General features: G+C 36.0%; 3 protein-coding genes and 1 pseudogene across 7 annotated transcripts; 2 read left to right on the top strand and 2 right to left on the bottom strand.

Annotated features, from left to right (window-relative positions):
* The first annotated feature begins 12,206 nt into the window (after positions 1 to 12,206).
* On the top strand, positions 12,207 to 18,103 carry LOC107762223 (two-component response regulator-like APRR2). 4 transcript variants are annotated; one of them, XM_016580565.2, is made up of 12 exons: positions 12,207 to 12,463; positions 13,028 to 13,228; positions 13,828 to 13,907; positions 14,157 to 14,223; positions 14,734 to 14,780; positions 14,879 to 14,956; positions 15,033 to 15,587; positions 15,807 to 15,947; positions 16,322 to 16,597; positions 16,711 to 16,779; positions 16,915 to 16,992; positions 17,589 to 18,103. In XM_016580565.2, the coding sequence occupies exons 2-12, from the start codon at positions 13,099 to 13,101 to the stop codon at positions 17,754 to 17,756; spliced, it is 1,689 nt and encodes a 562-aa protein (XP_016436051.1). In that variant the 5' UTR covers positions 12,207 to 12,463; positions 13,028 to 13,098; the 3' UTR covers positions 17,757 to 18,103. The 4 variants fall into 4 exon arrangements, with proteins under 4 accessions (XP_016436051.1, XP_016436050.1, XP_016436052.1 ...); XM_016580564.2 differs by having other exon boundaries at positions 12,207 to 12,428; XM_016580566.2 differs by having other exon boundaries at positions 12,453 to 12,567.
* Positions 18,104 to 20,349: 2,246 nt separating this feature from the next.
* LOC107768671 (ribose-phosphate pyrophosphokinase 1-like) lies at positions 20,350 to 31,600 on the bottom strand. Its single transcript, XM_075243538.1, has 8 exons — positions 31,323 to 31,600; positions 30,356 to 30,520; positions 28,267 to 28,515; positions 27,935 to 28,078; positions 27,685 to 27,852; positions 21,763 to 21,832; positions 21,438 to 21,519; positions 20,350 to 20,671 (listed from the first exon to the last, which is right to left on the bottom strand). The coding sequence occupies exons 1-8, from the start codon at positions 31,464 to 31,466 to the stop codon at positions 20,491 to 20,493; spliced, it is 1,203 nt and encodes a 400-aa protein (XP_075099639.1). The 5' UTR covers positions 31,467 to 31,600; the 3' UTR covers positions 20,350 to 20,490.
* Positions 31,601 to 32,992: 1,392 nt separating this feature from the next.
* On the bottom strand, positions 32,993 to 36,843 carry LOC107768670 (tobamovirus multiplication protein 2B). 2 transcript variants are annotated; one of them, XR_001644204.2, is made up of 6 exons: positions 36,631 to 36,843; positions 36,063 to 36,128; positions 35,906 to 35,970; positions 34,346 to 34,436; positions 33,552 to 33,629; positions 32,993 to 33,430 (listed from the first exon to the last, which is right to left on the bottom strand). XR_001644204.2 is itself a non-coding variant. In XM_016587811.2 (5 exons), exons 1-5 carry the CDS (start codon positions 36,772 to 36,774, stop codon positions 33,392 to 33,394), a joined length of 405 nt encoding a protein of 134 aa, XP_016443297.1. In that variant the 5' UTR covers positions 36,775 to 36,842; the 3' UTR covers positions 32,993 to 33,391. The 2 variants fall into 2 exon arrangements, 1 of the variants encoding a protein (XP_016443297.1); XM_016587811.2 differs by lacking the exon at positions 33,552 to 33,629 and having other exon boundaries at positions 36,631 to 36,842.
* Positions 36,844 to 67,398: 30,555 nt separating this feature from the next.
* LOC142175744 (ent-kaurenoic acid oxidase 2-like) overlaps positions 67,399 to 72,089 on the top strand; it is a 12,979-nt pseudogene continuing 8,288 nt past the window's right edge.

Below are 72,089 nucleotides of genomic sequence, written 5' to 3' on the forward strand. Positions count from 1 at the left end.
GCCTGTCCCGACCTTTATGATGTTTATGTACTCTTAGAGATTTGTAGATAGATGTCATGTATATGGATATGTGTATGACCTTGTCAGCCTATGTTTTGAGTATACAAATGATCATGTCGGCCTTATAAGCCAGTATGTCACATGCATAAGCTTCTATACCATGTTGGGTCATCCCATATAGAGTATTCTCTTATGTTTAATTCTAGTTATCTCATGACGGCCTTTTCGGATCATTTACCCATAATAGTATGATAAGAATGATACGTTACGTTGGTACTCGGTTGAGTTAGGCACCGGGTGCCCGTCGCGGCCCTACAGTTTGGGTCGTGACACGCTCGGCGTATGTTGACGTCGAAACCAGGCTCCTGACCCAGTTCTCGAGGTGGGGAACCGCACCCGGCATCCAAGCAACGGTTGCGTTGAGAAAAACATTGATAAGAAAAAACGGTGAAGTAAAAATAACAAAAACTAAAAACGGGATCATACTTACATTTCATATTCCATTTCTCAGGAAATGGCATACTCTCTGCCAGGATTAGGTCTGAGGTCTTCACCCGAACAAACCAGCCCATCCACCCCCGATCTTTGTCTTCATCTATACTCGAGGTGAACACCTTGGTGGACCGGCGTTGAAGCTTTATCAGCCCACCTGTATAGAGTCGAGGGATATATAATCTTACGAGGTGGTTGAGGGTGAAGGGAAGCCCGTCGATTTTTATCACAAAGAAACAGAGCAGTATCAGGATCCTCCGGAAAGAAGGGTGAATTTGGCCGAGGGTCACCTGGTATTTCTTGCAAACATAGACGATGACCGGATCGAGGGGACCCAACGTAAAAGGATAAGTGTAAACACTCAAGTACCCTTCCACGTGGGTAATCAACCAGCAACCGATGAGGGTTTCTCGACCGATAACACACCCCCCAGGAATAAGTTCTTCAAGGCGTGGCTCCATCACTAGTTTCTCACCGGCCGGCCGAGATGAGGAAGCAGCCTCTTTCTGTGGAACAGTTTTAGATGTTTTTGCCATTTAGTTTTTGTGAACAAAGAAAAATGTAGATTGAAGTATTTGGTGTTTTAAGAAAAACAAGCAAAGAAATTTGAAAACCTGGAAATAGGGAGCTTTGGAGAAGGCAAAAAATACTATGAAGATAGGAATGAAAAAGATTTGAAAGTAAAAGTTTGGAATGATGAAGAAAGGAGCTATTTATTGGTTTCACAATGACGGTTCAAAACTAGTAGTGGCCGACCATCGACTGACGCATATTTAAGGCCTTGGTAACTGGACCGACGGGACGTTTGTCGCGTACGTCATAATCGAGCTCGTCGCTGACATCATTAACCACCAAGTCGAAGTTCGGAAATTCATATCGTTTCTCACCATCTTCTTTCCGAGAAACGGGGAGACTATCTGTATATGGTCAAAACCGATTCTGCCCTTCGTATGACTGATCGAGATTGGAACATGATGGTCCAAGGTTCATCATTGTAATATCGAGCCATGATACGAAGTTAGGTTGTCGAGCTCGAGCCCCAGAGACCGATCAATATCGAGATCGAGTCAAGATCGAGCTCGAGACCCAGGGACCGATCAATACCGAGACCGGCCGAGATCGAGACCGAGTCAAGGTCGAGCTCGAGACCCAGAGACCGGTCAGGGTTGAGATCGGCCAAGATCGAGATCGGGCCAAGAAACAAAAAAGGTGTTATAGCCGCATTTGGGGAGAAAATCTCGACGGAAATCATTGCTAGAATCAAGGAAAAGCTAATTAATTAATCTATCATGGGATCTCCACTATGTATTTTTAATTATATCCAAAATGGGATTCCCCCACTATATTAAGAGTGGTTATCATTTGTAATGGGGGATGGATTTCATTTTCACATATTCATTATGAGATATACAGAAAAAAGAACAAATATTATCTTCTTTGGCTTTTGATATCTAGTCATATTATTTTTTCTACCAATCGTTCTTCACTCAATTTGGAAGTGATAAAACTTGAATGCTTAAGCTAACTAGTTCACTCGGTTTGCATTCATTTCTTTTATAACTAATTTCGATATTCATTTACATATTTTTTCCGATTTGTATCAATTTATATCACGTATCCTTAGAACTACGTATAAATTCAACTCTATCCATTTTTTGGGTAAACAGGGTGAGAACCATAAGGTCTCATGTTCAAATCTCATCCGAGGCAAAAAAATACTAGGTGATTTTTTCCCATCTATCCAAGCCGTGGTGGATAGAGTTACCTGGTTCTTGTTGCTAGTGGGAAGTGACAGGTATCCCGTGAAATTAGTCGAGAACTCGAGATGCACGGTATTTGTTATTAGTGGGAGGTGATATATATCCCATGAAATTAGTCGATGTTATCAAAATATATAGTATATATCATATAGTTTTACCCGGCCGATGTCTGCTCATCTTGGGGATTTTATTTACCCTATGCTCGTTTCGCACGAGTACTAAAAGCAAAATGACATAGAACTTTGCTTTATTAAAAGAGCTTAATTAACTGACAATTAAAAGATTATTTACACACCGTGTGTTGCACAAAAACCAATTACAAGGAACTATTCATACAAGCATTGATTGATAACTTATAAATGATGGTAAATGATAAAGAACATATATATAAAACTACACCAATAATTTAAGTACATTTTTTTATACTAGAAGCATATATAATTAAATCCTTTTTAGTAAATTAGCTTAGGAAAAAGACAAAATAGAAAGTATTGCGCATTCTCATTAATCTCTTCCGTTGACCGGAGCCCTCTGTCCAAAGTCCCTTCAAAATACAAATGTTCTAAATAAGTTACTCTACATAGGTTGGCTAAAACTAAAAAATTGGGCCAACTTCCTAGTGCAACATCCCATGTTTAGACACTTCTTTCTTATTTTGTACTCCTTAATTATTTACCTCATTTTCTTGACAATTATATTTCTGTATGTGCATCAAGTGATTCATGCATATATAACAAGTCATTGATGCATGAAAAGAAATCGTAATGCCACAAAAAGAAAGTACAGTGCCTAAAATACACAATTATGACTAAAATATCTAATTTACTTCGGATAATTATGCTTTTGATGGTAAATCAAATACAGATTTTTCTTTTAGTCCTCCAGGATCAACTAATTAATCTTGGAATTAATTCACTGTACATATTTATTACTTGGTTGGTGATTGGTCAATTTTTTATTCCATCCACTTAATTAACACCAGGAAAATTTGTATATGTTTCGGTCGAAAATTTGCTAAAAATGAAATCATGTTAGGATTTTTTCAAATGAAAGTCATCCAAGGAATACTTTACTAACCTTAATTTCTTGTTTCACTATCATATCTTTGGTAACTCATCACCATCAATATTCAGAATAAAACAGCTCGGATAATATAGCTTAACCTTTATTTTTATTTCCTTTTTTTGGTACAAAAGACATAGAAATTGAAATCCTTCTCTTATTTTGACGCACTAAAACAGAATCATCAGACACTTTTTGCTCGAAAATCTGCGTATAAATAAGAAATTCAAGTTTTTCAAGAATTTTTAATGTTGAAAATCGCTAGTTTTTCAAAAAAGAAAAGCAGCCAAGGTGACAGATTACGCTAAATAGAAAAATAAAAAGATAAAAACAAAGGGCGAGTCAGATCATTTCTAATTTAACTAAGTTTAAAATGAAAAGTGTTATAAAATATAACTCAAAGTAACAATATAGAACAAAAAAAAATAAGTTAAGAGATATATAGAGAAAGAGAGAAGATATTCTTATTTCTTCTTCAATTGTGTGTATTTTCCTATCTATTACAAAGCCTTTATATAGGCATAAAAAGTGATGAAAATATGTCATTGAACATATCATTAAACATAGAAAATATGTCATTGAATATGTCATTAAGCATTTGAGATGAATATCATGAAGAAAGAGTAGACATCCACTATAATTTGATATTTCTTATAACACTCCCCCTTGGATGTCCATAGATAATATGCATCGTTAAAATCTTATTAGAGAAAAAACAAATCATAGTGAAGGAAAAAGAGTACACATATTTAGAAATATGCTTTTTGGTTGCCTCATTAAAAACCTTGCAAGGAAAACCCAGTGGGACAAAACCTTGTAAGGGAAAAAGAGTACACCGCGTATTAACTCCCCTTGATGAGAGCATCAATTCACATCCTTGAGCCTTCGCATCCCAATCTTGTACACTGGTTTCTTGAAGGTTGACGTCGGTAGAGATTTGGTAAACAAATCAGCCATATTATCACTTAAACGGATCTGTTGCACACTGATATCACCATTCTTTTGAAAATCATGTGTGAAAAATAACTTTGGTGAAATGTGCTTTGTTCTATCTCCTTTTATGAATCCTCCCTTCAATTGAGTTATGCATGTTGCATTGTCTTCATACAAAATTGTGGGTAGTTTGTCACACTTCAAACTACATTGTCTCAAATAAGGTATATTACAGCCTCAACAATACACATTCTCAACTTGGTTCATGAATAGCAATTATCTCAGTATGATTAGATGAAGTAACCACGATTGATTGCTTAGTCGATCGCCAAGATATTGCAGTGCCTCCAGATGTAAACACATAGCCTGTTTGAGATCGAGTCTTGTGTGGGTCAGATAAATACTCAGCATCGGCATAACCAACAAGATTGGGATTGCAATCATTGCCATAAAATAAGCCCATATCGGTAGTCTCTTTTAGATACCGCAATATGTATTTGATTCCATTACAATATCTCCTTATAGGAGCAGAGCTATATCTTGCTAAGACATTAACTGAAAAAGTTATGTCAGGTCTTGTAGTATTAGAAAGATACATTAGTGCACCAATTGCACTAAGATATGGTACTTCAGGACCAAGAAGCTATTCATTCTTTTCTTGAGGTCGGAACGGGTCCGTATTCACATCAAGTGATCGAATAACTATCGGAGTACTTAATGGATGTGCTCCATCTATGTAAAACCGTTTCAATACCTTTTCTATGTAGGCAGATTGATGAACAAAAATCATGTTTGCCAAATGTTCAATTTACAAATCGAGACATAATTTTGTCTTTCCGAGATCTTTCATCTCGAATTCCTTCTTTAACTAATCAATTGCCTTTTGAAGTTCTGTAGAAGTTCCAATAAGGTTTATGTCATCAACATATACGAGAAGTACAATAAACTCCCATGTTGTTTTCTTTATAAAAATACATGGACAAATAGAATCATTTATATAATCTTTCTTTAATAAATATTCACTAAGGCGGTTATACAATATTTTTTCCTGATTGTTTTAAACCATACAAAGATCTTTGGAATTTGATTGAAAATATTTCCCTGGACTTTGGTTTATGTACGTCAGGCATTTTAAATCTCTTAGGAATTTTCATGTATATCTCATTATCAAGTGAGCCGTAAAGGTAGGTTGTAACCACATCCATTAAATGCATGTCAAGATTTTCATGGACAACAAAACTAATGAGATAACGGAACGTTATAGCATCCATAACAGGAAAATACGTCTCTTTATAATCGACACAAGGTCTTTGTAAAAATCCTTGTGCAACAAGGCGCGCCTTATATATTTGTACCTCATTTTTCTCACTCCTTTTACGTACAAAGACCCATTTATAGCCAACAGGTTTAACACCATTAGGTGTTTGGACTACAGACCAAAAAAACTTCACGTTTCGCAAGTGAATCCAATTCAGATTGGATTGCTTCTTGCCATTTTGGCCAATCACGTCTTTGTCGACATTCTCCAACAGATTGAGGTTCAAAATTCTCATTATCTTGCATAATGCTAGATGCAACATTGTATGCAAAGACATAATCCACCACTATATTCAATCGATTCAAATTTATCTCAATATCGATTGGATTTATTGATAGTTCCTTATTTTCTTGAGTCTCAGGCTCATCGATATCCTCATGAATCTCAGGAATCATGGGTTTCTTTATGAGACTCTTTCATAGTGTCATCTTGAATATTTATTTTCCCTTTTATAGGATTTCGATCTTTAGAATCCAATGGTCTGCCACGCTTTAGGCGTGCTTTTGACTCATCAGCTATGACACTAGAAGATTTTCTAACAGGGACATCAATACGGATTGGAACATTCTCTGTAGGGATATGTGATTTCATTATCCTTTTTAGATCCGTAAATACATCTGATATTTGATTTGCTATTTTCTGTAAATGGATAATCTTTTGCACCTCTTTTTCACAAATAGAGGCATGTGGATCAAGATGAGACAATGATGAATTTTTTCACGAAATTTTCCGTTTGATTTTACCAATTTCTCCCAATTTCTCCCCTTAATTTTGGGGAAAATGCCTCATCGAATTGACAATCTGCAAATCGAGCAGTGAATAAATCTCCCGTTAATATTTTGAGGTAGCGAATAATGGAGGGTGATTCAAACCCAACATATATTCCTAACCTTCTTTGGAGACCCATCTTGGTGCGATATGGCGGTGCTACAGGCATATATACAACGCATCCAAAAAAATTTAGATGTGATATATTAGGTTCATGACCCAAAATTAATTACAACGGGGAATATTTATGATAATTTATCGGTCTGAGACGAATTAGCATTGTTGCATGCAAAATGGCATGACCCCAAACAGAAGTGGGTAATTTTATTTTCATTAGTAACGGTTTTGCTATCAATTGCAGACGTTTAATCAAAGACTCTGCAAGACCATTTTGAGTGTGAACATGAACTACAGGATGCTCCACTTTTATCCCAATTGATAAGCAATAATCATTAAATACTTGAAATGAAAATTCAGCAGCATTATCAGGTCGAATAGACTTAATTGGATTATCGGGAAACTGTGCCCGTTATCGAATTATTTGTGTTATTAATTTTGCAAACGCCAGGTTGCGAGATGATAATAGGCACACATGAGACCATCTAGAAGATGCATCTATTAAGACCATAAAATATCTAAACGACTCACTAGGTGGGTGAATAGGTCCATAAATATCCCCTTGTATACGTTCCAAAAACGCAGGGGACTCAGTCCCAACCTTTGTTGGAGATGATCTAATAATCAACTTGCCTTGATAACAAGAAGTGCAAGAAAACTCATTATTTAAAAGAATTTTTAAATGCTTTAATGGATGCCCATTTGAGTTCTCTATAACTCGTCTCATCATAATTGATCCATGATGTCTCAATCGATCATGCCAAAGTACAAAAGTATTAGAATTAGAAATCTTTTGGTTTAGAATGTACCTCAATTGCACTAATTATTGTTCAATACATGCCACAAGATAAAGATGGGAATGTCTCAATAACCCTTTTCTCGCCAGAGACATTCTTGGTAACGATGAGATATTCGAGATTATTCTCATCTATTATCTCAATATGAAATCAATTTCGACGGATAGCTTTAAAACTCAACAAGTTCCTCTTGGACTTGGAGGAGAACATTGCATTCTCTAGGATAAGTATTGTTCCGTTAGGCAAAGTTATATTAGCTCTTCCAGAGCCTTCAATTAGATTACTACTACCAGAAATTGTAGTAACATCTGCCTTACACATACTTAAATGAGAGAAATATTTCTTCTCTTTGAATATTGTATGTGTTGTACATGAATCAATTAAGCAAATATTTTTACAATTGAACTTTGATCCAAGTTTGCTTTGAAAGATATCCATATTTGCTTCCCATGGTTTGACATACAAAAGAAGTATATGAATAAATATTAGTATTTTTAAAGAAAAAAGAAAAAAAATAAAGTTAAACCAATAATTCAATAGTGACCTTTTAATGCATTTTCTGGCAAATTCTAATTATTATACAAATAATTAAGCATCAAATATAATACAATTATAAGTACATTACACATATGACTAATACAACTACAACAAATTTATTTACATGTATAAGTTATTTGCATTTTCCTATACATTGCGTGAAAAATAATTGATTCATGTAAGAAAAGAACATACTTAGGTGCTTCTCTTTTCTTTATTCATAATATTTCATCCATGTACATGAAAATAAATTAAGGGTGAAGTAACAAAAGTTGTTCCAGGGTGCTTGTAAACATCTTCTTAAAGAGAATTAAAGTAACATAAAGAAAAATCAAAAAGCGTTAAAAGATTAGTGAGACTAGGACACTAATTACTTAGATATTACTCCTTGTTTGTGAAATTTATGAAATTTCGGAAATACATATATTTTTAAAAACTACATAAGAAGTATTATTAAGTGCAATAAAAATTATAAGATGTTTATTCATTAGATACTACGAATAGAAAAACATAAAAATCAAGCTGCCCAATCATCTTTAACCATAGATTCATCACCGATCGAGTGATTTATTTTTCCATCAGGGTGCTCAAAAAAATCTGTCACATCTAAGTGGGTGATGTCAAATTCATTTTCATAGACAAAATTAGCTTCAGGGGCTTTATTCTTTAGAGATACTTGATAAAACTCAACCAAATATTTTGGTATACGACAAATATTTGCCCAATGCCTTTTTCCACCGCAACGATGACATTCAGTTTCTGAACCATTTGCCCTTGGCCCTTTTTACTTTTGGTGGTTATTTTTATTTGGGGGGTGATTAACACCAGAAAATTTTTTTCCTTGGCCACGGCCACGACCGCGAACAGGGCAACGACCTTTTCCACGCTTAGAATAATGGGAATACACCTCATTCACTTCAAGCAATGGTATAGATCTAGTGGATCGATTTCTGTGATTTCTCATGAGCAAGTCGTTGTTTCGTTCAGCCACAAGGAGAAGAGAAATCAACCCAGAGTACTTCTTGATACCTTTCTCTCGGTACTGCTGTTGCAAGACCATATTGGAGGCATAAAACGTTGTGAACGTTTTTTCAAGCATATCATAGTCAGTGATAGTATGTCCACAGAGTTTTAATTTAGAAGTAATTATGAACATCGCAGAATTATGTTCAGAAACAGACTTAAAGTCTTATCGTGCTTGTGGAAGAGTGACCAAATTTAAGTTGTCATATCTTTCCTTTAAGCCATTCCACAAAACAAGTGGATCTTTGACTGTGAGATATTCTATCTTCAACCCTTCATCAAGGTGATATCGCAAGAAAATCAAGGAATTGGCACAGTCTTGTGTAGATGCTTTATTTTTTGTCTTTAATGGCATCTCCAAGACCCGTTGCATCTAAATGGATTTCAGCATCCAACACCCATGTCATATAGTTCTTGCCCGTAATTTTAAGGACAACGAACTTTCTTTTCATAATATCAGTCATAATTAAAAGAGGAGAAAAGTTATACCTTAGTCTTCGCAAAGAGCTTCTTGAGACGGTTGAGTATCGTACTGATAACGTGTTATAAAATATAACTCAAAATAACAGTATAGAACAAGGAAAAATAAACTAAGAGATATATAGAGAAAGAGAGAAGATATTCTTATATCTTCTTCAATTGTGTGTATTTTTCTATTTATTATAAGGCCTTTATATAGGCATAAAAAATGAAGAAAATATGTCATTGAATTTGTCATTAAACATAGAAAATATGTCATTGAATATGTCAGTAAGCATTTAAGAAAAATATCACGGAGGAAGAGTAAATATTCACCATAATTTGATATTTCTTATAACAAAAAGAACAATAATCATTTTTTAGTTTTTCCATGTTTTGTAACTATTGGATCGTATATAAAGAGTTAAAGACCAACTTATCCTCCTCAAAATATTATGAACACAGTATAATTAATGAGCTTTATAAACAACAAAAGCAACGAGAAATGACTGAAAAAGCTTGATTTGATCATAAGTGGTAAGTTGAAAGTGTTGCATTATTGAGTTGAAAAGGTGGTAAAAGGTTTGGATTTTTTGAAGCCAATAAACAGCCAAAAGTGAACTCCTATCTTTTAAAGGCGATGGGGAAAAGGCTGTATAGTAAATAATGAGCACTTTTTTTTTCGTTTTCTAATGAAGAAAAGATAAAGGAACGCATTCAAAGTTTACGCTTTGCGTATAAATTGTCGAATTGAAGTGCAAAAACTATATCTCTTTGCTAGTGTAATATGCTGTATTTTAGGTGTCAAATGTGAGGTTTTATTTCGAAAAACGGTGCTAATACCGACTAGGGGTGTACAAACCGAACCGAAAAATCTCACCAAAGCGAAAAGTCAAATCAAACCAATTAAAAAATCTGACTAGATTTGGTTTGATTTGGTTTGATATTGAGTAAAAAATCCGAACCAAGCCGACATATAAATATATAATTTTTTATATATAATTTTAAGATTTTGTATAGAATTTTATTTAAAAGATATCTAGAAATATTTGAGATTGGGATATAATATTTAATAGAACTATAAAGTACATTTATTTTTATTTACTTTAAATAATAGATTGAAATGTGTCAATCATCTCTTTGTTCTTTTATATTCATATGTCAAGATTTATTACATGTTTTTCGAATTTGAAGTGATATTTCGATAATCTAAAATTACATACAACATATCATTATTTAGGTATCATATTGATTTTTATGTTTAATTATTAAATTTTGTTAACCCTGAAAGCGTACATCAACAAAAAATTATTGGTAGACGACTAAGAAAATAAACTACTATGTGTTACTAAAATAATTCTCCCATGAGATCACTTTAATAGATCATATATTTGTTTTTTTAATTTTTAGTAAACATATATTCACTTATCAAAATTTTATCTATAACTTTAATAATGCAAGATTGAAATAATAGTCACGTAACCAAAAAAACCCAAAAATCTGACAAAACTGAACCAATTCGAACCGATATAATTGATTTGGTTTGATTTTGATAAAATTTGAACCAACCCGATCCATATACACCCCTAATACCGACATACCAAATGCTTGCAACTTTTTTTCTAAAACTAAAGAGTTGGCCTTTCAACTTAAAAATACTTTTAGTTTAATCGATTTAACTTTTTTTTTTACTTCAAATATACTTTGTAGTCCTAAAAATACCCTTCGCGATATAAAAACTTTAACCCCCCACCCCACAGTGGCGGAGCCACATGCATTTAATAGGTGTCAATCGATACCCTTTTGTCGAAAAATTACACTGTGTAATTAGGTAATATTTTTATAAAATATGTATATATACTACACATTGACACTCCTTGACTTCTTAGTGAGTTTATTTTTTTATATTTTAACTCCCCTTGATGAAAATCTTGGCTCCGCCACTGCCCCAAAATTGTTGTTAGTACCTTTTCATGTAAATATAATTTTAAATTTATATTTCAAAAAATCCTTTAATGGTCAGTTATTTTAATGAAAAATTTGCTTATCAATCTTTTTTATGACATATACCAATTGTGTATTATTAGTTTCGGCATTTTTATCTAAACACGTAATTATTTATTTATAAAATTAATTTTAGTACTTAAAATATTTTTAGCACTTGATGCTTATCAATAAAAGTACATTTAATCTTTTAAGCCAAAGAGGTTTTGAAAGAAAATTGTAGTTGATGTTTTAAATACAAAAAATTCAAGAGATCTTTTCCTCGTAAACCCAATATATTTAAGAGTTTAAGTGCTACCACCAAGAAGTATGTTGAGATGATTGGATTTCTCCGCTCTTAAGGATGTTTGAATAGAAAAACTTTTTGTCGAGAGTGATTTATCATTTTAGTGTATTTATCCGACTTGAATTTGAATTAGTCACACCATCAAGTGCACATATAATCATTATAAGGGATGCTATATAGAGATTAGTCGGTATTTATTTTGTCCTAAAATTTTAAACTAAAAATTTTAATTTCAGAATAATTCAAAACATCTAAAAATTAAAAATTTCGGACGCATCGACTAATTCTTAAATTGACGCCGTTTATAGTAGCTATGTGGTGTCATTTCTACTTGCATTATAGATACTCCTACATATAACATACTCTCTCCGTTTTAATTTATGTTAACTTATTTCCTTTTTAGTGCGTACAAAAAAGAATGATCCCTTTTCTTATTTGGAAACAATTTACTTTTATGCAATGATTTATAGCCACACAAAATATATGTGCTTTATTTTACGTCACAAGTTCAAAAGTTTTCTCTATTTTCTTAAATTTTGTGCCCACTTAAATAAGTTTTCTTTCTTTCTTAAACTCTGTGAGTATATCTTATAAACTTTTTGACCAATGGTGAGGTAGCCAATTGCATATACTGTGGTCCGCAGCAGCAGTAACTGCACTTAAATCCCCGCAGCCCTTCTCTCTTTTCTCTCTTCTTGAATACATAATACTGTTTTCTCTCTTTTTCAGTCTCACTGTCTCCCATCTTTCTCTCTCCTTTATATCTCTGTTTATTTCCCTGTCCAGTTTCCAGCTACATAGTCGATGCAAATTAAATATACAATCAATAAAACATCCCAATCAAGAAACAAACAACAATACTAGAAACTGAGGTGGTCTCCTAAACTTTCCTTTTCACTTCCCAGAGGTACTGGGAATGTATATGTAGTATACAAGTTTTGTTTTTCTTTTTATATGCATTATTATTATCTCCAAAAAAAAATCATATAGTACATATCCATGCATCAAAGGGTATGAAAAACTAATTAAAAAGCTTTCTTTTAATTTTCTGTTTTAATCATATATGCACAGCTTTCTCTTTTTCCTTTTCTTGATCAAGTAATTTGAAACAAATGTTGGGATTGTGACGTTTGTGTATTCACATGGTTTAGTACTATGTTGTCTTTTGCTTTGTTAGTATATTTGAAGATCTCATACACGGGGTTTTGTGTTTTTGTTGTTTTATATATGTTGCAGCATGTCCTCTCCCTAATAGCATAGTACTCTACTCTCCAGGGGAGGAACTTTGATATATATCTTGTACTACTTAATTATATGCTCTCTCCTTTCTGGGAATTATTGAATGTATTAGCTTGAAAATTTAAACCAAATAGTATATGATATCATGTTTGGTTTGCACTACGAATTTTTTCAATGCTTCTACTGAAAATTCTACAGCTTTTGATTGATGAGGAGAATTTTGGGTCTGCAGATAGATGAGAAGTGACCATCTTAATTAGAGGCTCTTTAATTTGGCTGCCTGAAAAGGATGCCAGTTCAGAAATGGTTTGCACTGAGAATGAATTATTGGGTTGGAATGATTTCCCAAAAGGACTTAAAGTTCTTCTTCTTGATAAAGACTGCAATTCTGCCTCTGAGATGAGATCAAGGCTTGAGCAAATGAACTATATTGGTAAGATCTCCTTTCTTTCTTTCATTTTTGTTAATTTACTTTTCTTCCTGTTTTTTTTCCTTTGACTTTTGAAAGATAGCCAGCAGTTGCCTCTACAGTATACTGGTTTAGTAACCGGTGATTTACCAATCTATACAAAATGTCAGCTTAGTGTTGAAGCTATCAGTGTGATTGATTTGACAAGTAACAAAGGCTTTTGGTAGTCTTCCTTCATTTTCGAATTAGCTTACGACATCTCCTAGAAGTTTCTTCTTATTTATGGCCTTTGGATGAATCTGCTTTAATTTGTAGTCCTCAACTTGCTACTCATCCCCAGCAATGTTTGATAAGGCAAAGACTCTTCTCGAGTTGAGAGAGCCTCTAAAACGCCTTGAGGCGAACCATATGTGCAAAGTTTTAATGATTGGATAGATCATGTTTGGGATATTCCATCTGTTGCAATGCTTCATTTACAACATATGCTGCTATCCTTGCTTTTGTTGATCAATATAAGTCGCTTCTATTTTTCTATTTGAAAATGTTATCAATCTTTTTCTTTTGTTGAACCTTCCTGAAAATTCATCTTCATACATGTGACGAAATCATTCATGTCCTTGCAGTTTACGTGTTCTGCGATGAGACTGAAGCTTTGTCTGCAATCTCAAGCAAGTTGGAAGTATTCCATCTAGCCATTGTAGAGGTAAAGCTTTTTTTTTTTCTACACTAGGAACTTTTACCCTTCAACTTCATATTGTTTTCATGTAGACATTAAGCTTGGATTGTGATACATTTATGTTTTATGGAGAAACAGATTTTCTTAAGTTATTATATGCTGCAACTAAAACAGCTTTAGTGCTCCTTGTCCATTTTCACTTTATAGTGGTTTATTACCAGAACCAAGGCCAATGTTTTCTTACTGTTTATGTATGTGTCTGTAAATTGTCAACAGGTAACTGCTGGCAACAACGATGGAGGTCTCAAATTTCTCGAAAGTGCTAAAGATCTGCCGACTATAAGTAAGTGCTTCTGTATTGTAATTAGAGGCATAATCGGAAGTGCTAAACTCTTAAATTTACTAGTTATCCTTGTGGTTACCAACTGTTATAAGTGAAAGTTGTATCTTTGTCCTAAGTTCTTGGAATTGATACTTACTTCATTAAGATAAATCCAGTGTTAAGTCATTGCTTTTTCCTTTTTTTTTTATCTTTCATCATTTTTGTTTTTAAAGTGATTCTCGATTTATAAAACAATATTGTAAAAAAGGGCAACACAGTGTACAAAGTATCCTGCTTTTACGCAGGGTCCGGGAAAGGGCCGCACCCCAAGGGTGTGATATAGACAACTTAATCTAATGCAAGCATTAATAGCTGCTTCCACGGCGAACGCAGCCTATCATAAAACAATATTGTGAAAAGCACAAATTATCTCTGCTTAGAAATATCATGAAACAATAAAACTTAGAAACTTTACTTGCTCTTACAGTGTGAAATATTTCTGATAGAACAACTTTAATCCCTTTTTTTCAGTGGTGTCAAGTATTCACTCTATTAGCACCATGATGAAGTGCATAGCGGTGAGATCTCGTCTCTCAGATTTTCATTTGATGCAATTTTTTGGGTAATTAAGTGAAAAAATATTAAATTATATCAAAAGAAATTTTGATGTTTGCAGCTTGGTGCAGTTGAGTTCCTTCAGAAACCACTATCAGATGATAAACTAAGAAATATATGGCAGCATGTAGTTCACAAGGTTCTTCCTAAACTTAGTTCAGACTGTTGAGCTTATTAAATGTAGAGGAAAATCTGACTTTTATTAGCTGGAACAGGCATTTAATTCTGGAGGAAAGGATATCTCTGAGTCGCTTAAGCCGGTTAAAGAATCTCTTTTGTCCATGCTAGAGCTCCAACCAGTAAAGAGTGAAGCAGATAATGAAAATTCTAATGGAGCTGAGCCTTTCACTTCAATGGTGGAAAACCAAAAAGAACCACCATCCTGCTGTGACAAATATCCAGCTCCTTCAACTCCGCAACAGAAACAAGGAGTAAGGTCAGTGGACGATGGTGATTTCCAAGATCATACTATCTTGTCAACTGAACAAGATAGTGAGGTGAATGAAGGGGACACAAAATCTGTCGAAACTACTTGTTGCGATTCTGTTGCTGAGACTACTGCCCTGGTGGATTCTCCAGGGCGACTAGGAGAGGCTATCACAAAAGAGGAGCATGATTCTGCTGCTGATCAGAAGATGGAGGATCACATTGCTACTTGTTCACCAAGTAATGACTGCCCGGGCAATGGCAGTACTCGTTCTGCTGACCCTAGTAAAGCATCTGGTCTCCATAATTCAAGAGGGACAAAAGCTAATAAGAAAAAGATGAAGGTAAGATGGAACAAGTGCTGACTAATTCTATGACTGACAATCTTAGTAATAATGTATTGGGTGTCCATGACTGCTAGTGTTAAAACAATAAATAGAATTTGATATTTGGCTGGTAATCAGAATAGGTTTGGCTTGTGCTTTTTTTAGCATTATGTAGTTAACTGAGCATAGATCTTAGAATCCTGCTTTATTTTGGATCACTTGTTTTTGGATATCCAGGTAGACTGGACACCTGAACTACACAAGAAATTTGTTAAAGCAGTAGAGCAACTCGGTATAGATCAAGCCATTCCTTCTCGAATACTAGAGCTGATGAAAGTAGAAGGTTTGACGAGACATAATGTAGCTAGCCATCTCCAGGTTGGTTGAGTTTCTGCTCTATGGTGATTTAATAGACTTTTTTTTCTTTCTTAATTCAAGTTATTTCAATACGTGAAAATGAATGCAAAAGCAAGCCTTGCCTGTTGGATGGAAGGGAGCAAGATACATAACTTTATAAGGAACAAAAAGAAGTCCTAACTTGTCTAAACCATGCTCTGTTTGGTAGGATGAGAAACATTCTGGCTGAAATTTTTTCACGAAAAATGTTCTGATTTGAAAGATTAGTAAACATTGTCATCTCCAGTCTGTTTTGCCTGTCAAGCCAAGTAAAAGTTGGTGTCATCTTACAAAGTTTTTACGGATATTTTGTTCAGCTTAATTAAGAACAGTATCGCCTTTTAAATTCCATGCAGAAATTTAGGATGCAACGGAGGCAAATTTTGCCAAAGGAAGATGAGAAAAGATGGCCTCGTCCTCAACCTAGAGATTCAGTACAGAGGAGCTACTATCCACATAAACCTATCATGGCCTTCCCAACATATCAATCAAATCATGCACCCGCCACTGGTCAATTCTATCCCCCCTGGGTAGCACCAGGTAGCTACCCAAATGGTGCACATATGTGGGGTTCGCCTTACTATCCTGGATGGCAACCGTCCCAGACTTGGCACTGGAAGCCTCATCCAGGGGTAATATTTATGTCCTTAACTAAATTACTTCTGTTTAGCTGAAAGTAAGTGTTTCACTGAATTCCGAGTTCAAAGAACTATAAAAAAAAAAACTGTTATTTGATGATCTGCAGCTATATGCTGATGTATGGGGTTGCCCTGTTACGCCTCCATCTTTCGGATCATGTCCATTGTATTTTCAGGTAAATGCGTAGGTGCTACTATCTTCTTTAAATGTTTGTGTTCAATTCAGCAATATAAACTGGCTATTCTATGTGAATGACCACTTGGACTATGTTCATGAATCATGACTCTTCACCATTGGTTGGAAATTGCAGAATGCAACTGGATTACACAGGGTTGAGGGAATACAGAATAGATATAGCACACTAGGGAAATCAGTTGATCTTCACCCGGTAAGTTTGTCCCTTTTACTATTGTCAATTTGTCATGGTTTTATATAAACTCAGATTTAAATTTCAGATATCGGGAGTTCTCTATGGTTAGTATACTAGGAGAGACTTATACTGACAAAATATATTTTCCCCACTTTTGCAACTGGAGAACAAAAATCAATAAACAAATATTTCAGTTTAGCCTTGTGAATTCTTTTGCTAGTAGTGCTTGCTGAACGAAGGAATGCAATGAACAAGGAGGTTTTAGGTTATTAGCCAAAAAAAAAAAAAAAAAAAAAGAGGTTTTAGGTTCAAATGCATTTTTTGCTCTTTTTTTCCATTCCCAATAAAGCGAGGAGGAGAGAAGAAAAAGAACAAATACCCGTGTTGAACATGCGTAAGGGCAGGGAGGTGGTATATAGGTTAAAAATACATAATTTTAAACGTTGAACACTCTTAATGAAATTTCTGCATTCGCACAAATTCTAAAAAAAAAACACTACAAATTAACAAACGTACTAGTACCAAATATTTTCATACATTCATAATGAATTTACGTGCCATAGATGGTGTTAGTTATAAAAATTACTCTGAAATGCTATGTGGGATTTTTGCAGGCAGAGGAAGTGATTGATAAGGTAGTGAAGGAGGCAATAAACAAGCCATGGTTGCCTCTGCCCATAGGCCTAAAACCTCCTTCCACGGAGAGTGTTCTCGACGCGCTCTCCAAACAAGGCATCTCCACTGTCCCTCCACGCATCAACGGTTCTCTCCGCCCCCGCTGAAACGGCTATTGCCACGCTGGGTCAGATACGCAGAGGCACGAGCAAGGGTCGTAATTACACGCTCTAATCAGACAAAGCACGTGGCGCTGACTAGACCTGACAGAAAGATCCTTTCGCTGATCCGATAAAGGTCTTGATCGTGTGCTGTTTCCTTTTTGTTGTGCGGCATAGAATGGGCCACGTTTATGGCTTTGATTAAGCCGGAGAAATGTTAGAAATTCTTGTAAATAGTAGATCCCAAAAAGTAGCGTCACCTTTGTAGCCAAATTCGGGATATTTGGGCTGTTGAGTGGGCCATGTTGATTGCCTTTGGAATAATGAATTGGGTTAATGGCGTTGTGGGGCTATATTCGGGGAGTACAACTTTTCAATAATCTTTTTTAATAATGAAATTAAAAAAAAAAACATCAAATACGAATTTGGACAACATTTATCCATCATATAAATACTTTTGTGACGAGGGGAACAGCGTAAAGACTAACTTTAGGGACTCAGGTATTTTTCTTCATAAACATGATTAGTACTTGTAGCTCTCAATTTTCTTAGCACATAAACAAGGAACAATTCTTTTTGGCGGAATACCAATATTTTCATCTAGATACTTCAACTTAGGCTTGTTCCTGTTAGATACTCTAACTTTATTGAATATGTGTCTATTAAACACAAACATGTCAAAAAGTTTTGTTAAGTTTTATTAAAGTCAAAAACCATGTGGCTTTTTTTATTTGATAATTTTTGTCACGTCAATGCATGTGAAATACACGCACCATATTTTATTTATTGATTAACTTGTGTTTAATATACACATATTCAATAAGGTTAAAGTATCTAATAAGAACAAGCCTCGGTTGAGGTAGCTAGCTGAAAATATTGGACAAGTTTAAGTAGCCGCATATATATTCAGACATTCTTTTTTTCCTTTCTTTTTCTTTAACAAGGAACATATCAAAGTATACAGATGGCGTCCAAATACTTTACGTAACATTCAGTCACTCACAATAATCTGCTGGCGAGTGACAGCTCTCAATTTTATATCAAAATAAGTTTGACTGTCCAAATAGTGTTTCACTAAAGGGTAATTGTTTTTAGCATTCATATTAATTTGCCCCCCAAAAAAATTGTTGCTGAGTGATAGCCAAACATTTGTTTGAAAAGCTCACGAGTCGTGGACTCGTGGTCGGTCCACTATGTACTCCTACGAAATTATTAACAAATTCTGTTGTAGTTGGAGTACAAAAACATTTGGCCCAGGAGGACAAGAGTTTGACACTATGTGGTCGGAGTTATTCAACAATCGTATGTTTCTTCAGTTTTAAACTGTTACTATGTGACCATATTTGATCAGGCACGAAGTTTAAGTAAAAGATGAAGATTTTGAAATTTTTGATTTAAACAGTGTCATAATATTCTTGTGGCTATAAGAACTTGTTCTTAAGGGTACACAGGAAGTTTTAGTTTGAGTTGTTTTTCGAACATAGAAATGGTCACTTTCTGGAATTGATCAAAATGGAAACAAGGTCACTAAACTAAAATGGAGGGAGTAATAGATTTTTGCCCAATTTTTTGACCCTCCAAAAACCTGTATTGACAATACCTATAGAGCCCTGTTGCTTCATCTATATAGTAAAGTGTGTGTGTCTGCAAATACATACATACATACATTCATGCGCAGAGAGAGAGATCTGTTGCTCTTACACTTGAAGTTTGAATGGTGTAAAACTTTTTTATTATTCCTTTTTCCCAAAATTAAAAACTTATTCATTGTGCTGCGTTAAGAGGATATCTATTGTATGTGACTATTTCTAAGATTTTTCTTGTTTTTATTCTTCCAACAACAATATACCCGGTCTCATCCCACACTGTGGGGTCTGGCGAGGGTAGTGTGTATGCAGACTTTACCACTATCTTGTGAAGGTAGAGAGGTTGTTTCCAATAGACTCTCGGCTCAGGAAAGCATAAGCACCACATTAATGAAAAGATAGACAAGGATGGACGGCACCCAAAAGCCATGTAAAAGCAACATAAAAACAACACGATAATAAGATGATCAAAATGAAAGAAAACGACGGGTAGTCATAGAAATCTACTACCAACAGAATGCGAGAGTGTGTACTAATACTACCGGTATGAACAATCTAGACCACCTACCCTACTACCCTAATCCTCGACCTCCACACCTTCCTATCAAGGTTCATGTCCTCGGTCAGCTGAAGTTGCGCCATGTCTTGCCTAATCACCTCTCCCCACTTCTTCTTCGGCCTACCTCTACCTCTCCGTAGGCCCTCTAATGTCAACCTCTCACACCTCCTCACCGGGATGCCTATGCTCCTCCTCACATTTCCAAACCACCTAACCACTAACCAGTCTAAAGAATTTATTCTTCCAAGTCTCACATAAATATATATGTGGTGAGACTCCTGTTCATTCATTTCTATAGTGCTGGCCCCTTTTAGTTACCGTGATCCTACTAATTTAACTAGAGTAAAATATTTGAAAATGTAATGGTTTCTATAGGTTTGGCTACAAAAAAAAACAAGTGTGAAAATACTATAGAAGATATTGTCCACTCTGCTAGCAGCTACAAAGCCAAAGGTAGAGAAAGTAAAAGGAATTTCATGCCATTGGAGGATCCAGTGAAATAAGGGAGAAAAATTCTGAAGAAAAATGTTGCACGAAGAAGCTAAACAAGCGAGTTAGTGAATCAGAAGGCGTAAATGAGGGGTTGTACTCCTACCTACTGGAAAATGCTACTCACAGAAGAATCATCATGCACGCGCCAAATTGTTTCACCAAGAAGGTTTGCAACTGAAAGAACAGTCAGCTGTGGGAAATAGTTTTTATCCATCACTGGAATTGTGTTTGTAGTGATAACCTCTTGAAATAGGCCACTTGACAACCTTTCAAGAGCTGGGGGGCTGCCATCACAAAATAAGCAACAGTTGATTAATAAAGGCAACAGCAAGCGATATGCATTATGACTAAATTACTAACCAGTCTAAAGAACTTATCAGAAATGTTGAAAGCCAGAGAAAGAGAGCAATAGCATTTGTATGCAGTAGACACAAAAGAGCCATCATAAGTCTAGTCTTGACATCAATGTTGTACAAGTCTAACACAAGGTAGACCTCCCATAAGGCCATAATGTCCAATTCAACACCTAAATTTGCTTTGAACGATATGGATGATGTTCGAGAGAAGATATTTACATGATGATTTGAACTTACTCCCATATGGGATTCTCTACATCTAGAAATCATTTTATCTAATCTTTGAAACTACAAAAGACTACTACACCAGTTTTTCTCTTGTATTAGGTAATGCTGGATAATCTCGCACCAATTATCAGTTCTAATTCCACAACACATGGACAGAAGACTAATATGTCAGTTTGAATAAGTATGGTGATTCCATATTTGCACAGGGATCAACCATGCTCCCATTCCATAATAGCTACTGTTGCAATAAAAGTGGAATTTAACCCTGAAAAGCCATTATTCATGGACAACCAAAAGGATAGAACAATTTTCACACAGCAACAGTCCTGCTGCATGTTAAAACACCATATACAATCACGTGCGTAAAAATGGATCCATATTTACCAAAATGACAACGCTGCTGAAAGCTTACTCCAAAATATATCTAAGATTTTCACATATTTGTACAAAAGCAAAGTAATGTTACCTAAAAACAGCATGTGAACAACATGCATAAACTTCCCTTGCTCCCACATCGTGCAGAAGTGCTGCACCTTTGGCAATAGTCCCTAAGAGCAAGAGCAACAGAAACTTAAGGAAATTTATGTAAAAACTGTGATGGAAGTTCTTGTTGAGACACTTCACAAACTTAAGAGTGACGATAATAGAAGGTAACATATTTCCACGCAACGAATAAAGAAGGACACTCAAATCACTACAGTTGACATTAACATCTCTTCGAAACGGTAGAAGAGAAAATCAGGACCAGTTAGTGGCTAGCCAGAGTGTCCAATATATGTAATCTAGCCCACCTGCTGTGTCAATCATGTCATCCAACATGACTGCAACTTTTCCTTTAACATCACCAATCAGGTTCATAACCTGTAAGCAACAACAAGACATGGAGTCAAGGACACAATAGGATGCATGAAAAGCAACCAAAAAAATGAAACTGATCCTAGAACTTAAACATGTTCATCACATTTTATTGCTTTGTGTAGTACAATGAAAACTCTTTGACTCGTGTTCTTTGTATTCATAGACTATGAAGCATGTGTGCTACTGGCTTCTGCCTATTTAGGTGGATAGTTATTATTTATTCTAGAAGGTGAAAGTGGTAAAACATAAATAAAAAATTTGGTTGATGATTCACACACAAGAGAGCAAACGATACATGAAAATATAGAAACAAATAGAGGTGGAAAGTATAGAACCATTGTAGACAAATGCAGACAACAACTAAAAGACCACTGGACGAAAATTATTTGATGTCTTAATCTCATTAAACATTGGCCTAGATCAGGCATACTGCGAGAGATCACTGCAGCAGCAGTCCTTACATCACTTAAATTATTTTGTGAAGATTTAGTTTAGTTTCTTTGCATGCATGATGTGAAAAAGCACGGGAGAAAATATGTTATTGATATTGGATGATAAATACAATACAAGATGTCCCTATTTATAGCTATACACTACTAGGAGATATTACTCCTCTTCCAATGTGGGACAAGACTACACTATACATATCTGTAAACTAACACTCCCTCTCAAGCCGGTGCATACACATCATATGTACCGAGCTTGTTACACATGTTAACTAATACGAGAACCAGTAAGAGACTTAGTGAAATATCTGCTAGTTGATCATTCGACTTTACAAACTTTGTAACAATATCTCCTGAAAGTATTTTTTCTCTGACAAAGTGACAGTCGATCTCAATGTGTTTAGTCCTCTCATGAAACACCGGATTTGACGCAATATGAAGAGCAGCTTGGTTATCACACACTAGTTCCATCTTGCTGATTTCTCCGAACTTTAATTCCTTGAGCAACTGCTTGACCCAAACTAACTCACACGTCGCCATAGCCATGGCCCGATATTCGGCTTCGGCGCTAGATGGAGCAACTACATTCTGTTTCTTGCTCTTCCACGAGACCAAATTACCTCCTACTAGAACACAATATCCAGACGTAGAACGTCTATCAAAAGGTGATCTTGCCCAATCAGCATCTGTGTACCCAACAATCTGCCCGTGGCCTCGATTCTCGAATAGTAATCCTTTGCCTGGAGCTGACTTTATATACCGAAAAATGCAAACAACTGCATCCCAGTGACTATCACAGGGAGAATCCATAAACTGACTTACAACACTCACCGGAAAAGAAATGTCAGGTCTAGTTACTGTGAGGTAATTCAATTTGCCAACCAACCTCCTATATCTCGTAGGGTCTCTAAGAGGCTCCCTCTGTCCAGGCAGAAGCTTAGCATTCGGATCCATAGGAGAGTCAATAGGTCTGCAACCAATCATTTCAGTCTCCTCAAGAATGTCTAAGGCATACTTCCGCTGTGAAATAACAATACCTGAGCTAGACTGAGCGACTTCAATACCTAGAAAATACTTCAATCTACCCAGATCCTTAGTCTGGAAGTGTTGAAAGAGATGTTGCTTCAGATTAGTAATACCATCCTGATCATTACCAGTAATAACAATATAATCAACATAAACCATTAGATAAATACACAGATTAGGAGCAGAATGCCGATAAAACACAGAGTGATCAGCCTCACTACGAGTCATGCCGAACTCCTGAATAATTGTGCTGAACTTACCAAACCAAGCTTGGGGGGACTGTTTCAAACCATATAGTGACCTGCGCAATCTGCACACACAACCATTAAACTCCCCCTGAGCAACAAAACCAGGTGGTTGCTCCATATAAACTTCTTCCTCAAGATCACCGTAGAGAAAAGCATTCTTAATGTCTAACTGATAAAGAGGCCAATAGCGTACAACAGTCATAGACAAAAAGAGACGAACAGATGCTACTTTAGCCACGGGAGAGAAACTATCACTATAATCAAGCCCAAAAATCTGAGTATATCCTTTTGCAACAAGACGAGCCTTAAGTCGATCAACCTGGCCATCCGAGCCGACTTTGACTGCATAAATCCAACGACAACTAACAGTAGACTTACCGGCAAGAAGAGGAACAAGCTCCCAAGTGCCACTCGCATGTAAAGCAGACATCTCGTCAATCATAGCATGTCGCCATCCTGGATGAGATAGTGCCTCACCTGTAGACTTAGGGATAGAAACAGTGGACAAAGAAGATATAAAAGCATAATGAGGTGACGACAGACGATGATAACTTAAACCGACATAGTGGGGATTAGGATTAAGTGTGGATCGTACACCTTTGCGGAGTGCAATTGGTTGACTAAGAGGAGACAAGTCCGCAGTAGGTGCAGAATCTGATGCGGGGCGTGAATCACCTGGGCCTGATGCTGGATGTGGACGACGATGATAAGTCAAGAGTGGTGGAGCTGCAGAAGGTTGAACTGGATTATGTGGAGGAACTGGAGCTATAGGTGGTGGAGCTACAACCGGAGCTGTAGGTGGTGGAACTGGAGCTATAGGTGGTGGAGCTACAACTAGAGCTATAAGTGGTGGAGCTACAACTGGAGCTGTAGGTAGTGGAGCTGGAGTGACTGAATCTCCAAAAGATGAAACTGGTAGTACCTCAGAAATATCTAAGTGGTGACCTGAACCTGTGAAGTATGATTGGGTTTCAAAGAAGGTAACATCAGCGAACATAAGGTACCACTGGAGGTCAGGAGAGTAGCATCGATACCCGTTTTGTGTTCTCGAGAAACCCAGAAATACGCACTTAAGAGCACGAGGAGCTAACTTATATGTTCCTGGAGTAAGGTTATGGACAAAACAAGTGCTTCCAAAGATACGGGGTGGAAGAGAGAACAAAGGTAAGTGGGGAAACATGACAGAGAATGGAACTTGCTTCTGGATAGCTGAAGATGGCATACGATTAATAAGATAGCAAGATGTAAGAACTGCATCCCCCCAAAAACGCAACGGAGCATGAGATTGTATGAGTAGTGTACGAGCAGTTTCAATAAGATGTCTATTCTTTCTTTCAGCTACCTCATTTTGTTGAGATGTGTACGGACAAGATGGGACAAGATGTTTGATGAATAATCCCATGAGATTTCATAAACTGCTGAAATGGGGAAGACAAATACTCTCGGGCATTATCACTACGAAATGTGCGAATAGAAACTCCAAATTGATTTTGAATTTCAGCGTGGAAGGTCTGGAAAATAGAAAACAACTCAGATTGATTTTTTATCAAAAATATCCAAGTGCACCTGGAATAATCATCAATAAAACTGACAAAGTAGCGTAATCCCAAGGTAGAACTAACCCGATTAGGACCCCAAACATCCGAATGGACTAAAGTAAAAGGTGACTCTGCTCGATTATCAAGACGCCGAGGGAAATGGGAGCGGGTATGCTTACCGAGCTGACATGACTCACACTCTAGAGCTAACAAGTGAGATAAATCAGATACCATTTTCTGAAGTTTTGACAAACTAAGATGTCACAACCGTTTATGTAATAAATCTGGTGAATCAGTAACTGGACAAGTTGTAGAAGGAAGACAAGATGTGAGTCCATATGATTTAGCAAGGATAAGGTAATAAAGTTTGTTTGATTCACGCCTGGTACCAATGATCCGCCCCGTACTGCATTGCTGTATAAAAACATGGTCATCAAGAAATAAAACAGCGCATTTAAGTGATTTGGCTAAGCGACTAACAGCTATAAGATTAAAAGGACTATTGGGAACATAAAGGACTGAATCTAAAGGTAAGGAAGGAAGTGGGCTTGCTTGACCTATTGCAGTTGCCATGGTTTGAGACCCATTGGCCATTGTGACTTTTGGAAGAGATTGAGAATACGAAATAGTAGTGAAAAGAGATTTGTTACCAGAAATATGATCTGATGCACCTGAATCAATGACCCAACACTCAGAGGATGAAGATTGGGAGAAACAAGTCACGATATTACCTGTTTGAACAACAGAAGCTATCTCAGAAGATGTCTGCTTACATGCTTTATACTGAAGGAACTCAATATACTCTGCTAAAGAAACCATCCGACTATTCAAAGCATCGGTTCCCATATCGCTACAATTTGTAGTAGTAGGGTTAACTTGAAATAGTGGAAATAAGTAACTCCTGTGAGAAAACTGAAGAAATAGCTTGAAAAACACTGTTTACAGCAGGAAAACAGATCATTGATCTGTGCCGGAAACACTGTAGCTCGCCGGAAAATTCCAAAGTTATCGGAATTTGTCGTAACCAGGATGGATAGACTCGGAATTCCTTTGCGAGCAAGCTATCCTGAAGAAATATTTTCAAAAAAATGGCCGGAAAGGTCATTGTTCCCGCCGGAAAAATATAAAAGTGGTCGGAATTTGATTTGAATTAGATAGGTAGGCTCGGAATTTTGAGGAGAGCACACTGTCATGAAGAAGCTTCGCGAAAAAATGCCGAAACCCTCGCCGAAAAAGTTGTTGCCGGCGCGTGGAGGAGCGTGGCGGCTTTTCTGCCGGATAAAATCTCAGGGGTTGGTCGTCGGAGGATGATCTACCTCGTGGTGGTATTGGTTTTAGCACAACACCGACAGAAAGTGACTTTCACTTAGACAAGCCTTAGGTCACCGGAAAAATTGCACGATGACTAAGTTCTTTCTTCCCATTTAACGCTGGAATGACGCACAACGATCTTTTCTCACTAATGCTCTGATACCATGTGAGAAAGCACGGGAGAAAATATGTTATTGATATTGGATGATAAATACAATACAAGATGTCCCTATTTATAGCTATACACTACAAGGAGATATTATTCCTCTTTCAATGTGGGACAAGACTACACTATACATATCTGTAAACTAACACATGAGATGACTCGGACTCGGCCAATATAATGAGTTAATAGTAGAACCCAAGTTAGATCCACACAAGGATAAACATAATTAAGACGAAAAATTTCCTTCAATATATGGGAAAGAATAACTTCATGTTTAAAGATTATATTGCTCAACTACATGGAATACCTTACGGAAGAAACTTCATTGCACCCACTATCGAATTACCAGTCATAAAGATCTTTTACAGAGCATTTATCATGGGGCCTAAACTCAGTGGCAAGAGAGGGCCCCCAAAAAATCAGGGGGGGCTCTTCTACCTTCCTTTAATCCCTTAAAAAGTGGAAAAAGAACAGAATTAGGAGTGAAAGGGCTTCAAGAAGTTAGGATTCCACGAAAAAGAAACTTGCTTGGCTCGTCCATAACTTGGCTAGGTCGACACCGGGGACTAAAGTATGATATAGTGGTGGAACTACATCCCCACATGTGTTTTTTTAAAGGGTAAGTATTTTAATTGATAGCATCAGAGGATGCAACGAAAAATGCAATTAAGATTAGCTCCATTGCATATTAGTTGAATTTGTGCACATTGCACCAGCAAAAGAGGTTAGTCAAACACCTAGCTTTCAGAGAGTGGTTGCGAGTTAGAAATCCAACAAAACACCTGTGATTTCTTTATATCCATATGCACCACAAAAATACCGGCAGGAAACATTAGCCAGATTTTCTTCACTGGCTTTCTAACTCTCCAAAGACCCCAGCTTGTACAGGCATCTCTAATAAGTGTAAGACCAACACTTTGGTCTCAAGCCAAATCAGACTATGAAAAGGTTTTGTCTCACCTATTTTGTTTTCCCATACTTACCTGGAAAAGGAATACCAAGCACACTGATGTAACTGGGATACATCTACCTCATATATTTATCAAATTAAGAAACCGAATGCCACAGGAGATGAAAACTGTATTAAGTGTGAAATCGCAAACTCCAGCTCTGAAAATACCTCAGCAAGATTGTGGCCCTGGCGTCTTTTGTCGATAATGGCTAAAGGTGCATCAGATAACTTTTTTGCAAAAGCACGTGCTCTAGCAACTCCTCCAACATCAGGAGAGACCACCACCAGATCATTGGAACAAATCTTCTTGCTAGCAAGGTAATCAAGGATAACAGGCTAGCATGTACAGAAAAGGCAAACTGCCTATCAGCTAAATAAATTTTCAGTTCTTAATGATACTAACATACTGAAAGATTACCTGACAGTACACATGGTCCACTGGAATGTCAAAATAGCCCATGGATTGCCCAGAGTGAATATCACAAGCAAGAACACGATCTGCACCTGCTTTCGTTATCATATTTGCAACCAATTTGGCAGCAATGGATTGACGACCTTGTGTCTGAAGCCATAAAAAATATGATAAATAAAAACCTACTTAAAATGTTCCTTTTTGTTAATTATTTATTTATGTCAAAGACCAGAAGCTGCAAACATCGTTTCCTTTTCTTTTCAACAAGTGATAACTCCTTGGAGTCAAAAAATATGAAAACTAAACAAACATAAAATCTGCACACAAAAGAAACTTGCCTTCCTATCGGCTCTGGCATATCCAAAATATGGAATCACCGCGGTGATTCTTTTGGCTGAAGCCCTTCGGCATGCATCTACCATCACCAAAAGCTCCATGAGGTTTTCATTGGCTGGAGGGCAAGTGGGCTGAATCAAGAAAACATCACAGCCTCGAACACTCTCCTGCAACTGGACATAAATTTCACCATCAGCAAAGCGCTTGATGTTGATCTTTCCCAGTTCAAGCCCCATGTTGCAAGCAGTTTCCTAAGCGATAAAGAAAAAGACTGCATCAGCTGAGAAAATAAGTATGAAATAAAAGTTGACAGTATTTCAATGGATTTCACAGCTCGAATAACAATTCATGCAGCAACTAAACATTTTAGACATAGATAAGGACGGTGGCAACTTTTGAAAAAAGTAAAATGAAGAAATACTACTCAATTATCCTTCTTTTTTGTTATCCATCATCCTTCTTCACTGGTCTTCCTGCTTAATTTTTTTAATTTCAATTTTCATCACCTTGATATATAGGACCGGAAAATTAAGACCACAAAGAAGAGAGGGGAGGGGGCTGTTTGCTGTAATCCTTAACATTATTAAACTGAATAAAATGCATTTCTACTTCACTTCCCATACAATCTTTAAAAGACTGGCAATCAATTGGAGTATGAAATATATCAGTTAATTCAGTTTTTACTTCACGAGGAAAGAGAAATTGAAGCAACAGTGTCCACCTTGAAACATAAACCATCTTCTGTAATAACAAACTATAACCATGTAGGCACAATGGAATAAGCTCAAGGGAAGGAAAAATATACAGTTACAGGGAGTTCCACATGATTTAGTGACCTTTTACTCGTGTGACAAGTACACGTCATGTGTATTTGTTTGACACGTTAGATGATGACAAACTAAGCTACTAAGACCTCATATATCCCCCATCACAATACCCCACCCCACCCCCCACACACAAAAGAAAAAGGAGAAGCAACAAAGTCTTAAAATAACTTACTCCCTATGTTCCAATTTATAAGACACTCTTTCCATATAGGAAGCTCCAAAATGTTTAGCATTCTATTTCTATACCACTTTTCAAAATTTAAATTGGTCTTAGATGAGCTTAAGTGGCGCAACATGGTCAGTGATTCATATAGCCAATCCGAACTTGAGTTTGGAATTGAGGTGTAGTTGTTTTTTCCGGGATTCAAATTCATAAGACTATTCTGTCTTGAAAGACCTACAATTTCTTGGAATCCATGCAGAATTAGCTTAAGATAGGGAACAATGAAAGAAAAAGATCAATATAGGTGTATATCAACTAGTTGGGAATATGTTTGTCATGTTAGCACGTTTATATAGCTCTGATGCTTTACTAGGAGTATCTTAACCAATTTACTAGGAGAATCTTAACCTTTTAAATATATATATGTTACTTTTACTTCTATTTGGTATGATTATGGATGATATGAGTTTAAATGGAGAAACATGGTCAGTGAGGATTCAGACAGCAACTTGATTGGTACTGAGGCGTAATAGTTGTTGTTATTCACACTTTAACTTTGATGTGATATTTCCCTCTTTTTTGACCACATATAAGTTATCAAGTTAACATCTTAAACATCATGCCCAGTCAAACAATGCCACATAAAATGAAATGGGTGATGTCACATAAAATGAAACCGAGCAAATTTATACTTCCACCCTTGTCCTTAAGAAGCTCCATCATCAAAGCACACAACAGTATACAACTTTTCGGGTGGGGAAGAGGTTGGGATACTACGTGATACAAGTCAACAACCTGTCTATCGAAGTATCAACTTAGAATCTTGGAAAATATTGAATGTAACAGCCAACCTTTCATCGTTCAAAATTTACAGAGAATATATAAGAGGATCCCAGTGTCATTCAAGAGAATAGGGATAATGTTACACAAAAGTAAATTAAAATGGGAGATCACAAAAGGTGGACAGAAAGTAAAGTGGGAGATCACAAAAAGTGGACAGAAAGACCTTATAGTGACATCAAAGACAATGTCAGTATATGGCATTACTGATAACTAGGCATCCCCCAAGTCCATCATATAGTCATATATAGAATTATTTACCTGAGAAAGTGAAGGATTTGCAGTTCCGGAAAATATCTTCAGCTTGGTGCTGTTACTTTTAACTGCATTCTGTAAGCGTTTCGCTTGCAAGAATGCTGAAAGTGTCTCGTCATTAATAATTGGAATAATAGGCTTCTCATCCACTGGCTTATTGATTTCACAATTCTTAGACAAAAAAATGGACAAGCATTAATAAAACAAACAAGTTTAATTTGCATTAGCTCCACAGACCTTGAACCAACCAAATAGGACATTTGACAAAGTGAAGAAAAAGAAAGTCTTTTTGCCTTCAAAGAGATAGACCTTTTGTCTCTTATTCCAAACTATAGACAAACAGTAAAAGTTTCTACTCCAAGAATGGCAGCATTCAGAGTACAAAGTTATAACAAACTAATCATTAATATATCATAATCTTTTAGAGATATTTTTAATTATTTATAATTTCTATATATATATATATATATATATATATATATATATATATATATATATATATATAGTACATGATCCAATTTCTTTTAAGGTAAATACATATACAAGAATTCTACCGAAATTCTAGTATGACTATTTTGGGAAAGAACGAGTAAAGTAGAGAAGCATAATAATAAAAATAAAGGGTGGTGGAAATTACATGTTACACATCATAATCATTTGTCATAACTTATAAACAAGAACCAAATAAGAAACTATGAGAAAAGGGGGGGAAAGAGAGACAGTAACCAAAAAAAAAAAGGATTACTTTCATTACATCTCCTCCATCTAAAAGATCAATAACCAAATTAGTTTAACTGAAAGTGGTCATGAAATTCTGCCTCAAGTCAATGACTGACTGATGAATAACTACATATGACTACATTGAATTTATTTTTTAGACTAATCATCAACCAATAACAAAGCTTAGATAAATGAAATTAACCATGACAAACAAATGAGAGAAAGAAAAATGAGGAAGTTAATTAGTACTTACTACTACGTAGCTGGGAAGCCGGGTTCGTTTGGTAACGAAGGCTGTGTGTCTGAGTCTGAGAGAGGAGCAAGAAGAAGAGAAGAGACAAGTAGAGGAAGAAGAGAGGGAAGTTGAATAAGACGATGGCAAAGTTAAAGAAGCCATCAAAATCAGAAATGGATCGGCAGTTGAGACTTGAGGAAGAAAGAGGTCGACTCGCCGAGTTTTTGCTTCTCTTATTTGTGTGGGGCTGCTTTTGTTGTCAGATGATTTTGTCTCCTAGGTTTGATAGTGACAACAATCTTTCTTCTATATAGTGGCTATATAGCACTACTTCACGTGTTGCTTTCTTTTAAGGAAATAAAAAAGAAGATATAACGTGTTTTTGTCCTTTTATTTTCAAGTACTACGTGTTGTTCGTTGCTGGAGCGGTGAGCACGCTCCAGTTCTAATCAAGAGTTTGTGAGTTCGAGTAATTTCAAAAATAAGTTGGGGAGTTTCTTGAAGGGAGGTAGCCAAAGGTCTATCGGAGATAGTATCTCTGCCCAAGGGTAGGGATAAGGTCTGGTACACACTACCCTAGGTAGGGACAAAGCCTACGTACACACTATTCCAAAAGTGCAATTGGGTGGTCACACTTCCAAATGTTCCACAAAAGGGCTTTTGGCTTGCAATTTGTGGAAAAAATCTATTTGTCTATCGAAAACAGCCTCCCTACCCTAGGTAGGTGTAAAGTTTGCGTATAAACTACTATCATCAGATCCCACTAGTGGGATTATACTGGGTTGTTGTTGTATTGCGTGTTGGTTCACTTACTTTTTCGGGGAATGTTTGGAACAAAAGTGCAATTGGGTGCTCACAATTCCAAATGTTCCACAAAAGGGCTTTTGGCAAAGGGCTTTTGGCTTGCAATTTGTGAAAAAAACCTATTTGTCAAAAATATACACATTGTAATTACTGTTTTCAAATCTGTGTTTTTTTTTCATAAAGGTGGGGAAGAAATTAGTTTGTAAGTGTCTCGATTAATTCACGTGATTTTTATTGCGCATCTCTGGCTTAAGATGTCAATAAAAATAAATACGCACGCACAAACTTTATGAATGAAATGCTAAAATAAAAGGCCAAGAAACTTTTTTGCTACAACAGAAAACAATTTTCATGAAAAATATTTTACAAAAAATGCTTTCCATGAAATATATTATCCTATAAAGTAATTTTAAAAAAATATATAGATTAAAGACTAATAATAGTATTAGCAATTGAGTAATATCTTATTTATCAAAAAAACGTTGAATAATATCTTGGCGAAGTTTCAAGTATTAAAGACTAATAACAATGTCTAGTATTATTTGGAGGCTTGAAGCAGGTGAAATTGCAAGTTCAAACTTCAAACAGTTGGTAGGAAAATAACTTTCGTTCCATAAATGAAGGAAAACGCTTTCCCCTTGAAAAACATTGTCTGCTGACCAAACACCAGCAAAAGACTTCTCACATAAAAATAATTTCGATCATATCAAACACAGCTAATGCTAAAAAAAATTATTTGATCCAACAGTAGTATGTGATCCTTGATCCCAAAGATGTGGGGAATTCAATGCAGACCATGACCGAGACAAACTTATCACTTCTCAGCAGACATTGATCACAAAAAGCATGACCAAACGAAGTTGTTTAGGAATCACAGAAAACAAAGTAAAAGAGCATTTTAGATGACAAGAAATGACAAGAACTATAGACACTGTTGACGGATCAGAAAGTAAAGTTATTCTTACATGAGCACCTGTAATATAATACCAAAATTTTATATGAGCAAAAACTAGTGCTTACAGTCGAAAACTAAAAGTTGCTACTTGCCAAGGTACTAAAGCAATTAAATTTCAGTTTAATTCTAGGATATATAGTATACACACAATTATAGCTCTAAGTTAAAAGCAAACCATCGCTGGAGCGGAAGCATTAAGAGTCCTTCTGCTAACTGGTGAAAGATATCAACCAAGTCTGTATTTATATCCGAGATTTAAGTATCAGGATAGCATGACTATAACCTTGACCAGTGTTCCAGGGTTTTATTGCATCATCCCAAAAAAATGTTAGCTGGTTTCTGGAGATTGGTTTACTGATTCAGTCTCCTGAAAATATAGGTGGAAGAGATAAGTCAGTCACTGTCCTAGTTCTCGAAATAAATCATCTAAAGAGTATATGCTCGAGAGACAATGTCTGAAGCAGTTTAAATCCAAAATAGAAAAATACCATATCAAACAGAATCACTCCCAGAAATCTGAAAAACTATAATCCCAGGAAGGTCGTAAGGGTCTCCTACAGCACAAGCTTGACCAAAAGAGAAATAATAACAAATTAAAAATGAAAAAAGGTTCTTCATAGACATGGAACTTCTAAAATAAATAAATTTAGAACACCAAAAGTACTATTAGTGGCAGTCTTGTATTCTAATATTGTAGATTTCTATCACTACATGTTGTTCCTTTCGCCTTGTTTTCTTTTATCTTGTTCTCGTTACTGCTTGTTGCTACTGCTCTATTCTAATTTTTCCTCGTGACGAGGGTCTAATGGAAACAACCTCTCTACATTCACTGTAGGGGTAAGGTTTGCGTACTATCTACCTCCCCAAACCCCACTTGTGGGACAATACTGGGTTTGTTGTTAATGTCGGAAGGACCTCACTTACACGGTATTGTGCAATCCTGTCACCACAAATTTATTTTTCATGCAATTGGGTAGTTAGGAATTTTGCTCACAACCAGTAAACAAAGAATTTGAAAGCAATTAAGTGGTTGAACTTTCGCACCATAGTAAGCTATAACTAAAGAGGTGCCAGTAATGGTCTAAAGTCTAAACTAACACATGTCGACTCTAGGTAGTTTTTCAGTTGTAATACTAGATAAACCCCATAATATATGAATGAATGATAATCCAACAAGAGAGTGAGGATACCTCTTTGGGGTGGGGCCGGGGCAGCGTGGGGTGGGGGGTGGGGGGATTCCCTTTTGAGGGTGGGGGAAGGGGGGTAAGAAAGTTTCTAATACCTGCTGTGTGGCTTGAGCCCTAGATAAGGTCTTGAGCTGGCCGTTTTCCATGTTTGAGAGCAGCTGCATTACAGTTTTCAGCTGCGGAACACTGCAATCATTAACTTTGACATGAGAACAGTTGAAAATTGAGTGATCAAAGACAACTGACTTATGGAAGAACGATTCTTCCATCTTAAAGAGAGCAATTTGCATTGCCAATATGGAAGTATGACTAAACTAACATCAAATAGACTGATATCTGATCTCGTCTTGAATCGCCTCTTCATCATCATTAGCTGATAATCATCTCTTATACAAGGAATTGCACTAAAACTTGCCCTAAAGATGGTTCAAAGTAACTACTATGGTAACAAAGCTCAAAAATGAAAGTGGATTGACAATAGCATGAACAAGATTGATCAAAGTGTTCCTTTTCAAATATTGGATATATCTGTTAAGGAGTTATTATTGGACATATCTGTTAAGGAGTTATCTCAGCCAATGAAGTATGCCACTCTCCGTTTACAATGTAAACAAAAATTTACCGAAATTGCACCATACTAGGAAATATAGAAGATGAAGAACTTGACAGATCAACCTTCACCTTTCCGGTTATGCCAAATATTTGGTGTCAGTCAAACCATATTCCGGCTAAAGGAAAGAAAAATGTATTACTCAGAAGCTTGATGTGCAGTCTGTGGTCAATTTCATCTTCTTCCATCTATCCATTAATCTTCATCCTTTAGATTTTTATGAAGCTTACAAGTATGGAAAGACTGTAATCTTTAAATCTAGTTATCCGGTTAAATGATGCCAAAGTATTAGATCCTCAATATCAACACTCAGGTTGTTATTCTACCAGTTCTCAACATACAAACCAAATATAGGAAAACAGAATAATCATGATTATCCGCCAATCACCATAACCTTCAAAAGCTCTTTTAGGTGCTTCAAGTTCTACTTTTAAATCTCAAAAGAACCTTAATTTTCTTTTTCTATTTTTCTTTGTGATAGTTAAGAACTTGAATTTCTTTTTGAAGCTGCAAAAGTTCTACTTTACCCTATTAAACACAAACCTTAATGGTTAAAAATGTGAAAGTCCATGCAAGTTTGGAGTAATTTATTGAAAGAAAGTTGTAAATCACATCTTAATGCCTAACTTGCAAAGATGAGGTTCTATGCAACCCTAACAGACTAGAAGCACTGATTTATATTAAGATCTCATTCTCTTTAGACTTTACACATAATGCAAATCTTTCCTCTTATCCCTTCCTCTCGCGCTACAAAGAGAGCTGTTCAATGTAAACTTTTCCATTGGAGCATTACCTAATTAGCTCCAGACCCTGAAGCTACTTTCTTTTTCTGAAGTAAAGGCCAGGTATACTTTTTAGCGGAAATAAATTTTCTGAGTAGTGATCAGCATACCAATTACAATCAATCCTGGATCATTTAAGCCTTGAAACTGTGTACAAACACCGAGATGCATGTAAAGTCTACTTTGAAAGAAAAAATCTAAAGAACAAGGTAACTTCATCAACCATTAGTTTGTAATGCCGTGAATGGGCGAAAAAGGCTTACCTTTGTAACCCGTTTTCCATATGAGCATCCAATGCTGAAATCACCTGAGGCAACTGCTCCAATACCTGCAACGAGTAAAATTAAAGCAATAGAAGGCTTCCTCCGGGTTCATCTTAATTAAAACTCATAAATTATAACAACATGAGGTCCTGCATACCAACTCTGTATTCTTGATTGTAGGTGTCTTAGCAAAAAGAGTCTTTGGTAGCTTCATCAGTTCTGCCTGAACCAACATCGAGAAATCTATCAGCAAGACACGTGGTAGACACTAGGGCCACAATCTATTTAAACATTCTTAACCCAGAACATTCGATCAAAAACTTTAAATGATTTAGAATTATTGAGAATTGTAAAGATTATATAGAACAATATTCTTAGCGGAGTGACATCATACAACTTAGAATGTCTTCAAATGAAAAGAGTGTCATATAAATTGAAATGGATGGGACAATACAATAGAGGTAAAATATACACTGATACATAGAGCAAAGCTGGAAGTAATTCGACAAAAATCCCTAATTAGAAGCTTATTGCCTTGAAGTTCAACTATAATCTTGATTATATATGGAGCTGCATATAGCATTTTTGGGCATATCCGTGAGGACACTTTAGCTATTAGAGGAAAAACCAAATAAATCACTTGCTACAAGAACACAAACAAACAGATTAATAATTAATTATTAGAAAATGACGGATTTGAAAGAGAGAGAAAAAAAAGGAAGTGCCTGAGATGGGGAGGACTGAAGCATGAGATGGAGGAGATTGGAAGTGGACTGAATAGACTGAATGATTTGATCAGCTACCATCGTTTTAGCTGACCCATCTCTGCTGCTGCTGCCGGTTTTGCCGGTCGACGTCGACGTTGCCATCCCAACTTTTCTTTGTGGGTACGCAGCCTGCACTTTTGTCTGTCCAAATTCCCGCAAAGTAAAATAAATACACCTATAAATACACCTTCACCTTTTGTTTCATAACAGTAAATCACTTTTTAAGTTCTCATATTACCTTACCAGCTTTTGATTTCATTGTACAACTATTTTAACTTATTAATTATCCTAATTAAAAAAGTACTTATTTCTTATTAATATGAACTAGTATCTATTGCACGTAGAATAGTAATATTTAATTAATGAGAGAAATTTTATGTATAATAATACAACAATCATACATGAATTAAAAATTAAAGGTCATCATCAAAACTTACACAAATGATCAATTTTGTTAGATAATTATATATTATAGTTTAAAAGTATTTAATGTGATGGTATCTTAACGAACAGTTCTTTGTGGACAATATTTTTTGTGTATGTTTCCTCCTAATGCGTTGGTTGCTCTGCCTTAACCACAACTCTTGTTGCCGATCTTGATATCCCACTTTAAAGTACAACATACAATTGTTCGTGCAAGAAAATATATTGCGGTAAATATAGTCTAATTTTTAGGATGTTTGTCCTTATGCTTTATTTATTATATTTGTAAAACATAAACATACTAAAAATATTTTCAAACAAATTTAAAAGGATATTCCTTAGTTTCGGAAGACGAAAGTTGAATTCAGGGATAAGAATATACTGGGAAGCACATTAACCAGTATCATAATTTTTGCATGTATGTTGTTATTGTCAAAACTTTTATATACTATTTGTGTGCTATTACATAAGTAATTCGGCGTATCTAAGTTTTTCAGTAGCATGACATGCATATTTTTCTTCAAAATTGATCTATATACAATGGAAGATCAATTTTAACTTAGTCTTTTATATATACAATAACACCAACATACGTAAGAAATAAGAAACTTGACAACAAATATGTATGGTAGAAGGCCATTTGGTATTAAAGTATTTAAGTATTCTTCTTGGTAGTAATTATTGGTATCATTTTCTGCTGATTCAAAAACTGAAAAATATTTTATTTTTACTATAAAATTTTACAATCAACATTTTATTTTGTTGATTAACATATTCATTTATGCTAGCTAAGATATCTTTTTAATTCTATCATGTGATATGCACAAATTACGTTTTAATCTAATGATAGAAATATTTCTCTTATTAAATGCACTACTATTACCATTGAGATTAATAACCAAGTATTCAGAAAGAACCAAATCATCGTTTATTGGATACTCTTCTTCGTTTCCAACACGAAGCAGGAAGACATTGAATACGGGATCTGTTCTTACTTTATATTTCTTGTCAGTTGAATCTTTTTCGTTTGAGGCAAGAAGTATAACTTTGGCAAGCTAGCTTTTGCAGTCTCTACTTTTGTCGATTTTGGAACTACTGGTAGTACTTGACATAAATCACCCCTCAAACCATTAATTTGTTACCAAATGATTCATTAATATCCAATATATCTCTAGAATTATGGCAATTAATTCGATCATTTGACACTTAACCATAAGTGCTTCATCCCATATTATCAATTTTATTTTTTCTTATAAAATTAGCATCATTGCTCTGCTTTGATATATTTGTGATGATTATTTAAGTTGTTTGAAGAGGTATATCAAATCTAAAGTGGGTGGTCTCACAATAACATCGTTGATGGTACACCACTTACTATTATTGCTAAGAGTGTCATGCCTCTTGATATGATATTTGCAAGTAATGCATGACATAGAAATATTATTTCGATTCCGCCGGAGGATCTACAAAGAATAATCTCATTATACTAGAGTTCGACTCTTTATAATATAGTCTTGAAAACTTGTTCTTGTTTAGGATTTAGTTTTGCTTGTGCTTCCTCATACACTTGTATAGCATTTTGATTCTTAATAATATACTAACCTTTTTACTTTGTGTTCTAACGCTTTTTTATGGAATAAATTTATGTACCCTAAGTTTTTTTTTAACTTGAATTAAGAACTTTACTCATATGATGAATTTAAAAAATAATTAAATTGGATTTTCTTACTAAATAATTAATTAAAAAATTTAATTATTTGATTTTAACATAAAAATAATTTATTCTATGTTGATTCAGATCTTAATATTAGTTCGTCTCTTGTTTTGAATATTTAATCTTAATTATAATTTTATCCACCATAAATTTTATTTTAAAAAAGTAAAAGATTGATATGACATTTCACTTTTAGATCTTTATATTTGTAGAATCATTAGTGGTATTGACTCTTACCAACCATTTTATCTCTTTCTCACACATTTATATTCTTAAATATTTTCCTAGTTGTTGTTTAATAATTGGGTTATTTTCAATATTACACGAAAAAAAGATTAAAAAAATATTACTATTTGAGTAGTAAAATAGTTCAAATATTATATAAAAATATATTATCGTGGATTTTTTTTTTCTCAATTTCAACTCTTTATGCATTTTATTTAATATTACTTTTATTTTTTCTTCGTATTGGACATTATGTAGTGGTAATATATTGCCAATACGGAGGATTCTTATGAAATTGATTTTATTAAACCTTCCTACATATTTTTTGTAACGACCCGGTCGGTCATTTTGAGTATTATAACCTCGTTCTCCCATTTACTGCTCAATTTATGCTTTACAGTTATTTTATGACTTAACTGGTTCGTTGGTTCGGGTCCGGAAGGAATTCGAAGTGAAATGAGACACTTAGTCTCATAATTGAAAACTTAAGTTAAAAAGTTGACTGGATGTTGATTTATGTGTAAATGACCTCGGATTTGAATTCTGATAATTTCAATAGCTCTGTATGGTGATTTTGGACTTAGGGACGCATGTCCTGAAAATGATTTGACAGGGGGTTGACTTTTTTATATCGGGGTCGGAATCCGATTCTGAAAATTTGAATAGGTCTGTTATGTCATTTATGACTTGTGTGTAAAATTTGAGGTCAATCGGACGTGATTTGGTAGGTTTCAGCGTCGTTTGTAGAAATGGAAAGTTTCAAAGTTTATCAGTCTTGAATTGGGGTATGATTCGTGGTTTTAGCGTTTGTTTGATGTGATTTGAAGGTTCGACTAAGTTCGTATGATGTTTTAGGACTTGTTGGTTTTGGTTGAAGTCCCGAGAGTCTCGGGTGAGTTTCGGATGGTTAACAAATCAAATTTAGACTTAGAACAATTGAAACTTGATGTTGCCTACTAATGCAATCGCGCATACGGAATTTGGCTCGCAAGTGCGAGCTCGCAGAAGCGAGCTTGGTAAACGCTGATACGGGCAGGGGGCTGTGAGGCAATGGTCGCAGGTGCGAGAAAATTTCTGCACCTGCGTGATCGCAGATGCAGACGGATGGGCGCAGAAGCGCAAGCTCTGTAGAAGTGGACTGAGCCTCGCAAATGCGAGCCCGCAGAAGCGACTTCGAGCACGCAGAAGCGGAGGCAGTGGAGGCCTTGGCAAACCGCAAAAGCGGTTGGTTTCTCGCACCTGCGAGACGAGCATAAGCGACTAAGTGAGTCGCAGGTGCGGAACCCCTGGACAGTATACATTTCGAAGGGGTTTCGAGTTTTTGCCATTTTTGGACTTTCAAGAACGGTTTTTGGAGCGATTTTCAAAGAGAATTCACGAAAAACTTGAGGTAAGTTACTTGTGATCATTTCTACACCATAATATTGAATTATCATCGAATAATCCGACTAGATTATGTATGTTTGAGGTATAAATCGGGGATTTTAACCTAGAGATTTAAAAATAAAATTTGAGGATTTGGAGGCCGAGTTGATGTTGGAATTTAGTAAAATTGGTATGGTTGGAGTGGTTGAATGGACTTTCAGATTTTGTAACTTTTGTCGGGTTCCGAGACGTGGGCCCCATTGGCAATTTTTGAGTTAAATTTTTATATTTTATTGGAAAATTAGTATTTTATATGGAATTAATGCCAATAAATTATATTGACTGAATCGAATTAATTGTGTCTAGATACGAGGCTTTCGGAGACCAATTCGCGAGGCAAGGGCATATCGGAGTAAGAAATTACGCGGTTTGAGGTAAGTAACATTTCTAAACTTGGTTTTGAGGGTATAAATCCCCGAATTTCGTGTTGTGTAAATTGTTTGGAGATGACGCACACTCTAGGTGACGGGCATGTGAGCGCGCATCATAGGAATTGTGACTTAATTGATTCCGTGGAGTTGCATAATTAAATAAATGTCATTATCCACACATCCTCCACATGATAGAGAAATTGAGCCGAGACTTCTATTAAAGATAATGATTTGGCTATGCGCCGATATATTTTGGGACCCACATGGGTCGTATTATTGTTGAACTATTTGTTTAAATTTATAATTTTGTACTCAGTCACATCTATCACTTGCATATCATATTTCAGTCTCTGTTGTCATTCATTGATACTTCATATCATCATGTCGGGTTGATGCCCGAGAGACTGAAGATTCTGAGTGATAGTTAATGTCACACCTCTTTTTTTCCCCGCAACCCTATTACGAGGCTGAGTTAGAAGAGTTTTTCCAATTAAAGTGACGTTTTGAAAAGGAATTATTTATTATTTAGAGTCGCCACTTGGAATTGAGTTTTGGTGTTCCAAGTCACCCTTTATTTGAATCCCTTATTAAACGGAAGTTTTGACTCTTTATTTATGGTCTACGAAAACAGAATACTGAGTAAGAAATTTTGTTGACCGAGGGGAAGGTGTAAGGCATCCCTCGAGTCCCGTGGTTCTAGCACGGTCGCTTTTATTGACTTATGTAAGGCTTAAATCAATTATTGGCTATGCTTGTATATTACTGGTTGTGATGTGTCTATTACCACTTAATTAATTATTGTATTTTATTAATTACTTTGACCTAGATGAGGTACGCACACAAGTTACTTCTTTGAAATTAGATGTTAAACCAAGGTACGGAATGTACACATGGTTAAACATAATTATTATAAATTTAAATGTATCAAGACGCGGGAATGCGTACATGATCCTTTTATTATTTAAACATATCAATCCAAGGTTCGGGTATGAACACATGGGCTAATATTGTAAGTATATCTAAAGTTTTTCTAGCATATTTAAAGTAATTCATTCCTAAGCTTGAAATTATTGTGAAGGTCACGATTTATGGATACTATTATGGATAGAAATGGTATGATTCGGTTATTGGAATTATTAGCCAATTCATTTATCTTACTATTCTAGAAGGATTCGGATGATCTATTAATTTATAAGTAATGGACTAGCTTATTCATCTTGGGCCCAATGATTCTGATTTTGGCCCAATTAATTCAAATTAACTATCAAAAGTTCATTGCCTACTAAACTTGTGTCTACGCCAACTAAACCAAACAACAACTTGTTCAATTTTAACAAACCTTTCTTAACATGTAGGCACTCGAGTACTCCAATTGCTAATTAACCCAGAAACTAACTTAATGACTATATCCAAACAAACAATATGGAGACAAACTCCATAAATTTCGCAATACAAAAGCATGTGTTCATAAGCATAGTAGTACATCAAACAAAAACGGAAGGATATACCTCCAGCCAATTCACTTAACTTTTACATATGTTTATCAAACAACAATTCATATTCATGCTCTTTTCACGTCCTTTTATATCCATGCCATACAATAGCTTTATTGGTTCAAGTAAGAAATGTATAAAAAGCTAGATAAAATGTCTTAAAAACTTTTTTTTCTTCTTCATTACATTTCATTATCAAAATCTGTCTAAAATAACATAAATACTACAAAACTAAACAAAGATGGAAAATCCAGTGAGTTACAGATTTATCACACATGTAGGCAATAGCACCAAAATATCTATATTACAAAAAGATAATCAACGATGAAGGGACGGCACAACATATAGCTTTCAAACAAACAGATAAACACATTCAATAAGATGTCGATTAAGATTGTTAGTCCCGCCAATATATTGCTGTATTTGTAAATAATAATTCTGTAAAATATAAGTTAACGTAATGAAACAGTAATTAATTCGAGCCCACTGAATTTACAGTATTTCCTTAAGGAATTTAATCCCCTCCTAGTACCCAAGGTAATGGATTATTTCCTCCCAGGATAGAACGGATAACACACTGGTGTAGCGGTACTTCAAACTCCAGTGTTTCAGCGAACACAAAGTTCGGTAGCAAATCACACTTACAGTTGCTTTGTTTGAAGTTAAAACAATGCAGAACGAAGGAGTAGAAACTCAGAAAATCATATGGAAATGCTGAGAGGAAGGAGTGCAATGTATAGCCAAATTTGTTGAGCGATTTCAGTTTGTGTGTTGTGTGTTGTGTGTTGTGTTGTGTGTCTTTCTTCAACAGCTGCTGCACATATATATAGCAGCCAGTGTTGAAGAAGACCAATCGTCCACCCTCCATGGTGGAGCAAGCATTAGTTTGTTTGTGGAGCAAGCACATTCATGGTGGGAAGAGTATTAGGCGGCTGTCAAATGGTCAATACACGGATTGGAAAATATCCGTTACAAATGCGGCTAATCTTACGTTAATATTTATAATTAACAAATAAATTTGGTTCAAAAAATTAATCAATCAATCGATCATTTGACCAAATCCAAATCCAAACCCAAATCCAAATTCGAATCCGAATCCGAAACCGAAGCCGAAGCCGTAGCCGTAGCCGTAGCCGAGCCAAGCGAGCGATGATGACGACGGCGCGAGGCTTGCTTTCTTCTTAACTCTTTAAGAGCTACAAGAAAAGCAATTATATATATACCCACCAAAAATCTCTTCCACTTCTAATATGGGACAATGTCTCATTGTCAAGAAATTCCGGAGCCATTCAGCTTCTTCACCGGCTTTATCTAAGGCTATGAATTCAGCCTCCATTGTAGAGCGGGCAATACATGTTTGTTTGGACGACTTCCAAGATACCGCTCCTCCACCAATAGTGAATACATATCCACTCGTGGACTTAGAATCAGTTGAACCGGTGATCCAATTTGCATCACAGTATCCCTCAATCACCGCAGAAAATTTATTGTAGTACAATTCAAAGTTCTGGGTATGTTCTAAATATTCCAAAACTCGTTTCATTGCCATCCAATGAGATTGGCCTGGATTGCTCGTATATCGACTCAGTTTACTTATAGCACAAGCTATATCTGGTCGTGTACAATTCATGATATACATTAAGCATCCCAACACACGAGCATAATCCACTTGTGATATGCTTTGGCCTTTATTCTTTGCTAATGCAAGATTCACGTCAATTGGAGTCTTTGCAATTTTAAAGCCCAAGTACTTGAATTTTTCAAGTACTGTCTTAATATAATGAGATTGTGACAATGCCAGACCTTGAGGAGTCTTATGGATCTTAATTCCCAGAATTAAATCAGCAACTCCCAAGTCTTTCATATCAAACTTGCTATTGAGCATACGCTTAGTAGCATTTATGTTGGCAATGTCATTACTCATTATCAGCATATCATCCACATATAGGCAAACAATGACTATGTGATTTGGAACATTTTTAATGTACACACATTTATCATATTCATTTATCTTAAAACCATTTGACAACATTGTTTGGTCAAATTTCGCATGCCATTGTTTGGGTGCTTGTTTTAGTCCGTAAAGAGACTTAACAAGTCTACATACCTTCTTTTCTTTATCTGGAACCACAAACCCTTCAGGTTGTTCCATGTAAATTTCTTCCTCCAACTCTCCATTTAAGAAGGCCGTCTTAACATCCATTTGATGAATTTCAAGACCATACACTGCAGCTAATGCTACTAACATCCGTATGGACGTAATACTTGTAACTGGAGAGTATGTATCAAAGTAGTCTAGACCTTCTCGTTGTCTATACCCTTTGACTACGAGTCTTGCCTTGAATTTATCAATAGTGCCATCATCTTTGATTTTTCTCTTAAAAATCCATTTAGAACCCAAAGGTTTATTTCCAGGAGGAAGATCAACCAATTCCCATGTATGATTGTTCAATATGGATTCTATTTCACTATTGACTGCCTCTTTCCAGAACAATGATTCCGAAGAAATCATAGCTTCTTTAAATGTTTGAGGCTCATTCTCCAATAAGAAAGTCACAAAATCTGGTCCAAATGAAGTAGACGTTCTTTGACGTTTACTACATTTTGCATCCTCCTGATTACATGTACTTTCTTTTGTTTCTTCCCGAGGTCATTTAGATCCTTCACCAAACGACTCACATTCCTTTTTATACGGATATATATTTTCAAAAAACTCAGCATTATCTGATTCTATAACCGTATTATTATGAATGTCAGAATTTTCTGATTTATGAACCAGAAATCGATATGCTTTACTATTTGTCGCATATCCTATGAAAATACAATCAACGGTTTTCGGTCCTATCTTTACCCTTTTGAGTTTAGGAACTTGCACTTTTGCCAAACACCCTCACACTTTAAAATAATTCAAGTTGGGCTTCCTTCCTTTCCATTTTTCATATGGAATGGATTGTGTTTTGCTATGGGGCACTCGATTTAATATTCGATTAGCCGTAAGAATGGCTTCCCCCCACAAGTTCTGTGGCAAACCAGAACTTATCAATAACGCATTCATCATCTCCTTTAATGTGTGATTCTTTCTTTCCGCTATCCCATTAGATTGGGGCGTGTAAGGGGCTGTTGTTTGATGAATAATTCCATATTCTAAACATATTTCTTCAAAAGGATATTCATATTCACCACCCCTATCACTTCTTATCATTTTTAATTTCTTGTTAAGTTGCATTTCAACTTCATTTTTGTATTGCCTGAATGCGTCTATTGCTTCATCTTTACTATTTAGTAAGTAAACATAGCAATATCGAGTACCATCGTCAATAAAAATTATGAAATACTTCTTTCCACCGCGAGATGGTATTGACTTCATGTCACAAATATCTGTGTGAATTAAGTCTAAAGGATTTGAATTCCTTTCAACTGACATATAAGGATGTTTAACATACTTAGATTCCACACATGTTTGACATTTTGATTTTTCGCATTCAAACTTAGGCAGTACTTCCAAGTTAATCATTTTCCGCAAGGTTTTATAATTGACATGACCCAAACGTACATTCCATAAATCATTTGATTCAAGTAAGTAAGAAGAAGCTGAAATATTATTATTATTTTTCACAACCATTACATTCAGATTGAAAAGGCCCTCGGTGAGGTAACCTTTTCCTACAAATATTTCATTCTTACTAATGACAACCTTGTTGGACACAAAAACGCACTTAAAACCGTACTTAACAAGAAGTCCAGTAGAGACTAAATTCTTTCTCATTTCGGGAACATGAAGGACATTGTTCAAAGTCATGACCTTGCCAGAAGTCATTTTCAAAAATATCTTCCCATATTCTTCAACTTTTGTTGTTGAAGCATTTTCCATATAAACTGTCTCTCCGGGTCCAGCAGGAGCATAAGTAGCAAAAGCTTCTCTAACTGCACAAACATGGCGAGTGGCTCCTGAATCAAACCACCACAGTTTAGGATTTCCCACCAAGTTACATTCAGAAAGCATGGTACACAAGTTATCAACATCATCATGCTTTACTACCATGTTTGCTTGACCCCTTTTCTTGTCTTTCTTCGAAGCACGACACTCCGTAGATTTGTGTCCGGTTTTCCCACAGTTGTAGCAGTTTCCACTGAACCACTTCTTGCTTGGGTTGTATTTCGGACCAGAAGCCTTCTTCCTCTTTTTGTTATCTTCAACAATATTTGCTCCCATTATTGTTGAATTTCCACAGCCTCTCCTTTCAGCAGCTTTATTGTCCTCTTCGATTCTCAACCGAACAATGAGATCTTCAAGGGACATTTCCTTTCGTTTGTGTTTCAAATAATTTTTGAAGTCCTTCCACAACGGAGGCAACTTCTCAATCATTGCTGCTACTTGGAATGCTTCGTTGATGACAAGACCTTCAGCAAGTAGATCATGAATAATCACTTGCAATTTCTGGACTTGGGTAATAACAGACTTGCTATCTACCATTTTGTAGTCCAAAAATTTTACGGCAACGAATTTCTTCATCCCGGCATCTTCAGTTTTATATTTCTTTTCAAGCGCATTCCACAATTCTTTTGACGTCTCCACGCTACTGTATACATTATACAGATTATCATCCAGTCCGCTAAGAATATAATTCTTGCATAAAAAATCAGAATGCTTCCACGCTTCAATCACGAGAAAGCGTTCATTCTCTGGAGTTTTATCTGGCAGATCAGGAACATCTGCCTTGATGAACTTCTGTAGACATAACGTAGTTAAGTAGAAGAACATCTTCTACTGCCAGCACTTGAAATCAATCCCGAAAAATTTTCCGGGTTTTTCTGCCGGTGCCAACGCCGGTGTTCGGCTTGTCGATGCATTGGCAGTCACCATCGGAACAACTTGGTTTTCGCTTTCAGTCGTCATTTTTTCTGTAAAAGAATGACACAAACAAACGTTTAATACACGTTTTCAAACTGGAGTAAAAAATCACGTAGATTTTAATCTCCAACAAAACGCCACAAAGGCTTTACTCTCCAAAACGGGAGTACACAAAACCACAAAGGTTTTAGTTTATAGAATAATAAGAATAACACAAATACAAAAATAAATATTAAATTCCTTAAGATTGTTAGTCCCGCCAATATTGCTGTATTTATAAATAATAATTTTGCAAAATATAAGTTAACGTAATGAAATAGTAATTAACTCGAGCCCACTGAATTCACAGTGTTTCCTTAAGGAATTTAATCCCCTCCTAGTACCCAAGGTAATGGATTATTTTCTCCCAGGATAGAACGAATAACACACTGGTGTAGCGGTACTTCAAACCCCAGTGTTTCAGCGAACACAAAGTTCGGTAGCAAATCACACTTACAGTTGCTTTGTTTGAAGTTAAAACAATGCAGAACGAAGGAGTAGAAACTCAGAAAATCGTATGGAAATGCTGAGAGGAAGGAGTGCAATGTATAGCCAAATTTGTTGAGCGATTTCAGTTTGTGTCTTGTGTGTTGTGTGTTGTGTTGTGTGTCTTTCTTCAACAGCTGCTGCACATATATATAGCAGCCAGTGTTGAAGAAGACCAATCGTCCACCCTCCATGGTGGAGCAAGCATTAGCTTGTTTGTGGAGCAAGCACATTCATGGTGGGAAGAGCATTAGGCGGCTGCCAAATGGTCAATACACGGATTGAAAAATATCCGTTACAAATGCGGATAATCTTACGTTAATATTTACTATTAACAAATAAATTTGGTCCAAAAAATTAATCAATCAATCGATCATTTGACCAAATCCAAATTCAAATCCAAATCCAAATCCGAAGCCGAAGCCGAAGCCGTAGCCGTAGCCGAAGCCGAGCCGAGCCGAGCGAGCGAGCGACGACGATGACGGCGCAAGGCTACAAGAAAAGCAATTATATATATATCCACCAAAAATCTCTTCCTCTTCCAATATGGGACAATGTCTCATTGTCAAGAGGGGAAAACTTAAAATTTTACTCAAAAATTTCATTTTCCCTCCGTTTTTCATTCACCCTCATTTTAAGACTTTTTCATCTTAAAAATTAAAACCTCAACAATCCCCCACATGAATGGGGAATGGCTATATCACGGAAGTATGCATGAAAAAACTGTGTGATTTACAAGCAAGGATTAATCGCATCTGGATAAGTAGGTTTCCCTTTGAACTTTCCGTAGTAAACTTATGTCGGATATACTCGGTCAATCGGTAGATTTGATATCTTTGAACCGTCGATCTTTGGTGTATACCTAGACAACCATAAGTCACACAATCAACCCTTAACCGTCTTTGGTTCTCATTGTTATGTTCGTTTCAGCCATGAACACCGCCTGGTTTCATAAGTGCGTAGAGAACTTGCCTTACAAAGTTCTCCTTGAAGCGGCTAACACTTCACACTTACATAGGTGATTTCTAAACGTGTCATCCTGTAGATACACTATTTGATATACCCCGTATCAAATTTAGAAATTATTAAAAAACCTTAATGCTTTATCCTTGGTACTGAACATTGTCTTATCACGAGAACGGACTAAAATTTTATTTGACAATGTTGAACCGTCATTAATGACTTTGTTTGATCTCCTTGAACCTAGATCTTGGGATCTCCAGTCTTCTAGGTAGAGTTACCGCCACAATGACTTGTTCTCGGCCATATCCCCATTTCCCTTGATGATTTCTCAACTACCTCTCTAGTTAGGCCTTTTGTAAGTGGATCCGACACATTATCACTTGACTTTACATAGTCAATCGTGATAATTCCTCTAGAGAGTAATTGCCTAATGGTTTTATGTCTTCGTCGTATATGACGAGATTTACCGTTATACATAACGCTCCCAGCCCTTTCAATTGCCGCTTGACTATCACAATGTATGCATATTGGTGCCAACGGTTTGGGCCAAAATGGAATGTCTTCCAAGAAATTCCGGAGCCATTCAGCTTCTTCACCGGCTTTATCTAAGGCTATGAATTCAGCCTCCATTGTAGAGCGGGCAATACATGTTTGTTTGGACGACTTCCAAGATACCGCTCCTCCACCAATAGTGAATACATATCCACTCGTGGACTTAGAATCAGTTGAACCAGTGATCCAATTTGCATCACAGTATCCCTCAATCACCGCAGAGAATTTACTGTAGTGCAATTCAAAGTTCTGGGTATGTTCTAAATATCCCAAAACTCGTTTCATTGCCATCCAATGAGATTGACCTGGATTGCTCGTATATCGACTCAGTTTACTTATAGCACAAGCTATATCTGGTCGTGTACAATTCATGATATACATTAAGCATCCCAACACACGAGCATAATCCATTTGTGATATGCTTTGGCCTTTATTCTTTGCTAATGCAAGATTTACGTCAATTGGAGTTTTTGCAATTTTAAAGCCCAAGTACTTGAATTTTTCAAGTACTGTCTTAATATAATGAGATTGTGACAATGCCAGACCTTGAGGAGTCTTATGGATCTTAATTCCTAGAATTAAATCAGCAACTCCCAAGTCTTTCATATCAAACTTGTTATTAAGCATACGCTTAGTAGCATTTATGTTGGCAATGTCACTACTCATTATCAGCATATCAGCCACATGTAGGCAATAGCACACATGTAGGCAATAACACCAAAATATCTATATTACAAAAAGATAATCAACGATGAAGGGACGATACAACATATAGCTTTCAAACAAACAGATAAACACATTCAATAAGATATCGATGGTAATTTTATTAGTCCCGCCAATATTGCTGTATTTGTAAATAATAATTCTGCAAAACAAAGTTAACGTAATGAAACAGTAATTAATTCGAGCCTACTGAATTCACAGTGTTTCCTTAAGGAATTTAATCCCCTCCTAGTACCCAAGGTAATGGATTATTTCCTCCCAGGATAGAACGAATAACACACTGGTGTAGCGGTACTTCAAACCCCAGTGTTTCAGCGAACACAAAGTTCGGTAGCAAATCACACTTACAGTTGCTTTGTTTGAAGTTAAAACAATGCAGAACGAAGGAGTAGAAACTCAGAAAATCGTATGGAAATGCTGAGAGGAAGGAGTGCAATGTATAGCCAAATTTGTTGAGCGATTTCAGTTTGTGTCTTGTGTGTTGTGTGTTGTGTTGTGTGTCTTTCTTCAACAGCTGCTGCACATATATATAGCAGCCAGTATTGAAGAAGACCAATCGTCCACCCTCCATGGTGGAGCAAGCATTAGCTTGTTTGTGGAGCAAGCACATTCATGGTGGGAAGAGCATTAGGCGGCTGCCAAATGGTCAATACACGGATTGAAAAATATCCGTTACAAATGCGGATAATCTTACGTTAATATTTACTATTAACAAATAAATTTGATAAGCCGAAGCCGAAGCCGAGCGACGACGACGACGGCGCGAGACTTGCTTTCTTCTTAACTCTTTAAGAGTTACAAGAAGAGCAATTATATATATACCCACCAAAAATCTCTTCTTCTTCCATTATGGGACAATGTCTCATTGTCAAGAGGGGGAAACTTAAAATTTTACTCAAAAATTTCATTTTCCCTCCATTTCTCATTCACCCTCATTTTAAGACTTTTTCATCTTAAAAATTAAAACCTCAACAAATTTATCACGAACATGATAAATTTATAATATAACAATTCTCGACAGAACGCGCCGAACAATCACGAACATGAGAAATTTGATGATACAACCCAACGACGGACTCAAGACTGTAACTTCGAACGGAAATCAACACTAATTTCAGGTGGGTTTAAGGTGCTATATTTAGTGATATGGGTTGGAGTTGAAGCTCGATTTATGGAATTTTTATGGCTGAAAATTTCTGGGTTTTGCTACAATAGAGATGGAAACTAACATTGAAGAAGAAAGCAGCCTTTTCGTTCTTCTTCTCTCTCACGTTATTTTCCTTCTTCTAAGATCTTCTTCCTCTTATTTGTGAAGTGTGAGCTATATATATAGAATGTGTGTGTTGATGGTAAAAGAAGAGCAGGGACGGGGGGAATCGTGTGTGTATGTGAAGGAAATTGGGATAAGGGGGTTGGGAAATGTGGAGTGATGTGTGTAGGTAGTGATTAGTTAGATTAGATATGAGTTAATCTTTTGGTTTTATTTTAGTTTTTTTTTTCTTCTTGTTTTCCTTTTTGTTTTTCTTTAAACGATAAAATATAAAAATAAGAAAAATTAACTACCTAATTTTTAGACTAAAATAATATAGGCAAACTAAATATTTACACTATAATTTAAATAACACCCAAAATATACTAAAGCTAAGCTAACTTATTTATTATAATTCTAATTTAAAGAAACCATATATTTTTGTAAATTTTCTTTTTCTCTTTATAAATAGGAATAAGATTTATACTATAAGTATGTGAATATTGTTTTTGTAATTTTTAACTTTTCTCAAATAAAACTTATTAAAAATAAAATAAAAGTTTAAAATATCAGGATTAGACCTAGAAAAAATATTTACACTAAAATAGTATAGAATCAGGGTGTGGTCAAAAATTAGGTATTCACAGTTAAGTTTATTTATTTATGCATGGATCTGCTATTATAGCGCTTGGGCTGAAGGAGCCCTCCGGAGTCTGCACCCCACAGTGAGCGTAGTTGATATATATATATATATATATATATATATATATATATATATATATATATGGGATATGGTCCCTCGGCATGGATCTTGCCATAGATATATATTGAGGGATGGATCTTCCCTAGGCATGGATCTTGCCCGAAGCATTTATATTGAGGGATTGATTTTCCCTGGACATGGATCTTGTCTGAATCATTGATATTCGGGGATGGATCTTCCCCTGGGCTAGATTGGCCTTAGACAGTACTGAGTGACTGACTGTTAGTTGATGGATATATATATATATATATATATATATATATATATATATATATATATATATATATATATATATATATATTTGGGATGGATCTTCCCTGGGCTGGATTGACCATATACAGTACTGAGTGACTGAGTATTTTAGATTGTGAGTACACAGAGTTTTCACTAAGGTGCATCACATACAGTATGTACATTGGCATGTAGATACGGAGATGTCATATTCCTCATATTGTTCAGAATTGATCTATTTTATTTGTACTGAGAGTAACTATTGAACTTGAAAACATGCTTACATTTATATATTGTTATTTTTATACTGGACTGTACCTGCTGAGCTCGTCATTACTTTCAGCCCAAAGGTTAATCTTATTACTTATTGAGTTGGTTGTACTCATACTACACTCTGCACCCCGTGTGCAGATCCAGGTGCTCCCGGATATGGCGACTGTTAGATCTCAGAGTGCTATCAGTTGGAGACTATCAAGGTAGCTGCCTGGCGTCCGCTGACCTTGGCTCTCTTTCCTTCAGTTATTGTACTGTCCTATAATTTCAAATAGTGTTTTATCAGTTATACTTGTATTAATATTAGATGTTCATGTACTCAGTGGCACCGTATTTTGGGAGTGTTTATATCTGTATTTGTGAGTTTTCTTCCGCTGAATTTAAATATTATATTTTCAAACTTCAAGGATATGATGGTTTATTGAGTTTGTCGGCTTGCCTAGTATTGAGATAGGCGACATCACGACATGTGAGATTTTGGGTTGTGGCATTTTTAATAAGAATTTAATAGATAAAAATTTATTAATTTTAAAATCTTAAATATTTAAAATTAGCATATAAGGTATTGTAGTCCAAAAATAGGCTATTGCAGTTATGTGCTTTTCCTAGGAGTTCTTACATTTAATATTTTAGGGCTATTTTGATATATTAATATTGTATTTATACTTTTATAATAACATAGGCTTTCATTTTTCTAAATGGATTTGGATAATATTATACATCCTCAAATTAAATTAGTAATACGACATTATAATACATTTTCAAATTAAATTAGTAATAGAAATTTTTAAGAGGTATATCCTAAAAGTAATATGATTAAATGACTAAAAATATTTACTTGTTCAATTTTATACGAATTAGACAGCCCAGAAATAATTATACTAATATGATTCCTAAAGATAATCATGTAGAATTCCTAACGTGTAGTATTATGTCCTAAAATTAATAGAATTATAAGGCTAATATCTAGAATTTTGGTTATGTTCTTTTATTATGAGTTATTATGCTTACTATTATAAGGTTATTTTTGTAAACCGACATTGCATTCATGCTTTTATAATAATACTAGTCTCTCTGAACGTGCATTGCACGTTTATCTCATATCATTATTATAAAGTTTGTATTGGAAAATACTGATTTTTTTAATCATATGCATACTTTAAGAATTTTTTTCAGTTATAAGGGCATTTGGACACACATTATTTGCAATTCAATATTTATTTTATAATTTTATCTATTATTTTAATTTTAATTTTAGTTTTAAATAAAAAGATTTTGAACCTAAAAGTTTTGTTTGAGTATCTAAAAGGAAGTAATGTTTCCCTCACAAAAGTTCTAACTTCTTATGTAAGTAAAATTCATGTCAAACATAATTTCAACTTCACATTTAACTTAAATACTAATTTTCAAACTTCAACCAAATATGATCCAAACATAATCTTTTAAAATGAATAAGTAATCAGTATCTGTAATTAACAATCGTAAAATTAATATACTATAGAATATTACTATATATATATATATATATATATATATATATATATATATATATATATATAGTCAAACTATTAGAAGTATTATTATTTATGAAAGAAAAGGAAAAATGGGAAAAACAAGGAACTAACTCAATGATGATACAATCGGTATAAGTTTGCTTGAGGAACACCCCTCTTTCTCTTCCTTTCTAGTGAGGGACAAAGTTCCGTTGTAAAAAGGAATCATTTCAAATATATTTTTTCCTCCATTTCATGTTCACACATTACTTAAAAAATCCAACACATCATGCGCATCTTCTTCATATACGTCTATAATTAATATTTATTTATATAAAAATAAGTGTTAGAGTTATAATCTCATTTGTAGAAATGAAGGGTTGAATTGCATAATGAGTCCTTTTTTATTTATTGAATAAAATTTAGGTAATCAAATAAGATAAAATTAAGAGAAAAAGCACCATATATACTTATAGACTTGTAACGATCCGGTCGGTCATTTCGAGTATTACAACCCTATTTTTTCATTTACTGATCAAATTATGCTCTACGGTTGTTATTCGACTTGCCAGGGTAATTGGTTCGGGTCTGGTGAGATTTTAGAATGATTTGAAAAGCTTAGTTCCAAGCTTTAAAACTTAAGTTGAAAAGGTTTTGTGGTGCCGAGTTAGATTAATTAGTACAAAGGTTTTGTAAAGGAAATTTTTTGCCAGAAAAGGATCATTTTTGCGGCCCACTATGCGGTCGCAGAATCATTCTGCGGACCGCATAATGGCCGCAGAGTGAATCAGGAGTGGGGCAAGTGTGGAGGAAAGTTTGCGGTGCATTATGCGCCCGCAGAACAGGTCTACGGACCGCATAACGACTGCAGACTGAGGCAGCCTTGCCCAGTTCCGGAGGCCACATTTCGCGGACATTTGCGAGACGCAGAAGCGTTATGCGGTCGCATATGCGGTCGCGGAGTGTGTTTCGGGGCTTAATTTTTCTGATTTTATAAATCCGACCTCATTCTTATAAAACACTATTGGGGGTCATTTTGAGGGATTACATCTGATATTTTAGAGAAAGGTGAGAGAAATTTAGAGAGAGAACGTGAAGACTTAGTCATTTATCCATCAATTCTTATTCAAGATTTTAAGATTTCACAAGGATCTTGCTAGGGCTTCAAAGAGGTAAGAATTTCTTTCCCCAATTCTTCAATTTCGGGTTTGGAGTAAAATATGGGTGATTAAGAGTATGATTTTTGGGTGTGAGAGTATTAAATATACATACACATACCAATAAGGTTTGTGGAAAGATTGTTGAGTTCAAATGGGTAAAGATTGAGTTAAAAATAGTAGAAATCTTCAAAGACTTTAACTTAAGATTTGAGGGTCGAGTTGATGTCGGAATTTGGTGAAATTTGTATGGTTGGACTCGTGGTTGAATGGCCGTTCATATTATATAACTTTTGTTGGGTTCCGAGACGTGGGCCCCACAGGCGATTTTTGAGTTAAATTTCAGATTTTGTTGGAACAATTAGTATGTTCATATGGAATAAATTCATATGATTTGTATTGACTGAATCAGATTAATTGTGGCTAGATACGAGGCTTTCGGAGACCAATTCACGAGGCAAGGGCATAGCGAAATGAGAAATTACACGGTTTGAGGTAAGTAACACTTATAAACTTTGTTCTGAGGGTATGAATCCATGAATTACATGTTGTATGAATTGCTTGGAGATGACGCACACTCTAGGTGACGGGTGTGTGAGCGTGCATCATAGGAATTATGATTTAATTGATTCCGTGGATTTATGTCATTATCCGCACATCCTTCACATGATAGAGAAATTGAACCGAGACTCCTGTTAAAGATAATGATCTGGCTACGCGCCGATATATTTTGGGACCCACATGGGTCGTATTGTTGTTGAACTATTTGTTTAAATTTACAATGTTGTACTCAGTCACATCTATCACTTGCATATCATATCTCAGTCTCTGTTGTTATTCATTGATACTTCATATCATCATGTCGGGTTAATTTCTTTTATGTCATTGAGAGCCCGAGAGACTGGAGATTCTGAGTGATAGTTATGTTTACTTATTTATGCCTGGATCTGGCTATTATAGCGCTTGGGCTGAAAGAGCCTCTCCGGAGTCTGCACCCCCACAGTGAGCGTAGTTGATATTATATATATTTGGGATAGATCTTCCCTGGGCATGGATCTTGCTATAAATATATATTGAGGGATGAATATTCCTTGGGCATGGATCTTGTCCGAAGCATGTGATGTGACGGATGAAATTTTTAAATATTAAGCTCTTCTGACGAAGTTCACCCAAAAAAAAACCACCGAGAAATGTGATGTGACGGATGAAATTACTCTACTCTTAGCTAGATGTATTTTTGAAAAAACATTTAGTAGAAAACAGTTCCTTCTTTAATGGCTCATATGCAACGGAAATTCGGATAAATACAATGAGTGTATTCTTGATTTGACATCAAACTAGATTAATTTAGCACAATTAAATTACAAATGAAATTAAGAATGTATATTAATCAAACGTAGTTTAAGCGATAAAAGTTTAATGGGAAAACACACCTCATGTATTTATAGTTTAAAGATACCGATGGGTTGAAGTCATTCTATTGAGGACAATACAAATGGACGAGTACCGACGTTGTGCGTAACAAAGAAACAACTAGACGAGCACTGACGATCAGTGTGCAAGTGTCCGACAACCATACATAGCAAGAAATTCAAGATGTACATTTTTTATCTCTCATAGACTTGCATAACTTTAAAACTGGCATTGATCTCTTTTTTATTGATACCATCTTAAGCGTTAATTACCATGATGCATATCCAAACTTTTATATATGTTAAGTTTACAACTTCAAAAGTGAAGGGGCGTCCAAAGTGCAATGGAAGAATTGGTCAAGTTTTGCAATTGCTCGAAATGAGCACATTTTGCAATAGCTTAGATTTGGTATTGAAACATGCAGCTTATTGATATAGGACATATCTCTCGTGTCTTCTCACTTCATGCTTCAAAGCAGTGATTGACCCTTCCTCTATCAAACCTTTCCAAAATCACTACACAAAATACCATTTTCTACAAGCCACAACAACAGATATGTACATACTCACAGCCCCAAGAAATACAATTTTAGCACATGGGCACAGGCAAGTGGGAAGGAGAACTTGGTATCAAAGAGGAGAAAAATAAACAAGAGGCTGCCAATTATGGAAAAAGAAACAGTGGTGGTGAAGCATTGCAAGGTATACAGAGTGGCATGATCTTCATAGAAGTGCATTATGCAGTCTTCAATGGTAAAGCAATCCCCCAGGAGCATCTGATAATAGAGAAGTTTATCCCGGAAGCACACAAAGTTCATAAAGTTTCATAAAAATTATTGCAGCAATAATAGTGCACTTCTTCTATCCAAGCAAATATGAAGCTAGCCGAGATATGGCACGAAATCCTAGTGACAGAACGGTCGGATAAACAATGAGGTATACAATAATTTCCTAAAAAAACTTTCTTCGTCAAATGACAGGTTCAGGAGCATTACTCCCAAGCCATAAATGAAAAACAAGTTATTTTTTCTTTTTATGTGTAATACAATCCTGTTGAATTCAGGAAAACATTCAGGAGTAGTGCATATTGTCAGGAGGAGATATGCTAGAAGCAGTCTCTGGGAGCTGGACCATTGATCTATTTGAGTACCACAAATAGCTTTCATAATAGAGATCAGTCACTCAGGAAATGCAAGTCCCCAAAGCAATTCAGAAGAATAGGATTAGACATCACTCTTCTCATAGGAGAAGTAGATAAGAATGACGAAGAGAAAAATATACAGAATATGAGAGGAACACTTCCAAAGTCTCAATGATCTACCAAGTTCCATCTTGTTGGAATACCAATCTCTTTCCAATCCTTTGTGGCTCTTACTAATTTGCAACTTCTTCATCAAAAGCGATACTTCACATGGAATTCCATCCCCTTTGCCCCACCACTTGTAGGAAGTAGGAGAAAAGTAAATCCACCATTCAGCTAACATACTCGAAATTACTCTAACATTCCCTTAGAAATACGTACCCATGAGTAGTACACTAAAATAAAGCTAAAAATTTTGTTGTGTGCCAAGGAATTTGGTATTTGGTTAGTCTTGAACATCAATCTTGCGATCTTTGCACATCCCAAACTAATATCCTCATCGTGATTAAACACATTTGGCTCATTTGGTCATGGTATGGGCACAACGTATTTACACATGACCATAGTTTGAAAGAGGACATTGGCGTCACCACGTGACTTGGTGGCCAACAAGTGGGAGGGTATTGCATAGGGGAGATCGGCTGTAGAGTAGGGTGAGGTTGCTTGGGACAAGACTGCAGTTATTTCTGAGTTCAGTTGGAGTTGTAGTACCTACCCATTTGCACAACAAAGAAAGGGTACAGACAGAAGGGAACGAAAGACAGAAGCTGGTAGCAAAGAAGATTTCAGAAATGAAAAGATGTGGAATTTCCATACAGAGATTGCGTGTTAGCAGCTGTCTGATCCAAGCCACTAGTGTTTCTCTAGTGAGGAGAGATCTCATCCTAAACCTTTATTTTTTCAATCAAACCCATATCTTTCTAGCATAGACATAGTATGAGCCCACAATTGAACTTCTAATCTATTTTACTATTATAATGTTTAGGTACTACTTTTTGTTAATAGAAATCTATGCATGATGAAAGGCTTTACATAAACTCACAAACAGAATGAGCAAAGAAGCAAATGTAGTCATCTCTATTTACTACAAAAACGAGAAAAGAGATGCTTTTTGTTAAGAGATAGGAAATACTTAAATGCAAGGTATAGATACTTCAACTATACATATGTCACATCGCTTTCCAACAGGGAATAAATGAAGATGAAGCTCAACATTTTCTAATACTTGTTTTCGCAACTAGTAGATTTAGTCAACAAACATCTTATTGTCTTGTAATTCAATCTCGTACATTTCCTCAAGTTGGTTTACCATAAAAATCAGCTTCGCTTTACTTAGTACTCCCAATATCATATATTAGTAGCTTATGTCCTTGTCTTACAAGCATGCTCATGTTTGATATGCTCCTTTTTTCCCCCAATTTTACGAGTGAAAATATGCTAAGTCTACCAAAAAACCAAAACAACTACAATCCCTCAGTTTATATTCAGATGTTCTTGTTACTTCTATATGAACTTAAAAGGAAAATAAAATGGAAAACCAATCGTAAATCTATATAGAATTCGAAACTGTACTTGCAAGAGGAGGACCTGAAGCCTTTCCAATAATCTAGAGAGAGAGAGAGAGGCAAAACTATAAATTCCTCAACAATCTAACCCTCCTGAAGGAGATAGGTATCACGCTTAAGTTACAGCAAGCTCATTCACATATACACTGCATACCAGGAAAGAAAGTAATCATTAACTATTTACTCGAGCTAATTAGCAGACAATTCAAACCTCACGTTGAAGAAGCAGCCCTAATAGCTTTCTGCAACTCACTCTCAACATCACTAGCCCGATTCCCATCCGAAGCATTCTTCTTCACCTCTTTCTTTGCATTCTCTCCCCCACTCTTCCTCCTATTCCTCCACTCCTCAAATCCCCCTGAATTCGAATTCTCAACCACCTGCACACCTACAAACTCTCTCTCACCAGCACCATGCCTAACCGCAGTCCCCATCGTAGTTTCCTCAAACCTATGTTTCATCTCTCTATTCTCTCTCTGCAGCATCTCCAGCTCCTTTTTCATCCAAAAACACATACCTTTCAACAGCTCCGTTTCGCCTAAATTCTCGTCCTTCTTCTCCTTCACCTCCTTAACTTCATCAACTCTCTTAATCCCAATCTTATTCACACTTAAAAACGGCATCCTGTTCCCCAAATCCTTAGGGAAATTCACACCCCAACGACAATCCATCGTCACACTTTTCGTCAAAGGCATTTCTGTTTTAGCCATCACAGCAATCCCCTTAAAGACAGAATCTTTAGCATAATCCTCCACTGAGAAGTCCTTAAAACTAGATGGCCTCTCCAAAGGAACAAACCCAAATGAATTCCCATCACCATTCTGCTTGCCCACAACACTAGAATTAGAATCCGGGTCAGAAGTAGTGCTTTTACGAAGTGAAAAAGAACCCAATTGGGGTTTGAAGAGAAGGGTAAAAGTGGGATTTTGATTGGGTTGAAGAGGGGAAAAGGAAAAGTTAGCAGAAATGACTAAAGGTGAGTTCTTGGGAGACCCAAAAACCCCAATTCCAGATTTGAGGGTGAGAGTTAAAGGAGGGGTGGGGTGGGTGGGGTGGGTGGTTGCGGTAGGGGAGGCAGTGGAGTAGGAGAGTTTAAGGGTGGGACCAGAAGAGAAGTTGGTGGCAAGAGCAAGGGAGAGATCAGAAGGGTGGTGGGTGGTAGTGGAGAAGCAAGAAAGGAAAGGAAGGTTGAAAATGGAAATGGGGATTTTGGCACGGAGGAGAAGAGGGTGAGTTTGTGGTTGTTTTTGGTGGTTTTGGGGTTGAGATTGGTCTTGAAGTTTCAGTGAGAGCTTCATCTTTTTTCTCTTTTCGTTTTCTGGGGCACTTGTCTTACCGAGATTGTGAAGTAGAGAAGCTATAGGAAAACGCCATGTCTGTTCATGTTGTCAAGTTGATGCTGATTGGCTTTAATTATTGGGCCTATAACATATTTTGAAGACCCGACACACTCAATTTGGACTAGGGTTGTCCAATTAATTTATGAAGAATTATTATAGCACGTTTGGCCAAACTTTTAAAATCTACTTTGAGATGTGTTTTTTTTAAAAGTATTTTTTCAAAAAGTACTTTTGGCGAGAAATAATTTGTGTTTGGCTAATTAATTTGAAAAGCACTTTTGATCAACAATTAGTGTTTGGTCAAGTTGTTAAAAGGTGCTTCTAAGTGTATTTTTTTCAAAAGTAATTTTCAAAAAAGTACTTAGGGGAGAAACTACTTTTTCTGCTTCTTTTGCTTCTACTCAAAAGCACTTTTTTCTTTCAAAAATCTTGGCCAAACTCCTTAACTTTGAGGGAAAAAAATACTTTTGACAAAAAAATACTTTTGGCCAAGAAAAAAGTTTGGACAAACAGGCTATTAATCTAAATAACCAATCATCCAACCACAAAACTAAATTAAGTCAGATGGATATATAATATATGTATAATATAGGCCAAATACCCATACGACCCCTTAAACTTGGCCACATTGGCCATTTAGACACTTCAACTAAGGCCAGTACCTATTGTATACTTTAACTTAATATAATATGTACATATTAAACACCTCATGCCAGGTGGCACGATGTGTGATTTGTACCCAAAATTCGGCGCGTGAAGAAGAAATGTTTGGCCTGTATTTTTTTCTATTTTCTTCTTCAAATAATTTTTTTATTCTTCTTCTCCTTCATCTTCTCCATCGCTACCTCCATCTACCACAAGATTTTTTTCCTCCTAATTTCTTCCTGAGTCGTTTTACAGATTCATCTCACTTCCAATATTGATTAACTTATCAATTCACTTTAAAGGATTTCGTGCATGCCAAAGAAAGAATAAACCCCAGAAATGATATATTAAAAGAGGTTGAGATAAATCGTGAAATTCAAACTCGAATTTGCAGTAATGTTAAACTTTATATTTGAATTACCTTTTTATTTCAGAGATACACCTTAGAATTCACTTCAAATTTAAATTATTTACAAATCAAACCTATTTTGCAGAGAGAAAGCAACAAAAAAAAAACTCAGCAATTTCAGAAAATAATCAAGAAAACTCGAATAGATTTTGCAATACTCGATTTTGTAAAGAGAAACCCAACAAGAAAAGATGCAGCAATTTCAAACATCAACCCTGTAATATCGATCCGATTTTACATAAAAAAATCATCTAACAAGAAAAATCCAGCAATTTCAGACATAAAAAACAAGCAATTTGGACTTGATTTTGCAGTTGCAAACATGGAGATTAATCATACTATTGCATCTGCATCAACATTTTCCGTCCAAATGTGAAATTTTACGGCCAAACTGCACATCTACAAATATGAAAAATTTTCAACCAAGAAAACAATATGCTTTTTGTTTGGACATGGCTTGAGAGAGATGGAAACATAAATGGGCAAGGAAGAAGTTGGTAGCTTGAAAAAAAAGAGATGGGAAAAGAAATGGCGGTCTAGAAAAGGTGAGTTTGGTGTGGGGAAGGGGGAGTAGAGTTTTTAATTTTTTTTGTAAATCTTTTTCAATTTGGATTATTTAGCCTTAAATAAAGAAAAAGAAAAATGGGAGCAACTACATGTTACTCTTTAATTCGATGTTTCACCACGTCATCCGAAGAACAACACGCACTTAACTGTTTAAACCAGGTGAGTGAGAGGTGTTTAATAGATACATATTCCATTAGGTTAAAGTGTACAATAGGTACTAGCCTTAGTTGAAGTGTTTAAATGGAAACTGGAGCCAAATTTAAGGGCCCGTACAAGTATTTGGCCTATAATATATAATCATATGTAATCTATCCAACAACTCTAGGTTTGACTGGGTTAAGCATATATTGCTCATTAAGGGGTCAGTTTGGGCATAATCCAAGTTAGTCCTTTTAACGTTCGGATCAATTTGAGCAAGGACATGTAGCTCAAAATGATCAATATCAAGACAAGCGAGACTTTCTTAGTTGGTTAAGCACCTTCACCCACACCCGTTAGGTTATGGGTTCGAGTCATACTGGATGGAAAGCAAAAACAGAGAACTTATCAAAAATAATTTTTTCGGGGATTGATTAATTTGATATAGTCATAAATCATGATAAATGACAAAAATATTTTTTAGTTTGATTTTGTAATTAAGCAAATTATAAAAGAACAAATAAACAAATGAAAAACAATTTTGAGTTAGCAAGTTGTGCTCCAACCTATTACAGTAGAACGTTTTATTTGCTTTACAACTTTTAATATGGAATACATTATTGTATGATGATCATGATGCTTGGAGTCAGGCAGATGCAACATCGTAGCATCAGGTTCATCTGAACTCAATATTTTCGTTGTGGACTATAAATTATATGTAAAAATTTGCTAACATTGTAATAAATAATAGGTGCGAACCATAGGACATCAAATAGGCGGGTTGGGCTGAATTTAGACGGGTCAAGATGGGCTGAGTTAATAAATAAGTCATTGCCCAACTCAGTCCAAAGTGTACCTGGGCTAAGATGGGCTACACAATGAGTCATAACCCAACCCGCCCAACTTGACCAATATTTTATAACTATGTTCATCTTGCATAAACAAAATCTTTTACTTTTTATACACATATGTATGTTCCCTACTTTCTTAGCTTCTTCATAATTTATTCATTTCGTACACTAACAATGAATTGCTATACATCTAATTTTATTTTTTTAGCTAAGAAACACATATGGATCAATCTTATACTCAACTATTCATTAGCTTTTATAACTTTCTAAAACTAAATAAATATTTAAAAGTGTATAAGAAAGAAGAAAAAAAGCAAAGAAAATAGCGGTTGAAAAAAAAAAAAGACAATGTTTAAGAAAATCTCTTGAAGAAATTTTCTGTGCAGATAAAGGTTTGGCTAGTGTTGAATTTATTTATTTTTTTGGTTGGTATTGTGATAAATAGGGATTTTGACCGCTTATTTAGTCTCTTTTACTTACGTTTTAGCTCAAAAATGCTTAAAGTATTCCCGAGAACTAATGAAATATGCTTTCTTGCAGGAATATTAGAAAATGAGCCAAAGGAGTGAAAATCAACTCAAAAAGGAGTAAAATTGGACAAGAACCAAAATAAGGCAAAAAGGGCTACAGTGCGGACCGCACAATACTGCGTGCGGCCGCAAACTCTCAAGATGCACTGATAGAATTTTTTCACAGAGTATGGAACACACAATTATTGTGCGGCTGCAGAAGACTAGATTCAGAGACTTGTAGTTTGGGAGCTTGAAGATGTGTGAACCACACTATTATTGTGCGGCCGCAGGATGCCAAAATACGGCCGCACTCATAAATGTGTGGTCCGTAGAATGAAGCCTAGATCCAGTCCAAGAGCAAGAGTGCGGCCGCACTCAGAAATATGCGGTCCGCACAATTAGAGGAAGTGCGGTCGCACAGCCTTCGCAGGGGTAATTTTGTCAGATATTTTCAACTGGGTATAAATAGATCTTTTTGTCATTTTTAGGTTAAGTTGGGTGCACCTGAATACTCAGAGTCATTTTTATTTACTGTATTGGGTAACTTTGTACTGGTTTAGCATTTAAACATTAAATTTTCTTTCCTTAATCAATTATTATGCATTTTATCTTTGTTTCTTTTTTAATTTCTTCATTTTTCATGATTACCTAAATCCTTAGCTAGGGTTGCGACCCTAGCTAAATCCGTTAGGTAACCAACTAGGCGGAAGTCACAACCCTAGATCTTTTATAACTTGAAAAATAACCAAAATCAAAAATATTGTCTCTTAACTTTACAATTACAAGCATTAGCGTAAAAGTAGAAGTAGAAACAACAATTGAAAATATGAAAGTGTAATCTTAGGCACGTCATACATTCACACTAGGTATATACCTAATCCCACATTAAGCTCCATGTGGAATTGACCCCGACTAGTGTTGGGTTTTTATTATTGCATCGACCGCCTCGCAACCTAAATTAGTGGTGTGAGTTTGGGTGATATCAAATTGTCGCATAAACAATTTATTTAGAAAAGAGACTTCCGGCCACATAAATTTTTCAGAAAATTTTGTTGATCAAATCTTTTAGAGAAAAACAACCCATACAACTTTATGTATAAACTTTGAATTATATCTATTTATGCAGTTATTATTTGTTCTTTACAATGTAACACAAGAAGCCCTACTCCCCACTTAAGAAGTACTCCCTCCTTTCCCAAAAAAAAAAAAATACTATTAGTATTTTGAGAATCAAAATATATTTTCTTAAATAATAAATTAGTATTTAAAATTTGTAAGTTGAAAAATATCTTTTATATTATTTCTAAATAAGTAAATTTCACCACAACTCAGTTACAAAATTATTTATATTTACATTAAAACTTAAATATCTTGATTCTCATTTTTAAAGCTTAGATACAGAAACTAATGATGGGTGATGGGGCAACTAAGTAAATTTTCAGACAAGCCTTCAGTTTGGTTGAGATCCTTTTGTTTTAGATAGGGGTGTCAATATATATTTAAAAACTGACTAACCCGATCGTACCGTACCATACCGAACCGACTTTTAGGTTTCTTTTAATAAAACCATAGGGTTTTATATAAATCTATAACTGTATCGATAATTAGTGTAGGTTTTTTATTTTATGAAAATAAACCAAAAAAATACCGAATCGTACCAAATAATTTACATGTGAAAAGTATATTTATATATTAATTTTAAAAATAATAAAGCATTAAATTTTTTCTTAGGTCTTGGAATTATGAAAACAGTTACAAGCCAACAAGTAATTAAACTCAAAATCCTAATTCCCAAACATATTATACTACTCCTATTGAAAATAAATTATTTCCAGCACATTCACTCGCAAGCTAAGAGATAAGGTATTGTAGTGATTATGAGTAGCAAACTACAATGTATTGAATATGTTTCCTTTCACATGATTTAGATTTATCTTTTTGAATTCAATCTTCTATAGACTTTATTCTTGAGTCCCAGTCCAACTTGGTTAATATCTTTTCAGTTGTATGATTTATATTTTCTTTGTATTAGTTTGCTTAGTTTCTTTTACGCTATTATAAAATAGTTGATGGATCTATACTCTAGCCATCTTTTATATTTTCTTAATTCATCACCCTTTCAAATGTAAAAATGTCTAGATATTTTTGCTAAGTACGTCCTATAAAAGTACGTATGTTATTACATTCTATTCCTACTAGTGATTTTTACATGATATTTTAAAAAAATATGTATCGAAAATTAACCGAACCGTACCGATACCGAAGAGAAACCGATATGATTGAGACGGTTTCGAAAAGTCTAATTTTGGTTATATATAATAGAATAACCGAAAAATTGGTGTGGTGTAAATTTTATAAAATAACCGACCTAACCAAACCATTGACACCACTAGTTTTGGATGAACTTCATGGGTTGTATTTGGGCTACTCCATGTGTCAGAATGAGCTATAAAAAATGCTGAGTTAACTTGAGCTCAGCCCAAATAAACCCATGAACTAAAATATTTGTAGCCCAATCCATTTGCGGGTTGGGTGAATTTGAGCTCAAATTGCGACCCCTAACCATAATTAAAAGATATATAATAAGTTCAATGCTAGGATCCTTAGAAATTGAATTCACCAAATTTAAAGTCCTAGATTTGCCTCTAATTTGAGTTCCAAACATGAATGCCTCTATCCCTCTCTAACCAGACCCTTTGATCCTTTCCTTAAAATCATGTAAGAGGAGTTTTAGTTTCTCACTATAAAGGAAAATGGAACGGGGTGTTTAAAATTAAACACTAATACAATAATACTTCAGTAATGTCTGATCAATAGATGAACCTGGTAAGAAAGTAAGAGATGAATGAGCTGTGATTATAATGTGTTGTTACAATTTCTTAAGAAACAAAATATAATACTCTTTGAAAATGTTGCATAAAACCACTCGTTTGTAGTTTTCTCTATTTACTAGTCCACATACGGCAAATCCATATATCCAAGGCTGTGAAAATGAATCCTGAAAGCCATGCAAGGAGCTCTGTGAACCCCAATGCTGTCGAGTTTGGTTTAAATAGCTTCCTACGTCAGTAAGCACTGTTTAAGTAAATAGGTGTCTTCAACTACTGCCAAATTAAACTCTCTTTGCCTTCTTTTCTTTTTTGGGTTAATCTAAACCAGAAACAACGTCCAGAATTGTTTGGAAGTTTATCATTATGATATATAAATTAAAGGGCAAATTGATTGAACAATTTTTTTAAGGCTACGCACACTAATATGTGTCATTCATACAGACACGCAATGAATATAAAGAAACATATATTGTGTGTCTCCTCCATTATTATCACAGTGATCTTTTCTATTTTTAGGCAACAATCTTTGAAGGAAGCCTTGGAGTAACCGGTAAAGTTGCTGCCATGCTGGTCACGGGTTTGAACCGTGGAAACAGTCTCTTGCAGCGACCCTTCTCCGGACCTCGCGTATAGCAGGAGCTTAGTGTACCGGACTGCCTTTTTAATATGTTATCTTGCTACTAAGTAGAATAAGTAGTAACATGGAAACCACGAATCACGATATCCACGTTTTAACAAGCAAACGAAAAAATAAACAGACAGATAGCTCGTAGAGTTTCTGGCAACTTCAAGATGGTGAAATAAGGAAACAGTTTACAAAACCAATAACAGAATCAAGTTTGTCTAGCTTCTTGAGAAAGCTGAAAATGGAGTAGGGCATGGGATGGTTGGGATAGTTGCCCTTTATGGTTTCTTGAAGAAGGAAAATAAATGGTTTTGTGTGAAGAAATTGAATATAAACCAATGTTTTCTAGGCTAGCATTTTATTGGGAATATGCTGTCCTTTGTCAAAAGTTACAATTATGGTGACCCTGAGTCCATCTCTTCCTTTGTCACCAGGTCCCTTACTCATTCTTTCTTTACTTTTTACTTATTATATTATTATTGTGCACTATTTTCTAATAATGTTACTCGAAAATAGGAATTACAATTGATGGAGTTATATATTCCCTCCGGTCCATAATAAGTGACCATTTTGCTTTTTTATTTTGGTTCAAAATAAATGTCCTTTTTACATAATCAAGAATGAATTAACTATAGTTTTTCAAATTTGGCCTTGTGTATATATCCCAATGTGTTAAGTTAACAATATGCAAGTTTTAATTAAGGGTAATTTAGTTAAAATACTTAATTGTTTTCAAGAAGTTAATATTTTATTAAGAGGTGTGCTAAAAGCAAAACAAATCAATTATTGTGGACGAGAGGGAGTAGCATTTATTTATGGTAAGCCATGCATCATTGTTACAACCCCAAAAACATGCAGGCAAGTAGTGATGGATGATGACCATTTTGTGTTGAGTTTCCCAAAATCTGTGACAGATCTAACAGCAAAGAGAACATTTCATGGAGTTACAAGGCAAAAGCACAAGCTTCTGCGACAGATTCATTCACAGGTCACGATGCATTATCACTACATATGACTATATACAGAGGCAGAGCAGATTTGAACTATATGGATTCTAAATTCTAGGATAGTGAAATAAAGTGTTAGGTTCTGAATTTAATTTTTGTTCATAATTAATGAATTTCTTAATACAAATAGAGTTTGGACTAACGTTACTGGATTTGGCCGTACCAGTAGGTCGGCTTCTAGCTCCGCTGCCAACTAATGGATGTTGCTGCATTCCATAAGTGCGGTAGCCCGTTGAGTTGCTAACTGAAATAATGAAGTTTACATCTCAAGTGATCATGACTGTCACTATAAGTACACAAGTTGATCAGAAATGGTTTGATGTAGTTGAAAATGAGTTTGCTGTTTTCGTTGATGGAGTTTTTGCCCTGCCACTAGATCCAGAATCTCTTACCACATGGCACTCAAGGTTAGTTTTTCCATCAGATTATTTTAGAAAAGAACCCTTTGCTTCTTAATCGATAGTTAATCTAGAATCATTTCTAAAAGGTACCAAACTTCCAGACCACAACAACAAAATTGTTTCCTTTCATGGTTGTCAGGAGAACTTAACCAAGATATTTCAAGTTACAATAGATGAAAGAAGGGTCAAGAATACTAGCAATAAATCTAGAACAAAAAGGAGTGTCTTGGATTTATTGGCGGAGACCAAAGAAGAGGAGGGCAGGGTATTCAGTGATGAGAAAATTGTGAACATACTAATTCTGTATGCCTTTGGCTGACAGTTATCTGTGTACGGTCAAAATCGATTCTCAGCCGTAAAGACCGGCCGAGACAATGACCTTTTTATCGAAGGGTATCCGCATGGCGAGTTCGGACGAATTTCGAAGTAGAGACGTCGAGCTTCGAGCTATAAGACCAATCAACCGCAAAACTCGATATAATTATCGAGCCTGCGTCCGAGTCGGACTATGGGGTAACGACGACCGACACAGGCCCCGAATATCGATGCTCCAAGGCAGAACTGAGCTCGAACTAAGACTGGGGATTCGATCTAGCACCAAGCTCGAGTTAGTGCCAAGCTCGCAGACAAGAGCCGTTACAACCGCATCAACGGAGAGAATTTTGGCGAGAATCAAGGGAGAGACAAACCATCATGGGTTCTCCACTATATGTATTATTTTATGTTGTTACAAATAAAGTAGTGACCTTCTACTATAAAAGGGGAGATAGACTGCAATAGGGAAAAAATATTAAGATTTCATTGTGCTTGTTCTTCTAATATTTTTCAGTCTTCCCTTCCATCATTTTTTATTTTCACAGCAAAAATACCTGTATCGTTATTTTATATCAAAGAAATTTGCATACCCTTAGAACTATATCTAAATTTAACGTTATCCAATTTTTCGGGTAAACAGTTTGGCGCCCACCGTGGGGCTAAGGGTAACGGTGATTGTTTGATATAAATCTACAGTACACACCAGCTTACAACTTCGAATCAGCCATAGCTCTACCTATCGACCTCGAAGCCGGCCTTCAAGATGAAACCAACAACTTGGTACCCGGAGCCGAGAGGCTACCTAAAAACGGCAACGAGGCTCGAATCGAAGAGCCCGAAATTCGAGCCGAAGTACTACTGGATATCAATTCGCAAATAGCTCTAGAAGCGAATCAGCGTTCTGAACCAGAGAGGAGCGTTCGGGGCGATGCTCGATCCATAGCCCGAGACACCTACAACACAGGGGAAATCGGGGTCAGCTTGCGTATGATTTTCAAAATGTTGCAAGCCCAACAAGCAGCGATAGCTTAGTTGCAGAGCCGAACCTATACGCAAAGCGGGCCGAACTCCAATCCGCTTCTTCGAGAAGTCATACCCAGAACGGAACCCGCCGTAGTGAAATCAAACGAGCAGGAATCGGGGATTGCTCCTGAAATTGCTAAATTGCTCGAGGAACTTACGAAGCTAGTCGAAGCCAACGACAAAAAAATGGAAACGTATAACACTAGGGTCGATCAAATTCCGGGGGCTCCGCCAATGATAAAAAGGCTCGATTCGAAAAAATTTATTAAGCCTTTTCCCTCGAGCGCGACCCCAAAACCAATCCCCAAAAAATTTTGTATGCCCAAAATTCTCAAATATAACGGTACGACCGATCCTAACGAACACATCACCTCCTACACATGCGCCATCAAAGGCAACGATTTGGAGGATGACGAATTCGAATCCGCGTTGTTGAAAAAGTTCGGAGAGACCCTCGCAAAAGGAGCAATGATCTGGTATCACAACTTACCGCCGAATTCCATTAATTCTTTCGCCATGTTAGCGGACTCGTTCGTAAAAGCACATGCTGGTGCCATAAAGGTTGCAACAAGAAAATCGGACCTCTTCAAAGTAAAGCAAAGGGGTAACGAGATGCTGAGGGAATTCGTATCCCGATTTCAAATAGAGCGTATGGACTTGCCACCGGTCACAGACGATTGGGCCGTACAAGCTTTCACCCAAGGACTGAACGGGCTAAGCTCGACAGCGTCACGTCGGCTGAAACAAAATTTGATTGAGTACCCTACAATAACTTGGGGAGATGTACACAACCAGTACCAATCAAAAATTAGGGTCGAAGATGATCAATTGGGAGCTCCGTATGGGCCTGTACGTCAGAACCACACAACCACTAAAAATCAAAGGGAAACCAACAGAGAACAAAGGTCGAACAGAGATCGATACCAACCGTACGACACAGATCGGACGTACAACGGTTCAGCACGTGACACGGTTCGGAATACCCGAAGGATTGATCGGGGGCAAAATTCTCGGGGACTTATGAGCAAGAGCGGCTTTGATAAATATACAGATCCTATAGAAATCCCTCGACTATCGGAGTATAATTTCAACATTGGTATATCCGCCATCGTATCGGCCATCGTACGCGTCAAAGACACCAGATGGCCTCGACCATTAAAACCGATCCTGCCCAAAGGAATCCCAATCAAATGTGTGAATATCATGGTACTCATGGTCACAAAATGGAAGATTGCAGGCAAGTAAGAGAGGAAGTGCCTCGCTTATTTAATAAAGGGCACCTTCGGGAATTTCTTAGCGATAGGGCGAAGAACCATTTTAGAGACAAGGAATTCGGTAAGCGAAACGAGCCAGAAGAACCGCAACACATCATTCACATGATCGTCGGCGGCGTCGATGCCCCCCAGGGACCGATGCTTAAACACGCTAAAATGTCGATTGTGAAGCGATCTCGAACCCAAGATCATGCACCCACAAGGACTTTATCCTTCAGTGATGAAGATACAGAGGGAATCATCCGTACTCATGAATAAAACTAAGATTAAGCGTGTGTTAATTGATCCAGGTAGCTCGGCCAATATCATCAGATCGAGGGTCATAGAACAGCTCGGCCTGCAGGATCAGGTCGTACCCGCAACTATGGTTCTAAACGGATTTACTATGGCATGTGAAACCACTAAAGGCGAGATTACCCTACCGATAAACGTAGCCGGAACCATCCAGCAAATAAAGTTTCACGTGATCGAAGGTGATATGAGATATAACGCCCTCTTCGGAAGGCCGTGGATCCACAGCATGAGAGCCGTACCCTCGACCCTATACCAGGTCCTCAAATTCCCAACATCGGAAGGTATCAAAATAGTGTACGGGGAACAACCGGCCACAAAGTAAATGTTCTCCATCGAAGAAGCAAAACCAATATCCTCACCTTCACTAATGAAAGGATCAGGTTCAAAGCAGAGCGCCAAATAGCAATCACAGACATCGGCTTCGACCCGGCCAGGTAAGCAAAAAGTTGAAGAGGACGATAATGATCGATGGATCCCTCGATCCTTCGTAACCCCTGATGATTTCGATGCCACCAAATCGAAAATTGAGGAACTGGAGCAAATCGTACTGATCGAACACTGGCCCGAACAAAAGGTATACCTGGGAACGGGTTTGAGCCCCGAACTCAGGGAGAAACTCATTCAATTTCTTATCA

This window comes from Nicotiana tabacum, chromosome 22 (genome assembly GCF_000715075.1).
Source record: "Nicotiana tabacum cultivar K326 chromosome 22, ASM71507v2, whole genome shotgun sequence".
NCBI lineage: Eukaryota > Viridiplantae > Streptophyta > Magnoliopsida > Solanales > Solanaceae > Nicotiana > Nicotiana tabacum.

What these genes read in the sequence shown, in the direction of transcription:
- LOC107762223 (XM_016580565.2), top strand. Translation starts at nt 13,099, where the DNA reads ATGGTTTGCACTGAGAATGAATTATTGGGTTGGAATGATTTCCCAAAA. An exon ending in CCATGATGAAGTGCATAGCG is followed by an intron (nt 14,781 to 14,878) that starts GTGAGATCTCGT and finishes TGATGTTTGCAG; the next exon opens with CTTGGTGCAGTTGAGTTCCT. An exon ending in AATCAGTTGATCTTCACCCG is followed by an intron (nt 16,993 to 17,588) that starts GTAAGTTTGTCC and finishes GGATTTTTGCAG; the next exon opens with GCAGAGGAAGTGATTGATAA.
- LOC107768671 (XM_075243538.1), bottom strand. Translation starts at nt 31,466, where the DNA reads ATGGCTTCTTTAACTTTGCCATCGTCTTATTCAACTTCCCTCTCTTCT. An exon ending in ATGCCAGAGCCGATAGGAAG is followed by an intron (nt 28,079 to 28,266) that starts GCAAGTTTCTTT and finishes TTATGGCTTCAG; the next exon opens with ACACAAGGTCGTCAATCCAT. An exon ending in TGGACCATGTGTACTGTCAG is followed by an intron (nt 27,853 to 27,934) that starts GTAATCTTTCAG and finishes TGTACATGCTAG; the next exon opens with CCTGTTATCCTTGATTACCT.
- LOC107768670 (XM_016587811.2), bottom strand. Translation starts at nt 36,774, where the DNA reads ATGGCAACGTCGACGTCGACCGGCAAAACCGGCAGCAGCAGCAGAGAT. An exon ending in TTCAGTCCTCCCCATCTCAG is followed by an intron (nt 36,129 to 36,630) that starts GCACTTCCTTTT and finishes ATGTTGGTTCAG; the next exon opens with GCAGAACTGATGAAGCTACC. An exon ending in ATGGAAAACGGGTTACAAAG is followed by an intron (nt 34,437 to 35,905) that starts GTAAGCCTTTTT and finishes TAATGATTGCAG; the next exon opens with TGTTCCGCAGCTGAAAACTG.